The 72089-nt window shown below is 42.0% G+C and overlaps 1 protein-coding gene across 1 annotated transcript; it reads right to left on the bottom strand.

The window, feature by feature from the left end:
• Nucleotides 1-11361: 11361 nt before the first annotated feature.
• Nucleotides 11362-54273, bottom strand: LOC124776473 (transcriptional adapter 3-B). The gene is made up of 2 exons (XM_047251486.1): nt 54152-54273; nt 11362-13630 (listed from the first exon to the last, which is right to left on the bottom strand). The coding sequence occupies exon 2, from the start codon at nt 13510-13512 to the stop codon at nt 12100-12102; it is 1413 nt and encodes a 470-aa protein (XP_047107442.1). The 5' UTR covers nt 13513-13630; nt 54152-54273; the 3' UTR covers nt 11362-12099.
• Nucleotides 54274-72089: the final 17816 nt, after the last annotated feature.

The following is a 72089-nucleotide window of genomic DNA, read 5'->3' on the forward strand; positions in this document are numbered from 1 at the left end:
GCGCTCCCACGCTGCGGCGTGACATCACGTGTTTTGAAAACGTCAGTGCAATTGGCCGCTGTCCGTCGCCGTCGATTGCCGTTGCCTTCACCCAGTAGTGGACGGGTGGTACACATCTTCCTTAGCACCGGCATCCATATACCGTTTAATTTCACGCCCTCCTCCTTTCGGTTGAAATTATTTGGGTGTTTAGCGATTTCGATTGCCTCCCTGTAGAGCCTTTCTTAATATCCACTTGTGGCCGCTAGTACTTGCGTCTCCTCGAAACGAATATTGTGGTTCCCTGGCTGGAAAGCATGCTCCGCAACAGCTGATCGTTCCGTTTCTCCTCTTCTACAATTTCCCTTGTGCTCTTCCAAACGTTTAGAAACAGCTCTTTTAGTGGTACCCACATGAACATCACCACAGCTGCATGGGATCCTATACATTCCAGCTTTTTCCAATGGTTTGCGAGCGTCCTTGGCAGGCTTAAGGTATTCATGTATCTTCCTGGTGGGTTTGTAAATTACGGTAATATTCCGCTTCGTCAAGATCCTCCCTATTCTTTCCGTTACATTTTTAACAAACGGCAAGAAAACATTAGATTTTCCAGTAGCCTGTACGTCAGTATGATTTCTGCGTGACTGCCTCAACGCACGTTTTATTTCGGCGGACGAATATCCGTTTTTCATTAATGCATTGTGGAGATGTTCCATCTCAGTGTCAAGCAACTCAGGTTCACTAATATTTCTAGCTCTGTCCGCTAACGTCTTGATAACACCCCGCTTCTGTTGTGGGTGGTGGTTCGAATCCCGGTGCAAATAACGGTCCGTGTGCGTGAGTTTGCGGTATACTGAGTAGCCCAAACTACCATTTTCGTTTCTAAAAACAAGCACATCAAGGAAATGCAATTTGCCGTCTACCTCCTCCTCCATTGTAAACTGAATTCTCGTGTTTATGCTGTTCAGATGTTTGTGGAACCGTCTTAGTTCCTCCCTACCATGTCTCCACAGCACAAACGTGTCATCCACGTATCGGAACCATACATTTGGTTTTTTTTTTTTTTTTTTGCTGGCAGTACCTAAGGCATGTTCTTCGAATTTCTCCATAAAGAAGCTTGCAATTACGGGACTTAGGGGGCTTCCCATAGCCACGCCATCCGTTTGCTCATAAAACTGTTCATTCCACTTGAAATATGTGGTCGTCAAACAACACTTAAACAATTCTGAAATGTCAGCAGGAAAAATTCGATCAAGCTGTTCCAATACATCATTAAGTGGAACCATGGTAAACAGCGATACCACATCGAAGCTGACCAATATGTCCTCCGGCTGGACCACTATGCCATTCAATCTGCTGATGAAATGTGTCGAATTCTTTATGTAAGAGTCCGAACGGCTCACATGTGGTTTTAACAGCGTAGTCAAATACTTGGCTAACGAGTAGGTGGGCGAACCAATGGCACTTAATATCGGTCTTAATGGCACATTTTCTTTATGAATTTTGGGCAATCCATAAAGCCTTGGTGGTAGAGCAACCGAATTGCAGAGACCTTTCTGTACACTCTCTTCAATGGAGGACTTTTTTATTAACCGCGACACAGTTCTGAGAACGTTGTTAGTGGGGTCCTTATTCAGTTTCCTATATGCTTGCAGATCCAGTAGATCAGTAATTTTACTCTGATAGTCAGCCACATCCATAACCACCGTTGTGCTTCCTTTGTCAGCTGGGAGAACCAAAATACTATCGTCGTCATTCAGGAGTTTTAAAGCTCTTCTCTCACCCACAGTTATATTATGATCAGTAATAAACTGTGCAGCGGTGACTGGGATAAAATGGATAGACTACTGCATGATACCATGGGGAAGCGTATGTTGACAACGTATAGTAGACAGAAGAAGTAGTTTGATAATTTGCTACCTAATCAGACTGTTCGGCATTTAGACATTTCCCGGACCATTATCAATTTGTCCAAACGTTCGTTATCTGACGATGAGACATCTGTGCTTGCCAAGGGAGGAAATTTTGCTGTTAGTCCGCATTTTGTGCCCACGGAAGAAATTATAGCCAGTGTAGAAGCAGGAATTCACAGTGTGGATTCTGTAACAGCTGAAGAAATCCATATAGAAACAGTGAGAATATTAGCCAATGCAAAACTGCCGAAAAGTAATATAACTGTGGGTGAGAGAAGAGCTTTAAAACTCCTGAATGACGACGATAGTATTTTGGTTTTCCCAGCTGACAAAGGAAGCACAACAGTGGTTATGGATGTGGCCGACTATCAGAGTAAAATTACTGATCTACTGGATCTGCAAGCATATAGGAAGCTGAATAAGGACCCCACTAACAACGTTCTCAAAACTGTGTCGCGGTTAATAAAAAAGTCCTCCACTGAAGAGAGTGTACAGAAAGGTCTCTGCAATTCAGTTGCGCTACCACCGAGGCTTTATGGATTGCCCAAAATTCATAAAGAAAATGTGCCGTTAAGACCGATATTAAGTGCCATTGGTTCGCCCACCTACTCGTTAGCCAAGTTTTTGACTATGCTGTTAAAACCACATATGGGCCATTCGGACTCTTACATAAAGAATTCGACATATTTCATCAGCAGATTAATGGCATAATGGTCCAGCCGGAGGACATATTGGTCAGCTTCGATGTGGTATCGTTGTTTACCATGGTTCCACTTAATGATGTATTGGAACAGCTTGATCGAATTTTTCCTGCCGACATTTCAGAATTGTTTAAGTGTTGTTTGACGACCACATATTTCAAGTGGAATGAACAGTTTTATGAGCAAACGGATGGCGTGGCTATGGGAAGCCCCCTAAGTCCCGTAATTGCAAACTTCTTTATGGAGAAATTCGAAGAACATGCCTTAGGTACTGCCAGCAAAAAAAAAAAAAAAAAAAAACCAAATGTATGGTTCCGATATGTGGATGACACGTTTGTGCTGTGGAGACATGGTAGGGAGGAACTAAGACGGTCCCACGAACATCTGAACAGCATAAACACGAGAATTCAGTTTACAATGGAGGAGGAGGTAGACGGCAAATTACATTTCCTCGATGTGCTTGTTTTTAGAAACGAAAATGGTAGTTTGGGCCACTCAGTATACCGCAAACCCACGCACACGGACCGTTATTTGCACCGGGATTCGAACCACCACCCACAACAGAAGCGGGGTGTTATCAACACGTTAGCGGACAGAGCTAGAAATATTAGTGAACCGGAGTTGCTCGACGCTGAGATGGAACATCTCCACAATGCATTAATGAAGAACGGATATTCGTCCGCCGAAATAAAACGTGCGTTGAGGCAGCCACGCAGAAATCATACTGACATACAGGCTACTGCAAAATCTAAGGTTTTCCTGCCGTTTGTTAAAAATGTAACGGAAAGAATAGGGAGGATCTTGACGAAGCGGAATATTACCGTAATTTACAAGCCCACCAGGAAGGTACAGGAATACCTTAAGCCTGCCAAGGACGCTCGCAAACCATTGGAAAAAGCTGGAGTGTAAAGGATCCCATGCAGCTGTGGTGATGTTTATGTGGGTGCCACTAAAAGAACTGTTTCTATACGTTTGGAGTCCGCAGCTTGTGGTCGTGTGGTAGCATTCTCGCTTCCCACGCCCGAGTTCCCGGGTTCGATTCCCGGCGGGGTCAGGGATTTTCTCTGCCTCGTAATGACTGGGTGTTGTGTGAAGTCCTTAGGTTAGTTAGGTTTAAGTAGTTCTAAGTTCTAGGGGACTGATGACCATAGATGTTAAGTCCCATAGTGCTCAGAGCCATTTGAACCATTCTAAACGTTTGGAAGAGCAAAAGGGAAATTGTAGAAGAGGAGAAACAGGATGATCAGCTGTTGCGGAGCATGCTTTCCAGCCAGGGAACCACAATATACGTTTCGAGGAGACACAAGTACTAGCGGCCACAAGCGGATATTAAGAAAGGCTCTACAGGGAGGCAATCGAAATCGCTAAACACCCAAATAATTTCAGTCGAAAGGAGGAGGGTGTGAAATTAAATGGTATATGGATGCCGGTGCTAAAGAAGATGTGTACCACCCGTCCACTACTGGGTGATATCGACGGCGACGGACAGTGGCCAATTGCACTGACGTTTTCAAAATGCGTGATGTCATGCCACGGCGTGGGAGCGCGCGGACACAGAATTTAGCGGCAGTCAGTAGCGAGCCAGTGGGTGTGTTAGACCTTCCATCGAGCTACGGACCCCCTTGAAGATGTCTCCCGCAGTCGGAGACGAAACATTGGGAATCGACACAGAATTCATCAACCGACTACGGCATAACAGCCCGGATAATTATAATGGACATGATATTTCCGGCCATGAAAGTCTACATTTTAGTATCAACCCCATCCTGTTTTGACAGGATATCATTTCTGATCACGTAGCTCATAGAACCAGTGGAGCACCAGGCTCTGACATGGTGCAATCTAGATTACCACTATAACTGTCAGATCCCCACCATAAGCTGTGCTGACAATATTCTGGACACCAGAAGCAGCACTTAGTATGAACAGTGTGACAACCGGACTTGTTTAAGTGCCAAGGAAGGGTCTTCCACCATGCCAGCATGGCCTCTCTGCAGCTGCTTGCATCAGAATGCAGTAACAGCTTTCTACTTGCTTGGACACAGATTACAGCCACCAAGCAGCTGTGCAACGTACCTCACCTTTTTGGAAGATCTGGTCCACCAGATTGCAGTGCAACAGTAGTTCTGAAAATTACTTAACAACACATCTTACATTTTTGTCATTTATGCACACTGCATTCCAGTTTCTCTTATGCTAATCCAACCTGAATTATAGAAGCCAATGGTTGGTATGTTAAATCATTACTTATTTGCTAAGGATGGCCCTCTCAATAAGTACTTGGTGTTCAGGGAGTTCAGGAGGGTAGGCAGTTTCCTACCATTAATAGATATAGGCCGCACAGATGAGAGTCGAAACCAAGATTGCACCCAAAGTCGACACACTTATTGTCATGATTTTGACGTGGTGGTTTCGACAGTACCGTTGTGTATGCTGAAGCATTTGCTCAACACTAATATGTCCTTTCTGTGCTGCTATTACCTCAATGAACTTTCCTTGCTTTTCACACATAGCCGTTACGTGCATTGAATCATCATGTAACAAAGATAACAAACTAGTAAAATAATATTGTGAAACTCATTCATCCCATTTATCCGGTGGCTTCTTCATTTGCTGTTTTGGTATATCCCTCTATACTTTGTCTTTGGAACCAAGGTCTGCCCTATGTTCTCCCAGGAAGTCTAACCCTAAAATTATGCTGACCCATAACCCACATACGGAACTAACAATAATTGCTAATGCAGTTTCACATACTCCCCCTGCTTCAATATTAATCACAGGTTGAATTCTTAATGATCTTGTGATCATGTACACAGTTTTACTTGATTTATCTGTCACCATGGTAAGCAACTGTCTCTTTTTTTTGTGTTTTTAAATAACTCAACATTCTTATCCCCATGACATGGAAAACAACAACATTCAGGACAACTCTCACTCAGTATCCTTACCTGCTTAGCAAAATAAAATTCATGAATCTCCCAATCACTTGAAGTAAAATCACATTCCCTCTTATCTTGCCAAGGTTCTCTGCTTACATCATTACCTACAATCACCTGTTGTTCACCATTTATGACTGAATGTATGTGTACCCCCTCTTTATCCACAACATTCTGAACATAATTGATACCATCAACAGCCTTCAGTGAATCCTTCACAGTATATTAAGCAAAATTATCATCTGCAGCTACACTCTGCACAATAAAATTTTTTTTTGGTATATACACCATGTGTACATGTCCATCCATGAAAACACTTGTCACTGGCTCCACTACCTGCACACAACATACATCAGTTTCAAACAGGGGAGATACCCCTGTACTTAAATCAACACCATACTTATTGCTATTCACACACTCATCCATCTCACTACAGCACATATTCAGTTCCTCTGGAATCATAGCTGATCCAGACTCTGAATTCTTAGAAGATATTAAAGCTGTATCATCATATTATTTTCATCACCTTCTACACTCTTACCATTTTCTTCATGAACTAAATTTACCTATCTCTTACAGCTCTCTAATGCTTTACTGATATAAAGTGGTGAGTTTCTCTTTCAATAACAATAAATACATAACAAATGTTACTTACACTATTATCCAAAGATATCCTGGTTGGACTGATCACATGAGCCCTCTTCTTTGTTAGGGTGTGATTATTGCCCTACAAACCACCCAAAACACTGAGAGGATTAGTAAGTGATGTAGGATCCATAAACATTCATTGAGCCAAAAAGAGCTCCACTTGTTTCCTTAAGAGTTATACAACAGTACTGCACCAGATATCCTAGTCATCAGTTAGTAACTGATTCATTTCAACAGCCATCCACCCATTGGTATATAGAACAACTTTAGGTTCAGGGTCTCTTTTTACAGGCATTTATATCATCTTTGCAATCTGGGCAGTAAAGCCAAGATCCCCTTCCTGTGACACAGAAGATTCCACCACCACACCGCACTGTGGGCAATGAAGCACATAAGGGATTACAGTACAGAGCACTAGTGGTGCTCACTGGCCCCTAACTCAGGAACCATGTCATCACCAAACCCACACCCAGCAAAAAGCTGAGTTCCCGGAGGTAGGTTACTCACCATTGTGCATGATCATACAGAATGCAATGGGCATGACAAGCATTAACCCCTTACTGAAGTAGCACCGAATTAACTTGTGGTTAGAAGGATGTCAGATTTTACTTTCTATTTATATCATGACAAAAAACCGTTTTACTACTTTAATTTGGTGTACACTTCACAAATTATCACAGTGTCTTGTCTTCACTATTTCCACATTATACAAAATAAATTTTTCAATCTTTTGTTGAAGTAATATTTCTATATTAACATTAAAATTATATTAACACTAAAATTATGTAAAATTCCTTTCTGTAGTATCCATTTTTTAAGAAAAGGATCCCACCTTCTTGAGCAAACAATTTTCAACAGTTTCACCCATAAATATTTTAGTGAATTTTCAGCTTTTGGTACATCTGATATTTTATTACAGTTCTGTCATCTGCAATTTTATGTTGTGTAATACAGTGCATGTTTGTGTGTATATTTTCACAGTCATAACAACATGGAAACCACAAAAATTGTAGATGAGAAACTGCAGCTGTCAGACACATACATGATCAACAGTATACAGACAATAAATAACAGCAGTGATAGACCACATCTTTGGAACTACTTATGAATTAGGTTTTCAACAGATTTTCCATCATCTAATTTAATTCTGATATATGTAGATAGGTACAAGTTTATAATTGCACTGATTAAATAATTTGGACCTTTATAATTTTCTAATATTTTAACAAAAATCTTCCAACTCAATTATTTGCCTTTTCAGGATCTAAAAACAACATATACTGGAGACAAACAATTAATACAGAATTTTTTTTCTTTTACCTATCCATGAACATCCCTTCCTAAATCCACATCATTCCTCTCCAAACACCTACATCACTTTTTTTTATAGCTTTTTACTTAAGACCAGCATCTATTTTATTTGTAGTTGTTACTAGTGAGATTCATGATGATGTATTTCTGCAGGCCATTAGGTACTTACGTTAGTCAAATTATGTCTAGGGGGCAACACAGATTCATGGAATTTCCACATGATGCCAGAGATTATGTCAATGTCTGTGACTAAAGAACACTGGTAGTGATGCTGATTTCATTAGATGATGGATGACTCATTTATTTCTCTGTTGCCTTTCAGCATTAAGCACTCATTTCCATGTACCACTGAGGAAGGAGCTGCTGCCCCAGTTCAAGTTGTTACACATTCTGATGTCAATTGCTTCTTTTATGGCAGAATCCCTGTAGGTAGATGCATAGGATAATGCTTCTTCATCAAACATAGTCATATGTTAAGTGATGAGCTTCCAGATGTTCAGCTGATTTGTTGTTTCCATTTTCCACATAATATTTTGATTTTCTATATATTTTTCTTCAGGTACTGGAGTTTTCCTACGATGTGTATTTGCTGCCTGGACTCCAACAGAGAGATCACATAATCATATGCTTGTCCATGAGGCTGTACACGAAGAATAAATAATGACTCATGCTAATCTACTTGGCTTTCATAATTATGGAAATTACTACCAGATAACTTCAAATTTCACAGTTTACATTTCTTTAGTTTCTCTTGATAGTTTTCGGCTATTGTACTTCTCGCTCACATTCCATATAAGAAAACGAACCCCAAGAAAAATGCTAGATACACCAAAATTGATGTTTTCATATTCTGCTTACTTTTTATCCATAACTTTGAATATTTTAGCAGACAGTGAATTTTTTAAACATTCATAATTTTTATGTGCATTTGTTTCTTATTGCTTTAAGGACTAGTCTTACATTCTACAAAAATAAAATGAGCAGTAGCATAGAACAGAGAGTGTTTGTCCTTTTGCTTTTTAATAAAATCCAATTTCTTCCTCACTGCAGTAATTTTATTGCATATTTTGTCTGGCAACTAGTGTCTCCATAAAAATTTGTGTTCCAAAAGGTGAACTACTTAAAACGTATATATTAACTACTTAATTTCTGAGTCATAATGTTCGCATTTTTTTCTCGCTTCTCTGGCCACAGATGTGGACCCCAGTGGTTTTCCACCTGCATACTTCTCTATTCTTTGTGGCGCTCTTCTACTGTTTGTTCTAGCATCCTCGAACGTTTGGGTAAATGGTATGAGGAATATCTATGATAGCTAACAACAAACAAGATGTAATTTTACGTATTTCAGCTCATGTCAAACATCTGCTATGATTACTGTACTAACACAGCTGCTACTAACATGAAGTCAGCAGAGTAAACACCAGCTCATAATTAAACTCATTATCCAGAGGGTACATACAATTTTTTTTCCATTCGGTTCTGTATAACACTCCAAATTAAGTCAGACAATGTATCACTGGATATATGAACCAAGTTTCTTTACTGGCGACAGTCAGTAACAGCATTCCAGGTGTTTTTTTTCCATTCAAATATTTACTCAAGTGATTATGTTACTAAGAAAGGACAGTGGGCTTTAGTCCCCACTGTCAGCTTAACTATAAAAGTCAAAATATTTATTCATTCTCTCTACACAATCTGTTTGAAATTATGATTTTTCCCCCCTCTGGAAGATATGCGAGAGAATTCATCTTCAGATGTGTATGAAGCTTGGTAGTTTCTATGTCAACAATTGCAACATTTATAACTGGCAAAAGTGTACCTTTAACAAGACAGCATTGTTGTATGGAAAATTTTACATCATCAATTTAGAGACCAATTTTCTTAAGAGAACACTGATTATAATATAAAAACCATAGAGTAAACACAAACAACTCTACTGTGAAATTTTGAGAGAACTGTCGGATATCGGTAACTTGTTGCTACGATATTTCATCACAGTCTTCTGGCCATCTTCACATATATACTGGGTAAGGTACACTGTCCTCCACTAGAAATTAGCACCTGTGTAAGTCATTCCACAGACATTACCTGAGTATATGTGGTTCTGCTCCAAGTCTTTGTACTGCTCCAACCGCTCCCAGTGATGTCAACTTAGCAGTATCAGATCGATCAGTTCAGTTAACTCACAGAAAGAAGTCAATTAGCCAGAGAACAAGGTTTCCAGATGACAGGGTACTTTGTGGTAGGCCTATCTAAATGGAAACCAGTGTGTGACTGATAGTCATCAGACAGCTGTATTTCCACTGATTCTTTGAACAAATCCTGGAAGTTTGATGTACGGGCCACAATTTTCATTTCATTATAATTAACCAAATAGCCAGTAGAAACACAGTGTTCGGCAACAACAGCTTTGTTAGTTTGGAAGAGATGCATATATTGCTGGTGCTCCACAAAGTGCTTCTGAACTGTACACATAATTTTCCTTATGTAAGATTTGACAGACTTGCTCTGAATCCTACAAAAGCCTATCTTATGAAGCAAGAAGTTCTCTTTGAAAGATACTAGAAATACAAAAACTTCTGCTGCTGGGGGAAAAACTATATAAACCAATGTTTCTCCAGTGCTACACCTATTTCTGTCGAAGCATCCCCAACATATAGTGGGTAGCCTCAAAGGCCTCATTCTTTTCCTTGGTCTGTGCTTAACACATCTGTAGCACAATCTGTATTTGAAAAGACCAGTACACAATTTGATGATGTTCCAAATCTGCCTGGATCTTGTCTAATACAGCATGGCCTTGACGAATTAATGTACTGAGACTGCCCACTGTCTTTCCAGAATGTTGGAAACAAGTAGCCTGTAAATATACATCACCTTTTGTCATGTCTATGGTAAATTTTACATTTTGACATTTAAGAAACACTTGGACACTGTCCAAACCATGAAGCCAAACTATCCATGTATAGTCAATACATTGTCATAATACTGTCAGTTTTAAAACAGCTGAATGTAGTGCACACTCTCAAATTCAGTCAGAAAATAGTTGGGCATCACAAGATATGAGGGACTGCTACTGTGATGCCATTAGATTCTTCACAAAAGTAGTCATTAAATGAAAAGTACACTGGGAAAAGAGTGGGCTGATATTGGTCCGTTGCAAACCAGTCATCTACAAGCTGTACAGAGTCCTCCAAAAGAACTTTTGTAAAAACTGAAGAAAGAAAAAAAAATGAAAACCGTTTTTCAGCCTCAGTGACTACAGTCTCCTGATTCAATCTGCTGATAACATCAGGAGAATTATTTGTGTGTTCCAAACATTCTTAAAATGCACATGAGTAAAGAGACCAAATAGGAACAAAAATACGTTGTCTCAGTCTCTTAGTGACCTCCTTTGGAAGAGAGCTCACAGTTGAAGGAGCCCAAGTTTTACTCACTGTGTGATTAGTCAGGACCTTATTGATCCTGTGGTCCACTGAATCACAACTGAACTCATTAATATAGTCATTCCATGGCATGAGCCACCAACAACACCACTTTTAAATTTTTCCAGTTTTCTCAATCAACAATATATTTGCTGGAAATGCCCCCATTGCTTGATAATTTGAGATATTCTACATGATTCAGATACCACTGCACATGAAAACAATAGTGAAACAAAAGGTGTTCCCATAACTCAATTGGAGGCTGGTTTCTAGATTCATTATCGGTAAGTTTGATAAAGATGTGAATATTACAGAAATACTCCATGAACTCAAATGGAAAACCCTGGAGAGAAGATGATGTTCTATTCACAGAATACCAGTGAGAAAATTTAGAGAACTGGCATTGGACATTTCAGGAGAATTATCAACAAAAAACACACTGTAACAGACATACATTTACATTTTTTTTTTTTTATTTTTGTACATAAACTGAGAAATGGCAGAAAAAAACTGTAGTTAACACAATGCAGCTACCACAGCACAGTCACATGCAATCTCATACACACAAATGTGAGCTGCATTATCAAGTTTCTAGCAAAGTGCAGAAATAGTGTTGCAACTAATGAAAAAGATATCACAAGTAACTTTTAAATGTATTCTCATTATCTATGTTCCATACAAATGTCTCAATGTTTCTTTACTCCATGCAGCAATGTATTAATTTTATATGCATCAAAAACTTTGACCTTTAATTATTGAAAAATGAGAAAGGCAATTACAGAAATGTTTCTCTGTAAATAGAATCTAAAAACCAATTCACGAAAATAGTAATGGCACAATGCTGTTTCCCACACACTAATATATTATCACATAGAAATATCTGGAGAGTGCTTGAAGCAAGTTCTATGGTATAAAAAATTTGTCGAACTATAAAAGAGAAATTAAAAGAATTATGATGCCTTTTCAACTAATCTAGAAAATCATAAAGCACAAAATAACTCGAGATCATAACATTCACTGTATTACTAAAAGGTATAAATTAAGTTTTTGTTTATGAGCAATATTACATATTTTAATCACACGAACAGGCACACTTCGTACCAGAATTTTTTTCCAATACTGTTACACACTTCTGTAACTTTTTTATACTTCAAAACATCATTCTATAACTCAAATTAAGCCTATATCTCTACAGAGAGTCCAAGCTCATCAAAATTGCATCTCTATCTTTAAGAGCCTTCCATACTGCATCTTGTTCCTTTTTTGACAGTGGTTTCTTCTTCTGCTTTGCTGAAGTGACCTTGCGATACATCTCTAGAACTTCATTATCTGCTTGTTGCAATTTTCTTTTTAGATCCTGCCTTACCATTTCCTCATTTGCAAGTCTTAAAAGTCTCTTTAACTGTTGAACATTATGTGCATTTACTAACTTTAATTCTTCTTGACATCTTTTTAACTCTTGTAAAATTTCATCATCCTCTGGATCTGGACTTTCATCAAATTCAAATATGCCTTGTTCTTCAAGCTCTTTTCTAACAATTCTTTCAAAATTGGCTGCACCACTAACAGCAAAATTTCTAAAAAGACCTGAGCGAGGTGCTGCATTTTCCCCACTCCTGCATTTTTTTGGGTCAAAAGGTTCAGAAAGTGGCACCATAATATTCTCTTCCATCAATGCAGAAATGAGGCGCTGTGTTAGCGGCCCTGACGCAGGTGTTGAACCTGTTGTCCCATCACCAGGTTTTTCTGCCTTCTTTAGCAAGTTATTAACCTCTGCATTATTACCATTTGATTTACTTTTACTATCATTACTGGATGCCTCCTGCTCCTCCATTAAATCTTCTTGACTCCAGCGCAGGCTATAATGGCGTCCAAGTGGTGGAATTTTATAGTATTCACTATCATTTTCATGTTCTTGTATTAGTTCTTCAAGCAATTTAACATCTTCTGGAGTTATATCAGCACAATAGGGTTCAACAGATGCCCAAAATTTATTTGGTGTGTCATTTTTTGGAAGCACAATTTTAGGTGCCTCCATTTTGCTCAAGTCTTGTTGATCATGTTCAGGAAGAGGTAAGGGTGACTGGCTCAAAGTTGCACTAGGCACATGTTTTACCTTCGTGAATTTAATAGGAAGAGGAGCTTGTGCTACCTCACTCCTGATTTTACCAGGCATTTCTTTAAGCTTTTTCACTGGTCTATCTTGCAATTTGATCTTTTTCCCTGGTGAAAGAGGTGGTTTGTTAATCGAGAGCTTCCCTTTTTTATCCCTCTTTTCTTCGGCATTACTAAGGACTTGTATCTCTTCTCTCAACACCCTGCTTCGTACAACAACAGCTGAAAGTAATGCCTCCAGTTCAAGTTGTAGAGCGTCTAGATCATCCATACCAACTCCCTCTTCTTCTGTACGACTGAGTATAGCAGAATAACGTGGTAGAGTTCTGCTATTATCCATTGTTTTAAGGAGTGGGAATGATAATACTGGCTCTTTTGATGGTGACTCAGGTACTTCAACAGGTTTCATCTTCGTGCTGCTTTTACTGGAATCCTTAAGCTTACCACTACCCTTTTTGGGACTTTGTTTGCCCTTCGTAGATATCATTTTCTTCACTATATGTTATTAGTCTGTTCAAGGCGTAGATACACTTACTTGCAGAAGCCACACACATTCAGCTGTTTCACTAAATATCTGTCAAAATCACCACACTACCACAGCACACCTGTAACAAGAAATACAAAGATTTCTTGAAAACCAAGTTACCACACATATTTAAAACAGTCTGTTAACACGAAATAAAAATAGAAAAGCAATATTAAAACAGCTTCTTACCACTAAATAACTGGTCAAATAATCGATACCAATTTGATACCAATGATATTTAACATTACAACAAGAAAAAGTTTGCCACAGGCAAATAGCCAGATCTTAGAAGACTTTACATGAAACATGTACCTCGCTGTCAGAACTAATCAGTAATTTCTGAGAAAAAATAACACTTTTGTTTAAATAAACACATACATTCACTTGTACACCACAGGATGTAGATAGGCTGACCTCCTTTCTAATTGATGAGCATCCTATTTTTATTGAATAACAGTTCCCATGTTCAAATTACGCTTACATACACATTCATTTTAACGCTTTTCTAAATAAGTGAAAAATGTTACAAACCAATAAAGTTTCAGCAGCACTATGTACCGCACCATGGAAAATAAATGTGAATTAACACATTAGTTGTTTGGTATAGACTGGTAACTCCCATACTTCAATTCCTTACATAATCAGAAATGAACTCCCTTATATAAATCAGCTCACAATGTCTGTTTACAAATTATGTTTAAAGTTTGCTGGAAGTTGCTAAACCTTCATTGAGTGATATATGTGGATACTCTCTGCAAAATTTGTTGCAAATGTAGTTAGTAATATAGTAAATTAAAATATCATGCCTGATGCTGAAGTTTTACCACACAGACAGCTAAAATGAAGCAAGCTGTGAACTTTTTTCATTTCATTATTTTTTGGGGTGTGCCAGTGAGAAAAAGTTTCTAAAATGGTGTGTAAAATTTGTTAGAAGTTGATAAGTTCTTTCGTTCTCAAATGCTTGCTGAATGCAGTCTGTGTAATTTGTGTGCCTTGAATTAACTGTCTAAAGATATATACACACTTTCTAACTTAAATACTTCTATTGCTGTGTGCACCGAAAGATTGTAGATCTTAATGAGTAGATTATGACACCATTTCAAATTTTTAAATTCAGTCAATAATTTTATAAAATACTAAAAACCAAATTTTTGTTGTTAGACAGGAAACCTGTAACTGAGACCAGATTACTAGTTCAGCCATTCAGTAATATAGATTGTTACTATTTTACAGAGAAAAACTAAACTGTGGGCAGTTACACACTTTAATCTTGAATTTATGTGAATATGGATTTAAATAATCATATACAGTTGAATATGGCATTAAGCAGCATCTCAGGGCCTATGCAATGAGACCTTGTTTATTTAAATCTGCCGACTGCCTTGAGGATTGTAATTTTTGCATCGAGTAGTGATTTGCATACTAACAATTGCACATCTGGGACGGGAACAATGACAGCTGCAGCCAATGACGAAAGAGGTAGCTGGGGAGGATCAAACTAGCTAGAGAAAGGAGAATGAATATTGTCGATACCAAAGAACACAGCCACTTTATTGGCAGATAAGGAAGAGTAAGGCTGTGGTTAAATTTTTACTTTTGAGTGCCATACAGCCACTTGTCTGCAAGGTCGTGGGACTTCATAATATTTCACACGTGATGTTAAGTTGCGACTCTGAAAGTTTGTACTTTCATTTGCTGATAGAATTTGAGGACTAAACCAATGAATGTTTACCTGAAGCGTATTTGGTTTGTAGTAAATCTCTCATTCACTGGCTACAGTTATAGTTACAAAATTTAACTGATAGTTAGCAGCATCTTTCGCAACCAACGGCTGCTTCGTCAGGAAAGAGGGAAGGAGAGGGAAAGACGAAAGGATGTGGGTTTCAAGGGAGAGGGTAAGGACTCATTCCAATCCCGGGAGCGGAAAGACTTGCCTTAGGGGGAAAAAAGGACGGGTACACACTCGCACGCATGCACATATCCATCCACACATATACAGACACAAGCAGACATATTCAAAGGCAAAGAGTTTGGGCAGAGATGTCAGTCGAGGCGGAAGTGCAGAGGCAAAGATGTTGTTGAATGACAGGTGAGGTATGAGTGGCGGCAACTTGAAATTAGTGGAGATTGAGGCATGGTGGATAACGGGAAGAGAGGATATATTGAAGGACAAGTTCCCATCTCCGGAATTCGGATAGGTTGGTGGTAGTGGCAAGTATCCAGATAACCCGGACAGCGTAACACTGTGCCAAGATGTGCTGGCCGTGCACCAAGGCATGTTTAGCCACAGGGTGATCCTCATTACCAACAAACACTGTCTGCCTGTGTCCATTCATGCGAATGGACAGTTTTTTTTTTGTCGGATTGCTGATTCCAACTCCTGCAAATGGTTGACTGTGGATCATCATCCCAGAAACCATTCTTGATAAGGGAAGAAAAACAGCACAATTCGAGAATCCAGAATAATCATCGAACTACATCCTTTTAGACAAGTGACAAAGCACATTGGTGAGGCTAATCGGTCAGTAGCTGTCGGTGGGTGTGGGGATTTTGCCTGGTTCAAGGACTGATATGATGATACTATCTCCACCATGAAGTAAAAACACCTTCTAGCCCAAAATAATTGAAAACCCTGAGTAGATGGAGTCTGAGTCACATTAAGATTTTGGATCATCTTATTATGAACCAAATCAGGGCTTGGTGCTGTATTGTGTGATGTGTTGACACCCTGAAGCAGTTCAGAGACAGTGAAATGTTCATAATATAACAGTTTAGGAGAGTGGGATAGATAAAGGTTCACAAGAAGCAGGTGTACCATTCCCAACATCCCTTCTTGCTGCATTAAACTAGGTAGCAAGCCTTTGAACGGAGCAGTTTAAAAGCAATGAAAGAGGTCTCTGAAAGATGTCACTTCAGATACTGCAAAGCCCATCAACAGTCACGAATAGTTATTGCACTATCTTTAGTCCACCATGGTACTGGATGCAGGTGGACGGCGCCCATAGAAAGAGGGATTGCAGTTCCAGTGGCATAGGTGACTGCATATGAGACCACCCACAACCTTGTCAATGCAAACTGAAAGAGCAGGCCCAAAAGGTGACAGACATGGTATACAACTACAAGCCGGCACTTCGGAGCGCCCAACATGGCAACTGGCCCCATTAGGTGGTGACAAGGAAGTGACAGGATCATCAGAATGTGGATACTGTCACAAAGTGTATTGTGCAGTAACCAATGTATCGAAGCTATGAGACTGGAGGAAAAAGACTGTATTGCCAACATGGGAAAATATGCCACTGGCACCAGCTGAAGAGGGTTAGTCAATCACAAGTGCCCTAGTAGGTGACTTTGTACTCCCCACATGGCTGTTATGCATCGAAATCCCCAAGTAGGGGAAAAGCAGGCAGAGCTGTCAAATTAGGGTGGCTATCATAAGATAAGATGTGCCTTGCTAAATGTAAATAAATGGTAAAAATAGTGATTGCATGGTTCGTTCACATTTGCACTTCTATTGCTTCCATTGTGGTAAAGAGTGAAATCCCCTCACTGATGACGTATGTGCGAACCAATCAGAGCCCTTAAGGTGCTCTCTCAGGGCCAGCACTGTTTCAATAAAATGCACAATAAAGTGACAATAAATCCACTACAGTTCCACTGATCTGCCATGTTAAGGATGTCCTGTTTAGGTGTGAAGGGGCCAATGGTACTGGTCATGTCCCATGATCAGTTTTGCTGTTAGAGGACTGAGATGCTTGCTAGGACTTATCAGTAATGGGGGGTAGGAACTCAAGAGAAGATGGCAGCCCTTGGGCCCATAGTCACTGACTCCTTCAGCCACTGGTTGTTCGTTGGTCTGTAGATTTCTCGAGAGAGGGTTCTCTAAAGGGAGACCCATCACCGTAGACACTGGCGGAGGATTGATTGGTTGGTTGGTTGGTTGGTTGGTTGGTTGGCTGGTTTGGGGTACAAAGGGACCAAACTATAGGGTCATCAGTCCCTTTTTCATGATGCAAACAACGCTCAAGGTAAAACAACACCCAAAGTACGTTTGGGAAAGTAAAAGGGGGAAGAGGAATGGGGAACCAGACCTAAAAAAAAAAAAAAAAAAAAAAAAAAAAAAAAAAAAAAAAAGAATGGTACGAACAAAAATGGGGAAAACATACACTACAAGAAAAAGTAGCAGAAGATATTAAAACCAAAGAGCAGATGGTCTGGGCTGACTAATCACAAGAATAAAAGAGGATGAGCCAGCCACTCTGCAGCACACTAAAATGTCCACCCCGACAAGACAAGATGAACACACGTAGGGAAAAGATGAACACCAAGACAAACAAGTGCAAAGAAAGGGTGACAGAGTTTGGAGGCCTCGAACAGAAGGCCAAATGCCCACCCTTAGATGGTATGATAAAAAAAAACCCTCATGAATAAAACATAAAACTAAATCTGCTGTTGAGGCATTGTCGTCCAACACCAAAGATAGGGTGCTGTGAAGGTTGAAAGTCCGCCGCAGAGCGGCTAAAATTAGGCAGTCCAGCAAGATGTGGATGACAGTCATATGGTAGCCACAGTGGCACTGAGGTGGGTCCTCGCGATGGAGGAGGTAACCATGTGTTAGCCATGTATGGCCAATGCGGAGCCAGCAAAGGACAACAGATTCCCTGCGAGTGGCTTGCATGGAAGACGGCCACACATTCGTCATCTCCTTGACAGTGCGAAGTTTAGTTGGTGTACTCAGGGTGCAACCATTCAGTATTCCAGTTCCCGAAAACTTTGCGGCGAAAGATCGCCATTGCAATGGGAATTCACCATCGCTCCAGATGCAGTTGAAGATGGCAAGGAGGCGGTGGTGGGAATCCGGTGACAGATATTTCAGCATGTGTGAATGGATGCGGTCTGGGCTAGGGGATGTGTCAGAACAGTCGGCAAGGTCACTGAGGAATTCCCACTGACTGAAGGAAGCATTATAAGGTTCAGGGTGGAGTGGAGCAAAAGATAGGTGTTGTCATTCTACCCTCTGTTTGAAGAGACAAAAGGTGAGGTGGTAATTCTGAGACCCAGAAATGTAACCATAATGCTCAGCAAGAAGCTCTATGATTACATCTGGATTGGCCAACACAGCTCCATTTGTGGAAATTCCAGGTACACCTGCAGGGTTCTGTGGTCCAAACATGGAAGGGGGAAGTTCGTCTTCCAATGGTGGACACATAGCATTCCCAACACTCCTGCTTCCTTCGTTTGATGAGGAGGCGAGCCTCGGGCACAGAGCCGTTTAGGCGTTTGAATACAATGAGGTTCTCCAGGGACGGGTGGCGCTTATGATATTGGAGGCCCGCCTACGGTCTCTAATGGCTGCAGCTGTTTCTGGCAACAAGCAAGGGACTGATTTCCGCCGGGGGCAACTGGAGGAACAATGAATTGCTCATTCAACTGCGGCAACAATGGTATTAGTGACGACATGGTTCACTTCATAGATGGTGGCATGCAACGGATACTCAATGATGTGGAAGTGTCCCATTCAGCCTTGGGAAGAACCCACCTGGGCAAGTGTCATGAGAAGGGACACTGGGGAAGGACAGGAAGAGTGGAAAGTGGTCACTAACACACAAGTTGTCATGTGCTCTCCAGTGGACAGGTGGGAGAAGGCCAGAATGCAAACTGAGAGATCAATGGCCAAATATGTGCCATTTGCCACACTGAAATGTGTGGGGGCACCTGTATTTAGGAGACAAAGGTCCAGTTGGGTTAGTAGGTTCTCAATATCTTTGCCACAGCCAGTAAGCCTTGGCGGGAGGGGGGGGGGGGGCGGCGTGCAATGCTCCCAAAGTAGAAGCCCAGTGGAATAACCTTAGATGATGGGTGTAACAGCATCATCGATTGCAATGTCATCATGGGGGCAGCATAAGAAGATAGCAAGGGAACAGGGTCTAGTCTTTCATATTTAGTTTAGCCTCATGGTAAATAGCCTGTCCATGGTCTTGTACTCCATAATTTCCTGCTCCTTTTGGAGTACCGGATAGTCCGACGAGCAGCGAGAACAATGCTCTCCACAGTTCACACATGTGGGAAGAGGTGCACATGGCAAATTCAGATGCAGCGAATGTCCACAGATGTGGCGCTGGAATTGCACCGGGAGAACATGTGCATGAATTTCCAGCACTTAAAGCACTGCATAGGGGGAGGGACATAGGGTTTGACATCACATCAGTACACAATCACCTTGACCTTTTCAGGTAATGAATCACCCTCAAAGGCCAAGATGGTTGGTTGGTTGGTTGGTTGGTTGGTTGGTTGGTTTAAAAGAGGCGGGGAAGGACCAAATTATGAGGTCATCGGTCCCCTGTTCCTAATAAAACAATGCCACAGGTGTTACAATAAAACAGACGAGACATATAACACAAAACGGAAAGAAAGGAGAAACCACAAGAACGAAGGAAATGCAAGGAACACTAAAAGGAACAAAAGAGGACAAGAAAACAGAGAGACACCAGAAACAGAAGAGAGTAAAACAAGAAAGCAGATTACAGATACCCAGACTTGTCAACAGTGGTCGACAAGAGGTTCATGAACTTACACCACTTATTGCCTGAACCGCCCATTTATGAGCTAAAAATATCCTTTTACAATGGGAAGAGTTACCCCAAAATATAATACCATGTGACATAAGCGAATGAAACTACACAAAGTACACTAATTTTCATGTTGAACAATCACTCACTTCAGATACCGTTCGAATAGTAAAATGGCAGCATTAAGTCTTTGAACAAGATCCTGAACATGGGCTTTCCATGACAGTTTACGATCTATCTCAACACCTAGAAATTTGAACTCTTCAGTTTCACTAATCATATGCCCATTCTGTGATATTAAAACACCAGATTTTGTTGAATTGTGTGTTAGAAACTGTAAAAACTGAGTCTTACTGTGATTTAGCTTTATTTTATTTTCTATAAACCGTGAACATAGGTCATGAACTGCACTATTTGAAACTGAGCCAATGTTGCACACAACATCCTTTACTACCAAGCTAGTGTCATCAGCAACACAAATATTTTAGAGTTACTCGTAACACTAGAGGGCATAACATTTATATAAATAAGGAACAGGAGTGGCCCCAACACTGATCCCTGTGGCAACCCCCACTTGACCGTACCCCACTCAGACCCCACATCAAAGCCATTGTGAATAATCACCTTTTGTTGTCCATTGCTAACGTAAGAGGTGACCTAATTGTGAGCTACTCCTCATATTCCATGATGGTCCAACTTCTGGAGCAATATTTTGTCATCAACACAGTCAAATGCCTTAGTTAAATCAAAAAATACGCCTAGCGTTTGAAACCTTTTGTTTAACCCATTCAGTACCTCACAGAGAAAAGATAATATAGCATTTTCAGTTGTTAAACGACTTCTAAAGCTGAACTCTACATTTGATAGTAAATTGTGTGATATAAAATGGTCAATTATCCTTACATACATAGCCTTTTCAACAACTTTAGCAAACACTGACGGCATAGAAATAGGTCTAAAATTATCTACATTATCCCCTTCTCCCTTTTTATAAAGCAGCTTTACTACTGTGTACTTTAATGGTTCAGTAAGCTAACCATTCCTAAAGGAAAAATTATAAATATGGCTAAATACAGGGCTAACATGTGCAGCACAATACTTTAATATTCTGCTAGGCACTCCATCATAACTATGAGAGTCCTTAGTCTTCAGTGATTTAATTACTGACTCAATCTCCTCCTCGTCTGTATCACAGAGGAGTAATTCAGACATCAATCTCGGAAAGGCATTTTCCAAGAAAGTTATATTATTCCCTGCAGAAACTAAATTTTTATTTAATTTACCAGAAATGTTCAGAAATGATTGTTAAATGCTGTACATATATCTGATTTATCAGTAACATAAATATTTTTATTATGAACTGACTTTATATCGTTGACCTTGTGCTGCTGACCAGACACTCCTTCACAACTGACCATATGGTTTTAATTTTATCCTGTGAATTAGCTATTCTATTTGCATACCACATAGTCTCTGCCTCCCTAATAACATTTTAAGCACCTTACAATACTGTTTGTAATGGGCTACTGTAGCTTGATTGTGACTACTTCTAACATTTTGATATAATTCCTGCTTTGTTTTACATGATATCCTTATCCCACTAGTTAGCCATCTGGGCTGCTTATTACTGCTAGTATCCCATTTAGAAAGTTCTAATGAAAGCAACTCTCAAATAGTTTGAGAAATGTGTTAAGGAAAGCATTATATTTATCATCTATGTCATCGGCACTATAAACATCCTGCCACTCTTGTTCTTTGACAAGGTTTAAAAAACTCTCTATTACTGTTGGATTATCTTTCCTACATAGTTTGTAATTACAAGTGACATTTATTTGGGTACAAAAGCCTTTTAGTGTTAAAATTTGTGCATCATGGTCTGGAAGGCCATTCACCCTTTTACTAACAGAATGGACATCTAGTAATGAAGAATAAATAAAAATATTGTCCATGTCTGTGCTACTGTTCCCCTGTATCCTAGTTGGAAAAAACACAATCTGCATCAGATAATATGAATTTAGGAGATCAACAACATCTTTTTTCTTGCACCATCATATACAAAATTTATATTGAAGTCACCACATATAAATAATTTCTGGTACTTCCTACAAAGTGAATCAAGAACCATCTCTAGCTTGAGCAGAAATGCTCTGAAGTCAGAGTTAGGAGACCAATAAACAACAACAATTATAAGTTTAGTTTCACTAAATTCAACTGTCCCTGCACAAAATTCAAATATCTGTTCAGTGCAGTGCCGTGATACATCTACGGACTCAAATGAAATACTGTTTTTTTACGTACATAGCCACTCCTCCACTCTGCAAGGAACTCCTTGAAAAACAGCCAGCTAATCTGTATACTGGTAAAGGAAGCCTTTGAATTGTCAAATTATTTAAGTGGTGCTCTGACATACCAATAATTTCAGAGTCAATATCATAAGCAGTTCACCTTTATCTCTAATATCTCTTATATTTTGATGAAATATGCTAATTCCTTCTCTACCTGGAAACATGACTTCATCTGAAGGTGTAACGCATATCGAAAAGACAGATTAAATGCCATAGGAGGGGAGTGTTCAATGCAACTTTTGAACACAGTTTTCCGAATACTGTCTTGAGCAGCTAGTTCGACAACCCACACACAGTGGAAATATTTTTGACCTTATAGCTTCAAACAGGCATGATCTTATTGGCAGTGTTAATGTAGTAAGTTAGAGGGACTTCCTTTAAGCAGGTATACTTATCAGCTGACTTCAGTCTAAAAAAAGGTGCAGCTCTAACACAAACTACTACAGGAATTTTTCCATGAGTGACCCCTCCACCAACCACTACACTGTCACCTATGCACAGTCACAATGTTACCTGGAATACTCTCTTTGAAATTCTAATGGTAGCTGGGGTATAATACAGGAAGCAAAAGACTCCTCACAACTTGTAAAGAAATCAGATGGCAGTTATAAGTGTCAAGGGGCACGAAAAGGAAGTGGCAGTTGAGAAAGGAGTATGACAGGATTGTAGACTATCCCCAAAGTTATTCCATTGTACACTGAACAAACAGTAAATGAATTCAAAGAAAAATTTGGAATAGGAACTTAAGTTCAAAGGGAAGAAATTGAAACCATGAAGTCTGCTGATGAGATGTAATTCTGTCAGAGACAACAAAGTACTTGGAAAAGTAATTGCATGGAATGGGCAGCATCCTGAAAGGAGAACACAAGATGAACATCAACAAAAACAAAACAAGAATAATGGAATGCAGTGGAATTAAATCAGGCGATCCTGAAGGAATTAGATTAGGAAACGAAACAATAAAAATAATGGATGAATTTTGTTATTTGGGCAACAAAGTAACTGATGATGCTGATGAAGAGAGGGCATAAAAGGTAGACTGGCAATTGCAAGAATGGTGTTCCTAAAGAAGAGAAATTTATTAACACTGAATATTGATTTAAGTTTTCGGAAACCGTTTCTGGAGGTATCTGTACAGAGCGTAGCCATGTATCAAAGTGAAAAATGGACAATTTGTGGTTTTAGAGAAGAATGTTGAAGATTAGGTGGTTCGATTGTACAAATAATGAGGAGGTACAGAACAGATATGGGGAGAAATGAAATTTGTGGCACAACTTAACTAAAAGAAGGGGTTGGTTGATAGGGCACATTCTGAGACAACCAGTTCAGAACTGGAGGGAAGTGTGTGGGTGGAAGGGGGAGGGGGGGGGGGTGGTAAAAATTTTAGTGGCAGACCAAGAGATGAATATGGAAGCAGATTCAGAAGGATGTAGGTTGTTGAAGTTATTCGGAGATGACAGGCCTGCACAGGATACAGTAGCATGGAAGCTGCATCAAAGCAGTCTTTGGATTGAAGACCACAATATCCCTTCCTACATTATGCTGCTATTGCCAAGTGAGATGGCAGAATGGTCAAGCCACTCAAATTTCATTTAGTGGATCAAGATTCAGACCCATATTCGGCCAGCCAGATTTAAATATTCCCTAGATTCCTTTAACTAAGTTGCCTGCTGGGATGGTTCCTTTCCTTTGTCTGAGCTTGCACTCTGCCTGTAATGGTTCATTGTCAAAGAAATAATAATCCCTATTGTACTCTTTTTCCAAGACACTAATCAATTCCTCCACAATTCTACATTATTTCCATAGTTCCTGACCTCATATCACCAGACACTTTCACGCTCAATAGCATGACCCTGTATACAAATACCATTCCTGCCCATGGCCTTGCCGCTGAGGAAAACCACCTTTCGCCATATTGTTCTGATACCAAAAACTTCAGCTACTACACTCCTTTTGGTCAATGACAATCTGACTGATAATTATTTTGCTTTTAAAGACAAAATCTACAAAACTTGTAATTATCATGGCTATTTTCGTGACACGGGTACTTTAATGTAATCCCCAGTACAACAGTGGCAGTTGTACGTTTTGCGCATCAGCCTTTTTACAGAAGCATGAATTTCTATTAGCTTCAGCCTGTTGTCATTCATCCGTTCTTTTTTGCATCGAGAGTGCATCAATCTCTGCTTTCTCAGCAATTTCCAAATTTTGTTATCAAACCACAGTGCATCTTTTCCATCCTTAATCCATTTACTCATCACACACTTCTACAGGGTACAATTTACAATCTGTTTCAACTTTACCCATAATTATTTCGCATCTATCATATTACAACTGAATAACTGCCATTCATTTTCTAATTAGGATGCTAACAACTGCCTGTCTACTCTTTCTGGCAAAAATTCTCACCTCGTCTTCTTGATGGATTTACTGACTTTAGTAACCATCATTGGTATGATGATATTGTTATCACTAATTCTTGTCTCTACATTAACACTGCCAATAAGATCATGCCTGTTTGAAGCTATAAGGTCAAAAATATTTCCACTGTGAGTGGGTTGTCAAACTAGCTGCTCAAGGCAGTATTCGGAAAACTGTGTTCAAAAGTACATCACAAACATTATTTTTGTCCATTGCAAAAACACTCCCCTCCTATGGCATTTAATCTGTCTTTTCGATATGCATCACATGATTTGATAAATAGTTCAGAGTTTTCTATGTCAGATTTCAGTCAGCTCTAGGTACTGAGAACAAATTTAGCGCAACAACTTTCCTGGAAGGTTGTAAATTCAGAAACTGTATTATAAATACTTCTAGAATTTCCTGTTAAAATTTTGACAGTAAAAGTGTCATTACTTTGTATGTGGTCTGATTTCACTCTCCACATACTGACTGGTGAACATTTATCAGTGGATGTCCAACTACTGCCTAACTTAAAAATATCTTGTGCACTTCACACATACTCTGTTACCTGAGTAGCTGTGTCCCTTGTGTAGTGCATCCCCTGACCTATCAAGAGGAGTCCTACAATTATCTAGCCCTTAACGCAGGTCCATAAATCTGCAGCCAAGACCATCACAGAATCGACAACACCTTCAGTTGAGACACTTCATTCAGCTCCAAATCGAAGGACTCTAACCAATTCTGGGAATGGTGCTGTAAATTGTCAGCTCTGTTTCCACCCCTCATGTGAGGCTAGCAGTCTTCACCACTTCCACCAGCCACCCGTATGAACTGAAAATGGCCCCAGTACCCATGCCACATGAATATCTTTCTGGCCCTTGAATGCTTTTTCCCTAAAGTGCTCCACAACATGCCTAACATTGGAGTTACCAATAATTAGCAAACCCTAACCCCGCGTGCGTGCTCAGATCCTGATGAAGAAGTAGCCACTTGTCCATTCACAGGGTGAATGGGCAAGGTCAGACTGCCAGCCTGCCTCCACATTACCTCTCCATCTCAAGCAACACAAACATATTATCACCCACCACTCAACCTGCAGTGAGGACGGATCCACCATGTTGGGTACACTGCAAGGTGACTTCACAGCACGACCCACGACCCATGGGTGAAACAAGCGATACCCGAGTTGTCCCATGTGACATTCCAGATTTTCCATCACTGCTACATCCCAAGGCAGCAACCTAAGACAGCTGACAGTGGCCAAAAGTGTCTACAGCTCTTTGTGAACTGTGACCAGCTCCTCCTGCATCCACATACAGCATGCACACATCTTATCCATCCTAGTGCAACTAACTTAAGACTTATCTACAAAAGCACACACAGTAAGTTAAATATATAACCTGCTACCTTCTTGACTCAACGCCAATAGAGATTGATGCCTTAGTGATATGTATATCTGGCTGTTCAAAAGAAATTATGACTATGCTACAGACTGCGCATATCTATACTTTCCTGTTACTTGAATGTGAGACTGCTCCTCTTAAATAAATAAAAAAAACACTCTAGGAATTTAAGAATTAAACTATGAAAAAAGAAAGGAAGAAACACACACAGAACAAGCTAAAAATGTAACATATTGCTCTGCTGGTCTGTCAAAGACAGAAATTGGTAAGTGCAGGAGTTGATTTACCCTCTCCGATGTCCCCATAAAAATCTCTGCCCATATCAAGCATACTAACTAACCTGCATTTAAACAGTCTCCTATACTACTTTGACACCTGTATGAGTTAACTTTGCCAGAGCCTGCACAGACCTGCTATCCAGCTCAAACCACCCCTGTGCCATTTTTTTCTGTGGCAACAACAAACCTGCTGCCACTGTCAACCAACAACCTAATAATTCCAACACATCCTTCATCAGGACTTTGACTATTTCTTCTCACACTCTGCCCTGAATTGAGAGCTATCCCCATCACCCACAGTAATATTATCTCACCCACTGAACCTACAACCTACACTGTTATTTGAAGCCATCCCTAATGTTATCACTGCATCCAATCTTGCACTTCACTGGCTGTTTCCCTACATTTGATGCAGATTGAAGAACTGTTCCATACATCAACCTACCTTCACCTATTGCAATCATACACAGGTATTTCCTGTGGTGTCACCGCCAGACACCACACTTGCTAGGTGGTAGCATTTAAATCGGCCGCGGTCCTTTAGTATACAGCGGACCCGCGTGTCGCCACTATCAGTGATTGCAGATCGAGCGCCGCCAAACGGCAGGTCTAGTCTAGAGAGACTCCCTAGAATCGCCCCCAGTTGTACAGCCGACTTTGCTAGCGATGGTTCACTGTCTACATACGCTTTCATTTGCAGAGACGACAGTTTAGTATAGCCTTCAGCTACGTCATTTGCTACGAGCTAGCAAGGTGCCATATTCAGTTACTACGTCTTCTGAACAGATAATATTGTGACTCGTGTACCATCAAGAGCGATGTTCATCATTAATGGATTAAAGTTAAGTATCAAACTAATTAAGTCCGGTTTCTGAATTCTAATTCCTTGTCATGTTCCAGACCTCACGTCAGTATAGTTCTTCTCTCCTCACGACAGCCTGCGTGAGCTAAAACGCATGCATTTCAGCCTCCACTAGTAACACTGTGTTGGCTCTTCTGCCAACACAACATTTCCTATGCTAAATAGGAAAGGCCATGTGTGACAAGTTGCCACAGTGTTGAGTACAGAAACTGCATGTACCTACTCAAATGGACATTGCTAAGCTGCTGCTAACTTTAAGCTCTACCATCCAGTCAATGTACATGATGCAGACAACACCAATAACAAAAAGCTCCTTCAATACTTATGCCACTTGGATTCCCCTATGAATTAAGCAATTGGGTATTGTCCCTCCAGCATAACCACTGTTCTCACAATCTCTTGTAGCCCCACTAGATGTATCAATAGAAGACACAAAACTACAACCAAGTGTCATTTCGGAGAGTACTGCTGCCAGCTAGGAAAACACAGCATCTCCAGCTGACCAACCGATCGAGTGAGACTAGCTAGTTGGCCAATTTAAGCCTGAGCGGCCATGAACTCACTCTCTTTCTCAGATGACACCATCTTCTGATCTAATCAATGCTTCCCTAGATGCCACCACTATATTTAGTGAATCTGGTAAATAATAAAGCAGACTGCTCCCAATATTGAGAAAGTCAACTCCGCCTGCATGGCGATTGCTAGAGGCACCACTGCTATGAAATACTTCAGGCAAGTGAACTAACTATTGTGGTGGTTTCCAACACTACCTATCAGTTTCACCACACCTTTTGTTATACATATCAACTGGCAAATGCTGCCCCTGTCAGATACTTTTGCCTTACTTTTGAAATATACTTCCACCAACATACACATAGCAGCATTCTGTTTAACAATTTCTGCAACATAAGATGCCTGATTCTGTAAGCTGTGCTTTGTGGATTGCCAGCCTTCAAGGCTTGAGCAGAAATTGCAAATTTACATGTATATGTGGTCAATCTGATACTGACTGACTGATCTGAAATTTGGTAATCTATCTGGCACCTGATAAGGATGTGCAAATGCAAGCTTTACGAAAACTCTAAAGTTTTGTGCACTGGACATGCTTTCAAAATCTCAAAAGTGGCACACCAGATATTTTCTTCTGATTTTGAAATTTCTACTATGGCTTTAGCAAACACAGACTCAGTGCATCAGATTTCTGGTGGGACAGTAATGTGATATATATGTTTCACCCAGCAGCAGCCCATTAGCCCCATACTACTATACACCCTGTTGTTCTGAGATGCTGGTTGCAGCAGTTTTTGTTGTTCTGCAGATATCTAGACTGTTTCTTCATTGCATGCACACTATGAATATCCACTTTGCAAAGAAAATGCTCCCAATGACTTCGTACAGGATGTATTTCAGATGTGTGTCGAAATGTGGCAGGTATCAGATGATGCCGTCCACCAATTCAGATTAATAGTATTACTGGCAGTGATTATGTAGTATCACCTGGAGAGATAGGCAGTTACACACAGATTTAAAGGTAGTACCAGTGATGTTTCTCTTTATTACTGGCATGTCTACCTCGATAACAAATCAATACACATATTTTAGGACTGCTGTTCTCTGTCACTGGACAATGTGCATTCAAAATTATGGGCTTATGAACTTCATTAAGATTCAACTGGCAGGCCAAGTGTGTCTTTCAGTCAAATACAACAAAACTAACTGACAAATTCGGCATTGCCTGGGTAGTCATTTTGTCAATTTTCTATTAGAAACAAAAGCTGTAATGAAGTATCAAAAACATCTCATTTCCATACACTCGTGAAAATACCTTTGAAACTGTGAAACAATCAAACAAAGAAATATGCACAATGTTTAGATGTATAAGTGCAGTATACAAATTAAGCAACATTATCTCAGATAATGTCCATATCCTGGGCGCAGCTGCATCACGTGTCTATAATGCGAATTTGTAAATGTCTCTATGGCAACACTCTTCATAGCTCTAAGTCATTCGTGCTTCGCACTTCAAAAATGTCAAAAGCACTGCCAGCTGTCAGGAAATTCCTTAATTTGCTCAACTGTACAAGTTTCTTAGTAGTTAGTACAGAATAAATGTACTGAAACTTCATGCACAATGTGGCAATTTTTCAAGCATCTCAGTTCACTCACACACACACACACACACACACACACACACACACACACAATATTTCACACATGGGTTTTCTAAACATTCTGTGTATTCTATTCAACCTTCAGTGCCATTTTGAACAATAGACATTACCCGATCTAATTTGCACCATGGAGGTGGGTTTAGGGAAGTTTTAAACTTTCATGCTCACACAGTTTTGAAACCTCTATCAGGCTTGCAATTCTTTAAAGCAAATCAAACTCCGCTAATGCTCACAGCTAGAATTAGACAGACTGAAAAGCAACAACTTCTTCCATCTATTTCTTTCAGCCAATGGGCCTGTCCTTTGGTGGTAACACAAAAGCCGGGTGGCTCCTTCTGCTTGCGTGGCAATTTTAAACTTATAGTCCATGTACAACCAGAAGCAGCTTCATATATGTTCCCATGCCGTGACAGACCCTTTTTTAAATTTTCAGGGGATCACAACCTTCTTCCAAACTGATCTCAGAGAAACTTGTTTTCTGCTTCTGTTAGACCAGACCAAAAAATGTTGGTGTTGAACACCCATTTGGCCTCTGTCAGTACAATAGATTACAATTCTGAGTTGCTAGTACACCAGCCATATTTCAAAGAGTTTGGAACAGGTCATTACATGTATCCCCTGCTGTGGAAATTACCTGGATAGCATTTGGATAATGAGGTGTGCTAACAAAGCAAATGTCGTAATCTGAGTCTCATTTTCACAGTGGTCACAGAGGCCTCAAAAGTATAATATTTCAAAATATTCCTTTTTCCAGCCTCTTGTTGCATACCTTGACTATGTTCTCAGTAAAAAGAACCTTTGACACATGCAAGAGTACACTTCCACTGCATGTAAATCGACGATCCCCAAGTCAATAACAGGTCGACAAGTGTTTTTTGAGAAGTTTAATTACTGTTTCCATTTTATCCCATGGACAGTTTAGATTGACTATCCATTGACTGTTACACTGAAAGACGTCCCCTTTCACTGATCAGGTGCTTGCACTTGTCAGAAGACTTGTCAAACCTTGAAATTCTTCAATCCTGTGCCCTGTTTCATGACGCAGCAGCCTTACTTTATCACTAACTCTGGCTACTGATGGCTCAGCACATGGAATAGGAGCTGCCCTGTCTCATAAACAAATGGTATGGAAAAACTTAAAATGTTTGTGACCAGAACATTAAACCAGCCCAGGAACATTAATTGCAAAAGACAAGTTGGCTGTCATTTTTCACATGGCCAGAAGTTCCATTTAATTACAGATCATAAGCTATTATCATCACGGTTCAGGCTCCAAGACCAGGCTCTCAGAATGCACTAGCAATTGCCTATACCAGTGGGTCTTGTATTTATGAAATTACCAGCACTCTATGACTCCACCACTTCTGTTTCCAAGCCAGGATGAGAAAGTCGGAGGGATAGAGGAGTAACACCTCTTTACAAAACCTTGGGTCACCTGGTGCAGGTGATAGTACTTGTATGGAGACCTAGGCAGGGTAACAGTGAAGAGCCCAATAGCAGTAAAGGCAGAGTTAAAGTTATTGGTGTAGCAGAGCTGGCAAAAGGGGCACCTGCTTACTGAGGCTAACAGTAGGAACCAGCTACCTTGTAGGAAGAGGGGGGATCCTCAAAGGCTAAGAAACCACCTCTGACAGAAAAGGCAGCCACTCAACAGGATGTGAAGTGGCAGCCCCAGTGGTGGTAGTGGGCAGAAATGACTTCCTGGGTGTGTAATATGCATGTAGACATGAAAATGTCAAGCACATGTGAAAACCAGATAACCTCTATGACAACAACCAAGCACGAGACACAGCCCGCTCTAATAATGGCTACTTGGTATGTGCTGAGTCTTTTCAAAGCAGGAGCATTCAGGAACAAGACCAACTGATAAAGTACTAAACAGGAATAGCAGCACTGCAGGAGATAGGTGGAGAGAAACCTGTTGGTTGGATTCAGTCTTGGAACCAGCTTTCTAGTACAATGGGAATACAAGTTAGCAATACAGACCTTTGGAACAATAAATAGTGGGGTATGCACACTGAGAATAAAATTTGAAATTCTTCACCATTACACTGATTTGCACTCGTACTCCAATAGAGCAAATGAATGATAAGGCTAAAGACTCCTTTTATAAACAACTTGACAGCATGTATGATGCTACAGCTAAAAATGATGTGAAAGTGATTCTAGGAGATATGAAAGCCAAAGTGAGAAGGGAAACTGTGTTTAGACTAAATATGAGAAGGTACAATCTACATGAAGAGTGTAATGACAACAGATTGAGTCTGGTTGGTTTTGTCATCAGCAAAAACCTCAACATAAGCAGCACCATATTACCACAAAAGAACACCCATACAGAGATGTGGAAATCCCTAGGTGGGGACACAGTCTTCCAAATACATCAAGTGACTATCCAAAGAAAACACAGATAAGACATTAAGGACATCAATAACAATCTATAACCACGTAGAAAGGAATGAAGGGAATAATAAGTATAATAAGAATTTTATCACTAAATTAAACAGCATAGTGATTCAACCAGAGGACATATTTAGTTTTTGTGTGTGTGTGTGTGTGTGTGTGTGTGTGTGTGTGTGTGTGTGTGTGTGTATCTGATGGGCACCCAACGTCGAGATGGGCACCCAACGTCGAGATGGGAACCCAACGTCGAGCTCATCAGCACCCTTACACTTATGACAACAAACGAATGTGAAGATGAACTTAAAGTTTTGAACATGCATGCACTCGAAATGACCACACAGCCACTCTGCATCACTTGCACTAAAACCAATTAGGAGGGAAGAGAGCTAATCAAGGAATTAAATCACAGAGAAAACAAAACACAGAAGAACTAAAAGAAAAGCACAGGGAAGTGTGACTGGCTGACCACTTACAAAAAATTAGAGTGAGCCAGCCATCCTTTGACACATTAAGAACATCTCCCTAAAATCTTGTTAAAAAGTTCGACAATTCACATAACTATAGAAACCTAACCACATTCGTTTGATCATTACATAAAATAGACAGCAGATCTGCCAGCAAATATGCCACAGTTCACTGGTCGGCAAATAAAATGCAGTCCAATAAAATGTGGTGCATTGTGATCTGCACACCTCAAGCACCACACATTGGAGGGTCCTCTCACCAGGACATAGGGCTGTAGCCTATGCAAAGATGAGTAAGAAGGACCTCGTCCCGCCGACATGACTGGAAGGTAGTACTCCACGGCCGAGTTGTGGGCTTGACGGTACACAGCTTGTTATCCGTCACTGCCAGCCACTCATCTTCCCATCGACTCATGACTTTGTACCTCAATAACGAGGTGATAGCATGCAGGGGGATAGCACACCGAAATACCAGAGGATCACTACACACCACCTTGGCTGCTAAATCTGCCTTTTCAGTCCCGCAATTTCAATGTACCCCAGGTACCCAGCAGAATTACACCTCTTTACCCAGTAATTGCAGTTGTAGAAGGGCATCCTGATTACTCTGGGTTACTGGACCTGCTGGGTACAAACGTTGCAGAGAGTAAAGGGCACTCAGACAATCTGAGCACACAAGAAATCTAACACCAGGAGAATGTCTCATATAATCCAGTGCTCAGAAGATCGCATATAATTCTGCATCAAACACAGTAAATTCTGGAGGCAGTCTGACCTTGAGGACGCGATCTAGGAAAATGACAGAGCAACCAACAGAGACCTCTGCTTAGACCCATCTGTAAAAACAACTTCACAAGGTCGTGGTACTCAGATAAAATATCAGAGAATATCGCATTAAAAACAGAAACAGGAGCACTATCTCTCCTGTACTGCACCAAATCTAAAATCACTCTGCAACAGAGCGGCAGACGGTTAAAGCCCTGGATTTGGGGTCGTACTGGCTCCACACTGAGTGACTCCAGCACATGCTGCATGCGAATCCAAAATAGCATTGTGGCTCAAGGACAGTTGGAAAAAAAGGTGATACAGAGGAGGACAAGCAACAGTATGGTATGCAGGTGAAGTTGGAGCTGCAAGGAACTTAAACGCCAGAAGCACCTTGAGGAGCTGGCGCCAGATGGTAAGTGGCGGTTCCCCCACCTCAGCACAGATGCTAGGTATGGGACTGGTCCGATAAGCACCCGTGGCCACCCGAATCCCCTCATGATGGACAGCATCAATGATCCACAAGTAAAAGGGCCTTGCTGACCCATACACCGTGCAACCATAATTCAGCTGCAAATGCACAAACGCCTGATAAAACTAAAGGAGGCACGCCCTGTCCGCTCCCCAAGACCTGTGGCTAAAACACTTGTTGATGTTCAGTGCCTTCAGGGTTCTGGCTTTCATGTCTCACAGGCTTGGTAACCATGACAATTGGGAATAAAACATGAGGCCCAGAAACCACACTGTGTCTCTAAAATAATGTAGGATGGTGGCTCCCATATTCAAGACAGGCAAATTAAAAAGATGATGAGAACAATTAAAATGAAAACACACACACACACACACACACACACACACACACACACACACACACACTTATCTGCAGAAAACTGGAAACCCATCGTTGCAACCCACTCCCTTAACGTCTGCACTGTAAGTTGCAACTGACAGCACATCGTTGTAACACTGGAAGAGCAACAAAAAACAGCAAAATTGTTTACAAATAAGGAGCACTGTACAGGACTCCTTACCATAGATGTGATATTGTTGATGGCTATGGCAAAGAGGGTAACACTTAAAACATTGCCCTGAGGAACACCATATCATCCTGCTCAAATCGATCAAGCAGTGTGTCACCAACTTGGTTCCTAAAAAACTGCCGAGACAGCAAAGACCGTATGAAGATGGGTAGGTGGCCTCAAAAGCCCACTGAAACAGTTGTGCAAGAATACAGTGTCTCCAAGTAGTATCGTATGCCCTACTTATATCGAAGAATATGCCGATACAGTGATGCTTACGGAGGAAAGCCTGCTGAACAGCCACCTCTAGGAGGGTCAGATTGTTGACAGTGGACCGAAATCTTCGAAATCCACACTGAGAGCGGCTAAGGAGTTACCTGGTCTCTAACAAATGGACCAGACAATGGTTAACCATTCGCTCCGGAGTCTTTCCTACACAGCTCGTTAAGGCGATACTCTGATAACTACTGGGGCATGTGTAGTCCTTTCCTCCACAAGTTTGGAAAGTTGCCTGTCTGCCATATTAGATTAAAACTTACGAGGAGGATTTCCTTTGATTCCGCTGGCAAATGTCGAAGCAAGCAGTACCGGATTTGGTCATGACCAGGTGCAGTGTCACAGATCTCAGTCAGTGCCGATTCAAGCTCCCACGTGGAGAGAAGGAGAGTTGTAGGCCTCAGAACTGTTGGACCTGGAGTCCAACTTTTCCCTCTCAACAGTTGCATGATAGCGATGAAACCACAGATCCTGGTTTTCATTGGCAGTAGTTTGTGCAAAATGTTCAGCCAGTGTCTGAGACATCTCTGGGTGTTGTTTCAACGCACCCCTGTTTCAGCACTGCTGTTTACGGTAAACAGCTGCATTTTCTGGAAATCCTCCCGATGGCTTCCCATATTTTTATACAAGAAGTGGAACGATTTATGGAATACAGGAACACTTGCCATGACCTTTTCTTACTCTCCCTAATGATACATTGAGCCTTGGCCTCGCAACTTGAAGTTCCTAAGGTTGTCTGCTGTCGGTTGGCATTTAAAATGTCGAAGAGAAGCACGCCTTTCCCGGATCGCGGAATGGCACTCATCTGTCCACCAAAGTACTAGTCTCCTCCTAAGGTGACCTGAGGATGGAGGTCAGTGGCACGATGAATCACTTGTGTGATGTAATCCACCCATCCTTGGATGCTGTCACAGTGTTCGAACACAGCCAGCTGGCTGAAATGTGTCCAGTTAGCCCTGCTGACCATCCATTTAGGGGGCTTAACTTCAGTTGGTGAGCCATTTAGTAGGTGAAGGCAGATTGGGAAGTGATCACAGGAATAAAGGTCATTAATGACCTCCCACTGAACAGAGTCAGTGAGGGTGGGAGAACAGAAAGAGAGGTCAATGGCTGAGAATGACACAGTAGCAGTAGAGAAATGTGTGAGATTACCGCTGTTGAGGATGCACAGCTCATGAGATGTCATGAGGCCCTCCAAGATCCAACCCCGAGGGCAAGTATTGGTCAAGCCCCACAGGACATGATGGGCACTGAAGTCTCCCAGCAGGAGGAACGGTCGTGGGAGTTGTGTGACAAGATCTGTGAGAGCTTCAGAGTCTAGTACATCTTGTGGAGGTAAATACAGCAGAACTGTTGTTGGTCTTTCCAGGTACAGCTGCCTGGATTGCTTTGTCCTTACTCGTTTTCCCTTGACATGTACACATGCAAGTACAGGAGCTTGTGGGGGATACAGGCACACTAGGCGTCGTCTGTGTCTAAGCTTCCGCCTTGGTTGGTTGACTGATCCTTCGACACACAATAATTTGAACTGCAACTACTTGAAGGTCAGTAGCCAAGGGGAGAGCAGAGGAGTGGTGCGCATTATTGACAAACACTGTGACACCTCCCTTGGCCCTTCCCCCGATAGGTCATCATTGCGGTATAGCTTATATCCCTGTAGCACAGGGACATCTGTATCTTTAAAATGCATTTCTTGTAAACAAAAGCACACACGACGTGCCTGTGCTACAAGTTTCAGTTCCTTCACATGAGTTCTGAACCCCTTCATGTTCCACTGTAGTGTGGAAGCCGTGTCATCAGTGCCGTTTTAATTTACCCCTGGGGAGGTAAAGCACTTGAAGAGTGAGAGGGAGTGGAGAGGTTGCCTGGATCCAAGGCATCTAACTCCATGATATTCTCCTCGTCAGTCAGATGGGAAAGAATGAGGTCTGATGGAGCTCGGGACAGCTTTTGACCCGAACGTCATGAGCCTTTCCCTGTACCCTGGCCCTTAGAGGATGAGGAGGAAAGAGGGTGTTGAGAGGCACTCTGCTTTTCTTGTACCTTCTGGATGCTCACTGCGGAACTGTTGTTGTTCTTTCCAGGTGCAGCTGCCTGGACTGCTTCGTCCTCATTCATTTTCCCTTGACATGTACACGTGCAAGTACAGGAGCTTGTTGGGGCTACAGGCATGCTAGGCGTCATCTGTGTCTAAGCGTCTGCCTTGATTAGTTGGTTTGTTTGTTTAAAAGACAGTGGGAAGGGACCAAACTGCTAGGTCATCGGTCCCTTGTTCCGAATAAAACAACGCCACAAGGGTGAGAATAAAACACATGAGACTGACAACACAAAACAGAGACAGAGAAAAAGCCACAAGAACAACGGAAGGGCAACAAACACTTAAATGGACAAAAGGGGAGACGAAAACCACAGAAACGCAAGAAATAGGAAAATAGATTAAAACAACAAAACTGATTACCATGGCTGGCAGACCATGAGAATAAAAAGGAGAATCCAGCCACCCTGCAACACATTAAAACCTCCACTCTAAAAGCACTAGGGTGGAGGACATAGAGAGACAAAGGACATGCACAAAAACTTAGATCAAATGATAAAACCTGCTCTCACAAATAAAATGTAAATCTAAATCAGCCAATGAAGTGTCGTCAGATAAAATTAGCGGAAATGAGTCCAGTAACCAAAGATTTTGTCACAGGGCAGTCAAAGTGGGACAGTGCACCAGGATATAGGCACTGTCAACCGCGTGCTGCATTGACACGGAGGTGGGTCTTTACAGTGCAGGAGGTAGCCGTGGGTCACCCAAGCGTGGCCAATGTGGAGCTGGCAGAGAACCACAGAGTCCCTGCGAGAGGCCCGCATGGAGGACTACCACACATTCATAGTCCCCTTAATGGCAAGCAGTTTGTTGTCATTCCATCTCCCAAAGCCGAAAAACCTGGCAGTGTAAAAACGAATGCAGATCAGTTATAGCCTGTTTGGCCAGCCTGTCAGCAAGTTCGTTGCCTGGGATTCCAACGTGTCCTGGGGTCCACACAAACACCACTGAATGACCAGACCATTCCAGGGCATAGATGGACTCTTGGATGGTCACTACCAAAGGATGATGAGGGTAGCACTGGTCGATAGCTTGTAGGCTGCTCAAGGAGTCAGTACACAGAAGAAACAACTCCCCAGGGCATGAACAGATGTGCTTAAGAGCACGAGATATGGCCACCAGCTCTACAACATAGCCATCGGGCAAGAAATGTTGTTCAATATGCCCTCCATGGACATACGCGAAGCCAACGTGTTCCATCAGCCATTAAGCCGTCAATGTAAACCACTTCATGGCCTTGGTACATGTCAAGAACAAAGAGGAAGTGACAGTGGAGAGCCGCAGAGTGAACTGAGTCCTTTGGGCCATGTGAAAGGTCCAGACGAAGTCGCGGCCTAGGTGTACACATGGAGGTGTACACGAATGGACCTGGTATATAGGTGGTAAAGGGAAAGATCCCATTTCAAACAGAAGAGATTGGACGTGAACTGCAATTGTACGCCCTGACCTGGGCCGCCGACGTGGGAGATGAACCGCTGTGGGTGGGAAAAGGAGACGGTAATTCGGATACGCAGGAGAACTACAAATGTGTGCAACGTAACTGGCAAGCAGTTACACATGCCCGACATGCAATGGAGGTACTCCAGCCACCACCAGGACGCTAGTCACCAGACTCGTCCTAAAAGCACCTGTCGCTAGTCGAACGCCACAGTGGTGCACTGGGTCGAGTAAACGCAATGCTGAGGGCGCCACTTAACCATAAACCAGACTCCCATGGTCAAGGTGGGATTCAACAAGGGCTCTGTAGAGCTGCAGCAGTGTAGAGGGATCTGCACCCCAGTTGGTGGTGCTCAGGCAGCGGAGGGCACTGAGGTGCTGCCAGCACTCCCACTTAAGCTGACGAAGGTGAGGAAGCCAAGTCAACCGGCGTTGAAAACCAGTCCTCAAAATTGATATGTCTCTACTACAGTGAGTGGATGGCCAGTAAGGCAAAGTTCTGGTTGATGAATGGTACGATGCCGACAGAAGTGCATGACACATGACTTTGCAGCCGAAAACTGGAAGTCGTGGGCTAGAGCTCATGACTGCACCTTGTGGATGGCTCCCTGTAAGTGCCGCTCAGCAATACCAGTACTGGTGGAGCAGTACGAAATGCAGAAGTCGTCTGCATACACAGACCGTGAGAGGGACATCCCTATGGCTGCTGCTAGACCATTAATGGCCACTAAAAATAGAGATACACTCAATACAGAGCTCTGCAAGACCCCATTCTCCTGGACATGGGAGGAACTATGGAAGGGCAAGGATATGATGTCACCAGGTGGTGTCGTAAGCTTTTCGTAAATCAAAAAAGACAGCAACAAGGTGTTGACATATGGAAAAGGTTGTTTGGATGGCAGACTCGAGGGACACAAGATTATCAGTGATTGAGCGACCCAGGCGGAAACCGTCCTGGCACAGAGCCAGTAGGCCATATGACTCCAGGACCCAACCCAACCGCTGACACATGGTACATTCCAGCAGCTTACAAAGAACGTTGGTGAGGCTGATGGGCTGATAGCTATCTACATCAAGCGGGTTTTTGCCGGGTTTGAGCACTGGCATGACGGTGCTCTCCCGCCAGTGCGATGGAAAGATGCCATTGCACCAGATCCGGTTGAAGATCACAAGGAGATGTCGCTTGTAGTCAGACGAGAGATGTTTAATCATCTGACTGTGGTTCCGATCTGGCCCAAGAGCTGTGTCAGGGCAATGTGCAAGGACACTGAGGAGGTCCCACTCCGTGAAAGGGGCGTTATAGGGTTCACTGTTGAGTATAGTGAACGAGAGGACTTTCCCTTCCATAGACTGTTTGAGAGTGGGAAAGGCTGGGAGATAATCCTCCGATGCAGAGGCGCGATCGTAGAGCTCAGCAAAGTGTTCGGCAATTGCATTTGCGTCAGTAGATAACTTGCCATTCATGTTACCTCCAGGAACACCTGCTGGGGTCTGGTACCCAAAAACTCATTCGATCTTCACCCAGACTTGGCACCCAATGATCGAGACGTATCTCTCCCAACACTCCTGTTTCCATCGTTTGATAAGCTGGTGAACACAGACACAGAGCCATTTCAAGGCTATGAGGTGTTACAGGCAATGATGCTGCTATAGAGCTCGCTGACGCTACTTCATTGCCTCAGTGGCTTCCGGCGACCCTCAAGGGACTGTCTTTTGCCAGGGACACCCTGAAGAGTCAAGGGATCATGTTTTCCGCAACAGAAACGATCGTTGTAGTTACCTGCTCAACCACCACATCCATGTTACCATGTGGGGGAGATTCAATGGTGACAGCAGAGGCGAAGGCTTCCTAGTCTGCCTTGTTTAAAGCCCATCTGGGCAGGCGTCAGTGGGCCTGACACTGCGGCAGTGACAGGAAGATGGGAATGTGGTCACTACCACACAGTCGTCATGTGCTCTCCAGTGGATAGATGGGAGAAGGCCAGGACTGCAAACTGAGAGATCAATGGCTAAATATGTGCCATGTGCCACACTGAAATGTGTGGGGGCACTTGTATTTAAGAGCCAGAGGTCAAGTTGTGACAGTAAATTTTCGACATCTCTGTCTTGGCCAGTTAGCACAGTGCCCCCCCCCCCCCCCCCCCCAAGTAGGAAAGGTTTAGGGAGTTGATGAATCAGTGCAGCCAATCCATTCAGGGGTACTGCACCATCTGGAGGAAGATATACGTTGCAGACAGTTATTTCCTGTGTCGTCCTTATCCTGACAGCCACAGCTTTAAAGAGGGGTTTGAAGCGGCATAGGTTCACTGCATACTGAGTTCAGGACATAGACACTCTATTATAGTCACTACGGTTCTTGTAACATCCTCTATAGCCGAGGAGGACAGGGGTCCGCATTGCTGGGAACCACATTTCCCAAAGGGCAATGCAGCAAGCAGGTGTAAAGCTTAAGAGTTGCCGTAGCTCAGCCAGGTGGTAGAAAAAACCGCCACAATTCGACTGGAGGATGACGTTATCTTCACGCTGGAAAGGCATGAAGCGCACAAGCATGCACGTTATGCCTCACGGTCACCTGCTGCTGCAAATTGAGTATTTGTAGCCATTTCTATGGTGGATGAGGAATCAGTGAGATCCAGGCCCACAGGGGACACTAAAATCTCCACCGCATCCTCAGATGCAGAATTGATAGTGAGTGGTGGTGGTCCTGTTTCTTAGCAGACTTCTTCTTAGTTTGCGTGCTCTCTCACTTCTCTTTGGGGGTTTGCTGGAAAGATTTCTCCAAAGCAGCTTCAGGCACAGAGGAAGGCCATGAAGCTCTTCGTCCAGCAGCTTTTGGTTCCATGAGCCACTGACAAGTGTCTGCCGTGGCATTAGTGAAGACCTTGGGAAAGAGGGCCCCATGGGACCCCTTCTGCACAAGAGAAGCAGGAGGAGGCTGTTGCTTCTCTGGCAGGAGGGGGGGTTGATGTCCCCTGCATTTGAGGGGTCCTTGCTCCCAAAGTAGGTGCTTTGGGAGCAACGGAGGAAGATGCCCACCATGGGGGAAGATGTATTCTAGTGGCCCGGAGGGCCCACTGTTTATGGCACAGAGTAAGGAACCACTGGGACTTGGGATGGTGATGGTGACGTAGCTGCAGCATAGGTCGACGTCAACCGAATGGGGTATAATCTTTCAAATTTACTTTTAGCCTCTTCGTAAGTCAACCAGTCCAGGCTCTTGTACTCCATGATTTTCCACTCCTTTTGGAATACTGGGCAGTCTGGCGAGCAGGGGGAGTGGTGCTTTCCACAGTTGAAGCAAGTGGGAGGAGGCCCACATGGAGTATCTGGGTGCAGTGGACATCCGCAGTCTCGACATGTGACACTGGAAGTGCAGCAGGAAGACATGTGACCGAACTTCCAACACTTAAAGCACCGCATAGGGGGAGGGACATATGGTTTAACATCACAGCAGTAAACCATCACCTTGACCTTTTCAGGCAATGAATCACCCTCAAAGACCAAGATGAAGGCACCGGTTGCAACCCTGTTGTCTTTTGAGTCCCCTGTAAATGCGCCGGATGAAATGAACACCACACCATTCTAAATGGGCGTGGAGATTGTTGTCAGACTGCAAGAGGAAATCGCGATGGAAAATCATCCCCTGGACCCTGTTGAGGCTTTTATGGGGACTGACAGAAACAGGAATATCACCCAGCTTGTCACAGGCAAGCAACGCTCAGGATTGGGCTAGGGATGCTGTCTGAATCAAGACTGCGCCGTTTCGCATCTTGGACAGCACTGTCACTTCTCCAAACTTATCCTCAAGGGGTTCAACGAAAAACTCAGGCTTCATAGGTAGAAAGGAAGCCCTACCAGTTCTGCTGCAGACTAAAATCATAGGCGAATGTGGCTCTCACCATTCTGTAGCCCTACGTTCCTCCTACAGTGTAGCGAGGGAGGGAAACAATTTAGGGCCATACCTGTCAGCATTGTATTCGATCTTGCCCTTCTTAGAGACTGCTGGTGTTGTACGGTCACCAGCAAGAGATGACTTAGTCCACTTCATTGCAGGTCATCCACCCTGAGGCCACCCCCTCCGATCAGTAGCTCTCCTCACAGGTGCCACCCAACCCAGCTACAGCAGAGGTCAACTGGCATGATGGCCATTGCTGGGAGTCCTGATGCCCCAGGAAGACAGGCATCTACTCCTTGGCACACGAGGTGAGTTTACAGCTCAGGCATCAGCAATGCAATCCCTGTGTTGTCATGGGGCTACCACCAAATGGGTACGTGATGGCCCCACCACAACGGACTGACTGCCGTGCTGGATATAGGGTGCAGAGAAATCCAATATTGTCATGCGGGTGATAGAGGACAATGGAAGAAGATGACATACCCTGGAAAGTGTCCTCGCCCAAAATGTTGAATCGCAGGTGGAGATGCAAAGCCATGTCAAGAGATTCAGGAGATCGAATCTAAGGGCACTATGGATAACTCGTGCACCACATAAGGCATCCTTCCCCTTATGGCCCGTACTTCTGTAGAATTTTGAAAGTGGCAGGTCAAACCATACAATGGGAACTAAACTCGTAGGGCCGAAAAGTGTGAGACTCCTTTTAATCACCTCTTACGACAGGCAGAAATATCTCGGTCCTATTCTAATCCCCAGACCCACAGGGGGCATCAGCCTTGGGAATAGGTTTCTGCACCATGGAAGAATAGAGGTGGCAAAGACAAGGTGTTTTGTCACCTTATATTCTTTCTTGGCTTCAGCATAGTGGATCTGCTTGATCACTTTTATCTACTGTATTTTGCGTTCTTCAGCAAAAACAGGGCAGTCTCAGCTCCAGACTAGCTGGTAATCAGAGTAATTGATGCAGTTCGCCGGAGTTGAGCAGTCAGCCCCAGTGTCATGAGTGGCTTTTCAGCAGTTCCCGCAGATTGCTTCACCTCCACAACTTATGATTGTATGGTCAAAATGCTGGCATTTATAGCACCACGTAGGGTTTGGAATGTAAGACCGATCACTGGGTCGAAGGAACCCCACCATAAGATGTTCAGGCAGTGACGCAGAATTGAATGTGACAAAAAAGTGGCAGTCTTTACAGTTGCTCCATTATTCTTGCGTGTTAGTTGCTCCACATCGACTATTCCCTGGGATGCCCATTCTTGCTTGAGTTCTATGTCCATGTCCATGTTATCCGGCATGTGATAATGCCCTTACTGGAGCTCAGAGAGGTGTGCGTATCAACAATGATATCATAGTCACCCAGTTTCTTAAGAAGGTCTACCTGCTTTGACCCGTTAGTTTCAACCAACAATAAGCCACTACGCAATCGTTTTATAGATTTTAATGTTCCAGCAAGGCCTTTTAAACCCTTATGGACATAAAAGGAGGACACTTTCAAATGTGCCCTCCATCCTCTTTTATCACCAGAAATACATTGTTATTCATAACTCCATGAGCCTTCTTACTGCAGTCCAAAATATTCTTATTATCAGGAGGACCAGCCTCTCTCATTCTTTTGGATGGATGGGTATGAATACTCCCAGATGGTACACCCTTCTTGCTGGGAGGAGAAGATGATGATTTCGAGGCTTTCACCTCAGTCCCACGAGCAGCTTGGGAAATAAGGGTCACTGAGACAGAGCCCCACATGCCTCCACAAGCCTTATACAACTGACGTGTGGCAGGTTCCCCAGAGGTTGCCCACTAACAGCTGTTCCACCTCAACAGGCAGGCATCCCGACAGCGCGCAGCACACCTTGAGACTGAGGTTTTTTTTTATAGAGGTTTATCCTGTCCTCACAATCCAGGCAGTCAAGCCAAGATCCCCATTCCCTGAGACACAAAACATTCCACCGCCACGCTGCGCAGTGGTCATTGAAGCATGCCCAGAGCTTATGGTGATGGGGGCTGGGTGGCACTTACCAGTCTCCAGCTCAGGAACTCTGCGGTCACCAAGCCCATACCCAGCAAATCAATGCTCAGCCCCTGAGGGCTTTGATGTGGTATTGCTATTTACTATCATTCCACTCAATGAAGGGTTGCAAGATTTTTCCTCCCAATATTGCAGAACTGTTTGAATATTGCCTCAAACCACACATTTCAATGGGCTATGGGGAGCCTCATAAGCAAAGTAATAGCAAATTTCTTTACGGAAAAATTCAAAAAGCAAGCACTGAAACTGGAAACAAGAAACCGAATATTTGGTTCCGGTACATGGATGCTACATTTATTGTATGGAGGTATGGCAGAGAGGAACTAGCTCATTTGCACAAGCATCTCAATGGGATTAATCTGAAGATTCAGTTTAGCACAGAGGAGGAGGTAGGCAGAAGACTGAATTTTCTTGATGTGCTAGTTTTCAAGAAACCAGATGGTAGCTTACACTACACAGTTTTTCGAAAACCCACGCACACAGACAGGTACTTACACCAGGATCTGATCACCACACACAACAAAAGCGAGGCATCATAAAAACGTTGGTGGTAGAGCAAAGAAAATTTGTGAACCAGAGTTGCTTGACGCAGAATTAAAACATCTCACCAATGCACTGCTCATGAATGATTATTCATCCATTTTTTTTTGGGGGGGGGGGGGGGGGGCAGCAAAAACAACTGAGGTCATAAGCGCCCATGTCATAAACTTAGAAAACCAATATGTGAAAGAAATTAAAAGCAACTATACACTAAGCCCAACCAATGGAAGGAAAGACAGCTAAAACCAAAGGTAAACCTCAACAAAATATGCTGTAGAGAAGCAGAGGTCTCTAACCAAAGATTAAATGTTTTACGCCATATTCCTACAATGGAGAAAAAGTAAACCCCCATCGATAGCCCATGTACCATTAGCTAAAACAGCCAAAAACTAAGATGGAAAACATAAACTGACATATAAGCAGTTAAAATAAAAGCATTGGGTCAGGAAATGGTGAAACGTCAAAGGTTGATGACAATGAGCACAAGTGGTGAGGGATCACCACTTAACCAATAGCTGTGACTAAAAAGACAGTGCCCAATACACAACCTACATAAAATTATCTCATCGCAGCAAAAGGGCCAAGCAGAGGTTAGCCAAGCAGCTGGGAGTGTTTTAATTTCCCAGAGCTTGTTCCCATGATGGGAATACCTGTGTGATGCCAAAGTGACACCACCTGGTGACAGATGGCAACACGGATATCATCGAAAGGAATGGAGAAGTACTAGCCTGCCGAGGCAGGAGGACTGCATCCTTGACAGTTTGACAGCTGACAGCAGTGTCAGCAGGTTCATTTCCCATCAGACCAACATGACGAGGAACCCACACGAGCATCATGATGACTCTCTCAACAGCGAGCAAGTGGAAGGTTTCTTGGACCTGATGCACTAAGGGATGGACTGTATACAGCATACTGATGCTCTGAAGGACACTGAGAAAATTGGAGCATATGCCACAGTTAAAAAGTCACGTTACTGCATGTACTGGGTGGTTTCATAGAGGATAAAGACCTCTGCTGTAAAAATCTAGCAGTGTTCTGGAAGTACATACTGAAAATGGTCAGTGCCAATGAAGAAGGCACAGTCAACAGTTGGTATTAGAGTTATCAGCAGACACGAAGGAGCTACCACTGAGTTGCATGCTAAGGTTGAGAAACACAGCAATAGATCGAATCTGGAGTAGTGTCATTGGAAAGCCTATGAAATCCAAGATGAACATGGGCTGCTGCACAAAGTCAATGCGGTGCAAGTTTCACACCCATCAGGAACGTGGCAGACAGCATGAAATTAAGCAGCCGGAGCAGTAGCCGAAAGCAAACTCCGAGAGGTAACAGAGAAGAACTGCGGGCCCCATGCCGGCAGTCAAGAGTGTCATTGAAAAAGGGGCAAGGCTGGATGGCCAGGCATGGAAGACAAATGGCATTCATATCCACTGAGGAGGACATCACACTGGTAGGGCAGTGGTAGAGTTCAGCAGTTTCTGCATAGATACTCTCAACAGGGCTAGTGTAAAAGGCGTCACTGCGCAAACGTATTCCACAATGGGGGATTACGTTAAGATGGTGTAAGGTGGTCGGACGTTCAGATGAACAAACAAAACACCCATAGTCTAGCTTCAAACAAACAAGGATCAGTATAAACAAAGGAGGGTGGTCCAATCCATTACCTAGGAAGTACTGCTTAGGGCACAGAGGACATTGAGGGATCAGGTACAGTGTGCAGCCAGGCAAGGCACGTAGGAGAACCAAGAAGTTTCCTATCAAGATTGAGCCCCAGGAATTCTGTAATTTCAGTAAACGGAAGAGCAAAAGCCCCAAGATGCATAGATGGTGGAATAACTCACCACGTCAACAGAAAATTATACACACAGTTTTGTCAATGGAAAAGCGAAAGCCATTGTCAATGCTCCACTATTGACTGATTGAGTAAGGATGGTTGTAGGACTAAATGGCAGGATCATCATCCCATGATTCAAAAATTACGTGCCAAAGATAGAGGCGTCCCCTTAAAGAGGGTGCATCCAGTCAGAGGGACCCATGACCACACCCCCATGCAAAGTTCGCTCTTTTATCCCTCTGTTTTTCCAGGTTTTAGATTTTACCTGCCTTTTATGCCTTTAGTGTGTGTGGTTTTAGATAGATTCCTTCCTTTATAGTTTGAACCCTCTGACTGAGGGTTGGGCTTAGTGCATAGTTGCTTTTCATTTCTTTCAAGTATTGGTTTTCTTGTTTATGACATGGGCGCTTATGGGTCCAAGAGCCAGAAAACTTGAAGAGCGGCCACACCACAACTACCCTGCCCCTACTTCAGGAGGAAAGTAAAAGATTATAAATAAAAATAAAAACCACTTTCATGAAGGAAACTGAGGACCAGTTCAACCATCCATGAAGTATCTGTTAATATTAAAGACAGGGAATCTCAAAAGGCTATCCTTAGTACAAAGGGACAAAAGAAGGGGACATTCCACCAATAATGCTCCTCGATTAAAGACAATCGAGACATCGCTGAAGACACCACTCAAGGAGTCAAGCCCATGAAGAACTGCAACAGATTGCAAAGTCGTTGACGAAAAGTGAGCCACAGATGCCTTATGGGAGCCAGAGAGGCCTAGCGGGAGACAGGCCATAACAGGGTTACACGCTACGGCAAAGAGAACGACACTTACAATGGAGCATTATGTTGTTGTTGTGGACTTCAGTCCTGAGACTGGTTTGATGCAGCTCTCCATGCTACCCTATCCTGTGCGAGCTTCTTCTTCTCCCAGTACCTACTGCAGCCTACATCCTTCTGAATCTGCTTAGTGTACTCATCTCTTGGTCTCCCTCTACGATTTTTACCCTCCACGCTGCCCTCCAATACTAAATTGGTGATCCCTCGATGTCTCAGAACATGTCCTACCAACCGATCCCTTCTTCTAGTCAAGTTGTGTCACAAGCTCCTCTTCTCCCCAATTCTATTCAATACCTCCTCATTAGTTATGTGATCTACCCATCTAATCTACAGCATTCTTCTGTAGCACCACATTTCGAAAGCTTCTATTCTCTTCTTGTCTAAACTATTTATCGTCCACGTTTCACTTCCATACATGGCTACACTCCATACAAATACTTTCAGAAATGACTTCCTGACATTTAAATCTATACTCAATGTTAACAAATTTTTCTTCTTCAGAAACGCTTTCCTTGACATTGCCAGTCTACATTTTATATCCTCTCTACTTCGACCATCATCAGTTATTTTGCTCCCCAAATAGCAAAACTCCTTTACTACTTTAAGTGTCTCATTTCCTAATCTAATTCCCTCAGCATCACCCGACTTAATTCGACTACATTCCACCATCCTCGTTTTGCTTTTGTTGATGTTCATCTTATACCCTCCTTTCAAGATACTGTCCATTCCGTTCAACTGCTCTTCCAAGTCCTTTGCTGTCTCTGACAGAATTACAATGTCACAGGCAAACCTCAAAGTTTTTATTTCTTCTCCATGGATTTTAATACCTACTCCGAACTTTTCTTTTGTTTCCTTTATTGCTTGCTCAATATACAGATTGAATAACATTGGGGATAGGCTACAACCCTGTCTTACTCCCTTCCCAACAACTGCTTCCCTTTCATGTCCCTCGACTCTTATAACTGCCATCTGCTTTCTGTATAAATTGTAAATAGCCTTTCGCTCCCAGTATTTTACCCCTGCCACCTTCAGAATTTGAAAGAGAGTATTCCAGTCAACATTGTCAAAAGCTTTCTCTAAGTCTACAAATGCTAGAAACGTAGGTTTGCCTTTCCTTAATCTTTCTTCTAAGATAAGTCGTAGGGTCAGTATTGCCTCACGTGTTCCAACATTTCTACGGAATCCAAACTTATCTTCCCCGAGGTCGGCTTTTACCAGTTTTTCCATTGGTCTGTAAAGAATTCGCATTAGTATTTTGCAGCTGTGACTTATTAAACTGATAGTTCAGTAATTTTCACCTCTGTCAACACCTGCTTTCTTTGGGATTGGAATTACTATATTCTTCTTGATGTCTGAGGGTATTTCGCCTGTCTCATACATCTTGCTCACCAGATTGTAGAGTTTTGTTAGGCCTGGCTCTCCCAAGGCTGTCAGTAGTTCTAATGGAATGTTGTCTACTCCCGGGGCCTTGTTTCGACTTAGGTCTTTCAGTGCTCTGTCAAACTCTTCACGCAGTATCATATCTCCCATTTCATCTTTCTGCTTTCCCTTCTCTGCATGGAGCTTTAAGGTACCCTAATATCCCAGATAAAAGTGTCCAACAAAGACGAATCCAAATGTACCTTGAAAACTCTGTCTTTTAAAAATCCCTGAAGGAAAAGTGGCAGGCGGACTAAGGAGCCCCAGGTGTATAGAGTATTTCTGCAGAAAAAAGGTTCACGACATGCATTGACAAAGTGATGAGATGACCAACTGTAGAACACTGTGCATGAAATCCTCATTCTGCAGGCGTAAGTAGATTACGGGACTCGAGCCACCATACCTGCTGGCCATAAGTCATATATTCCATCACCCTGTGAACACAGCTGGTGAGTGAAATGGGCAGTAGCTGGAAGGAAGGTGTTTGTCCTTGCCAGGCTTAGGTACGGGTATGACAAAGTCTTCACATCAGTGGCGATTGTATGTATGAAGGAGAAAGTGCTTGCTCATAAGAGAAAGGTGCTACAACATCTGAATGTGAACATCATCCAGCCCTGGGACAGAAGATCCGAATGAAGTGGGAGCATGGTCTAGCTCCGCATAGTAAAGGTGGCATTTTAGCATGCCTGATTCTGAGAGGAAATGATATCATGACAGGGTGATAGAGAGTGGAGATCAAAATCTCTGCAAAATAGAGGCCCAAAGCATTGGAGATAGCAATGACGCCCACAATGACATCATCTGCTATGGTCAGGGTGGAAACTGGGCAATGGACCTTGGTCAAGACAGTTATCAGAGGTTGGCCCAAATGAAGGAAAAGGGAGTGGAACTGTTAAAAGAACTAATAAATGAAATCCAGATAGCTTTTTTGCTACCCTGAAGAATGTGACAACACTGCACACAAACTATTTATAAGGAATGCAGTTCTCCAATGTAGGATGATGGTGAAAAATGTGGAAAGCTCATCTCTGTGCGCAAACTGCGTCACACCACACCTCTGACCACCATGGGACCAGGACTTGGCATGGTAAAGTTGAAATGCGAAGATGGAATGTTCTGCAGGATAATATCTGTAAGATATTCTATCTGGTCATCACAACTGGGGAAATGTTGTTCATCAAAGGATGCCAGGGAGCAGTAAAGCCTCCAGTTGGCCTTTGAAAGCTGCCAATTTGGTTTACATGTAAGTGAGGTAGGAATCAGCAAATGGGCAGCACATGGGAAATGATCTCTCAAGTACATGTCTGAGAGAACGGACCACTCGAGACAAAGGGCAAGCTGGGCAGTGTAGAACAAGTGCTCCAAATGGGAATAGGTATGTGTAGAGTCTAGAAGGAACGTGGGTGTTCCAGTGTTAAGGCAGATGAGGTTGAGCTGACTGAGAATGTCAGCCAAGAGGGCACCTCTTGGACAAGTTAGCTAAGAGCCCAAAATGGGATGGTGTGCATTAAAGTCACGGAGAGGGGGAGTTGTCCAATAAGCTGGACGAAGTCTGCCCTGGTGACACCGGATGATGGAGGGATGTAGACGGTACAAAGAGAAAAGATGAAGTGGGGAAGGAAAATGCAGATTGCAACAGCTTCCAGCCAGGTGTTCAGTGAGATTGTTTGACCACAAATGTCATCCTGGATGAGCAGCACGACTCCTCCATGGGTCGGAATGCCGTCCTCAGTGGGAAAGGTCAGCGTTCACCAAAAAAGAACTGCAAGATATCAAAGCGGTCACAAGGATGCAATTTTGTTTCCTGGAGGCAGAAAACAAGTGGGTACTGTGATTCCCAGAACAGCCTTAATTCGTCCTTATTGGATTTAACATCATGAGAATTCCATTGGAGGAGAGTCATGATGGGGGAAAGGGGAGGAGAGAAATAAATGAAGGGTTGTCACCTCAGCGGCTGCTGAATGCCAGCCTCCAAAGATTCACTACTACAGAGTGCAGAGGCTGGAGGATCTGCTCCATAAGATCTACAGAGGTGTTGGCATTCTCCTCAGGTCAGCCAGCACATTCCAGGGCAGAGAAATGGTTGGCAGGGCGCGCCAGCGAGATGGAGTTCGGCCGGGTAAGAGTATCATGCAGTGACACAAAGAAAAGACTGTTGCCTTTGTTTGGTTTCTTTGAGCCTTTGCATTTGGCAGATGAAGACAAAGGTGTTTGTTGGCTGGCGGGACATAGTCTTCACAGGGGTATTCCTTCTGTCCTTATGGACTAAGTGGTGGCACACCTTAGTGTTGAACATTGGTGTTTCAAAATTGTTTATTAGTGATTTTAGAGATTCATTGGAGTGGTTGAGACCTATCTGCTGAAACTCGTTTTGGAATTGTGTGCATGGTGATTTGTTAGTAATTTTAATGTCAGCTACAGACTTGCTTCTGGCTTTAGAATTATTATTTCTATTTTATGCTCATGGTTGAAGATTTAAACATGTTTTTCGATTCTTATTAATTATTTGATATGACTATGATGTTTACCAGCAGTTTCTTGTATGTCATAATGGGTGATAATATGGTGACAACTATTTACCTTTTGCAAATGTATGGCTTGATTCTGCACATGTGGAATGCCATGTCTGTGCTAAAGTTACAAAAATAATGGAAGTTACTGTATCACTGAAGAGTGGCAAGTTATTTGGTGTAATCAGCATGACCATGTTTGGAGATCCATTTGGAGAGGTTCCCGGTTTGAGAGAAATGACTGACATAACATCCCCCCCCGCCCGTGTGTGTCATACTTGTTCGTTACTAGTATATCAAAGTTGATGGTAATGTAATTTTTTATGAATTTTTGAGTTGAGTTATTAGTCGCCAGTAATAATGATTGAGATTGATGGGTATCATGGGGACTGTGCAAGCTATTTTGGTTAGGCTATGTTTTCAGTAAACCTACATATAGAGCTTTGGCTTATTGGTATTATAGACTTCATTTCAGCTATGTAGGCCACATGAAATTTCCCATACCAACTTTTTGCAGACTCATTTGTGTTTTAGTATCACAGATTTCACTTTCTGTATGTGTGTTTGGTTGGTTGGTTTGAGGAAGGAGACCAGACAGCGAGGTCATCGGTCTCATCGGATTAGGGAAGGACGGGGAAGGAAGTCGGCCGTGCCCTTTCAAAGGAACCATCCCGGCATTTGCCTGGAGTGATTTAGGGAAATCACGGAAAACCTAAATCAGGATGGCCGGACGCTGTATGTGTGTTTGTTAAGGTTTTTGAATTTTTGAGAATAGACTTTTAAATAAGTATTTGTCTGAAATGTCTTTGATGTAACAAATGTCATACTTTGTCAGCCACCACCCAAAATCCAATTATTGCAGTTGTCCCATTGGTTTTACATTTGTTTTACAATTACATGTATCTTGGACTAGTTTTGTCTGTTTGCACCTTTAATGTGATATCATGGTCATCATTTTGTGCAAGGGCAACATGGTGATGTCCACCATCTTGATGACATCATGGGTCGAAACTGACTAGTAGTATCAAATATTTTGGTAGTTCCCAAATACCTTCCACTCTACCCTAAATCTGTGACTTTGCTAGAGATCAGTCAGTCACCACAATTGCCATTTAAATATGTACAAAACATCACAATCATCAACATAGCCGCCATCTCCAATTAACATACACAGGTTTAGTACACAACGCACTCCAAGCCACCACCCACAGTAAATAAACAACATAATGTTAAAGAACACAACTGAAATATATAAACAAAACAATGATAAACACTTCAGACATCACACTTGAAAGAGTATAACACTGCCTCATACTCCTATTGTAGACTAGACCCAAAATCTTGTACTACTATCATTGCTCTTGTTGGCCATGACAAATGGCAAGGATGCTATTCAATCCCATAGACTACATAAATGTAGCCTATTAATTTAAAACTACATACACGTTGTGACAAACATATAAACAGAAACAGAGTTGCCAGTTTTAATATTCAAGCTATTTCCAAAGCAGAAAGTGATTCACTAGCATTTGTGTAAAATGGCCAGGTCAGGTACTTGGTTCAAGGATATGGAGAAATCCCAATGCACACAGAATTATGGCTGGCAACACTGGAACACAATCCTCCTTACAAATGTAGGCTAGGTTATGGAACTGGACCATGGCTTGTCGCTTATTACACAAGTCGTATGACTGCAGATCAAATGATTTACAAGTATTGCAGCACAAAGGAACACATCACAATGGTATATTGGTTTTGATAGGTGAAAAGGCATTTTCACAAACACAAACATGATCGGCCACACAGGCAGTGGGCTCTGTTACTTTATCATGAATGGTTCTACACTACGGGGCTACACATTTCAAGGATGAAGCAAACGAAAGAAGCAGGAACTAGTGAAGCAGATGATTATTGGTTGCGGGAAACAGAATATGTCAGGAAGGAAGGACAGCAAAGAAAGAACAAAATTCAAGAAGATTGCAAGACCTTGTGGCTCATCGAGTGACACTACCAGAACCTCAAATCCTGGTTGGAGAGAAGTTTTGTAAAATTTACATCACTCATGAACTCACAGGGTAAAGTAGCGGATCAAAGCATGTGTCCAATTTCCCAAGAGACGGCTCAGTCGGAAGGTAGGCTATAGATACCAAATAAATCAGTGAGGTCTCAACAAATAGAGCACCTCAGTTTTACGGTCAGCCCAACTAGTGAGATGCACCTAAATTTTACTAAAACTTAAGGAGAAATAGTTTTTTATCTGGCCAATTACGATTATAAACGCAGTTTCTAACAGTTACTTCATTTTGTTCATATAGGACCCAAATCTTGACTTGTTCCCCATCTTGAAGGTTCTGAGTTATATTGGCGTACACACAGCACAATAACCGAGCTAAGCAATAAACGGACTAAAAGTAATTTGTGCCCGAAATGAGTGGATCCAATGTACTACCCCAAATGACTTACACTAATGAAACCAATAGCATCCATTTAAGATTATCTCAAGTCCAGATATCTCTACATGTAAAGAGCTCATTAGTGCTTGCAATCTATCCTGTTCGGTAGTATGCTCACTCAATGTTTCTCTATTACCCGTCAGTGCGGTAAACAGTTTTTAATTGTTTACAAAACAAAACGTCAACGCTAAGATCAGAAAAGGACCAGCAAACATATATTACGGAAATAAGTTCCCAAATATTCGCAGAAAGATGTCGCAATGACATTTTACGCAATACAAATGAAACAAACATTGAGTATATACACTGATTGACGTAGAAGACTAGAGTCGCAAGTTACAAGATGTTAACAACATGCTACGCGTGCAATATGCTCAGTAATGCGCATATCGGAATCATCTGGTACAGATTTTTCCAAGCAAGAATGATGATACACCTTAAGCAACTTAAATTCTGGTTAGTTTAATGATCAGAGGGTGTCACTTGCTTGTGCTTCAAATTGTCAAATTCTGATTTGGACACCCTTACGAATAAGACAAGACCTGAATTAAACAAGCAATTTACCATTCTACACGACACACGTCGCATACCACAATACTTACAAGACTGTATCACACAATATGTCACTGAACCGCGAACATAAACATTACATTTTTCCCTCCTCAACCATAGGGCTCAGACTTTGTGTTTACGAATTAGTCACAGATGTTAAGTACTGTGGAACTACCTCCTTGGATACCAACGATTCGCATTTTCCTGTCGTTGCAGTATTGCTGATATTTTGCGTTACAACTTCACCTGTGTAATGACTGATTTAAATGCTGTTTGGTTCCAACAAAATGTTTAAATCATTAGGGAGCCTTACGCAGAAGAGATCTGATGGTAAATGATGTTTTCGGTTTTTATTGCTCTGCATAGTGCTGCGCTTCTATCTTGGCTAACCTGCAAGATCTCGTATTCAATTGAATGTGAGACGCGGGCTATTCGAAGAGTTGGGGCCTTAGTACAGTACAATGTAAATTATGAAACGGGAGGTTTTGCCGGTTTAAGATGCCAGATTTTACATATTGATAAAATAAAATTCTAAAATATAAACAAGAAAGATGTGCGCTTTTAAACTAGGTTTTAAGTGACCGCAGTAATTGTGCTTAAAAGTAAGTAAATAATTTTAGAGTACAAACTTCTAACTGAGCAACGGTGTGTGCAATGGAATGAAGCGTCCTAGCGAATTAAAAATGTGTGCAAGATCGGGAATCAAACCGGTAATCTTTCTTTCCATGGCGACCGAACGAACTATCCAGGCCCAAGAATTTTGTAATATTTAGTAGGGGAAGAATGACTCCTTATATGCCTCTGTGTATGCTGTAATTGGTTTAATCAGTCGTCATTGTCCATATAGGAGCGATACATACAGGGCTGCAGTATATGCCTAGACTCCACACTTAATACAGGTTGTCGAAACGTAGAAAGTAGGATTCCACAAGACAGTTGATGCATATCACCAAGCATCTCCTAGTTCAACGTTTTCAGCATTTCAGTGATGCTCTTCTGAAGCCAAACAAATCTGTAACTATTCATAGTGCCCTTCTTTGTGTACGTTTAATGTGTTCTGTTCTCTTTGACATGGGCTCCACACATTCTAACAGTATTCTAGAATGGTTCACATGACTGTTTTGTAAGTGATCTGCATTTATAGACTGACTGTATTTTTCCAGTAACCTACAAATGAACCAAATTTGCCTGCATCTTTACCTACAACTGAGTGTATGTTTAGAATGTTTATTATCAGCCAGCCGCTCAGTACATTTTGATACAATTGGCCTTGTCAGCGTGTAAGGTACAGCTTTACGAGTAAATAAAAATACAATAATTAGAGTACAATGGCAGACACTAGTTCACTTATTAGCATGTATGTGTAGCTACTGGAATACTTTTTTTATACACACGCAGTTCATGAACTATAAATTGGCATCTTGCCGTTGGGGGTTGTAGGGAGAGAGGATACGGTTTGCTGTGGGGAGAGGTGGGGTGCATGACAGGGTAACAAGCACCACCTACATGTACTGTAAGTAAGCAGTGCAGGAAACATAAACCCGTGTTTTGAGCTTCCACAAGTTCCTGATAACTTGCTTCCTTTTCCAAACTGGAGTAGAAGGTAACACTCACAATGTGCCAGCACCGCCGACAGCACTCATTTAAAAAAAAAAAAATCGCAACGAAAATAATGCCACAAAACACAGACAGTGACAGCACATCTCAGCAATAAATCAGACGACAATGCAGTCAATATCAGCTAATAGTACACTGCACAGTTGGCAATGAAGATTTGCAAATAAGTGCAGCATTGAGTCTCCTGACTGCTGCCATCTGCTAGAGATCACAACCAGGATTCCATGTGCTGGCTTATAGTTTCCACATAGTATAAACATTTAATTAATATTGTATATCAATTACATACATTTACATTTTAATTACCTGCAGTTACAGTTTACAGTTACTTATCGCTACTTGAGATACATAATTCTAATTGTGTGATTGTTACATACAATTTTACTGAAAAGTACAGTTCCTAAAAGCACAATTCTTGAACACCACTCTCCATGACTTCGTCAACTGTGTAGAATTCTCATTCACTTAGCAAAGTTTCGTAAACATCTTTAAACTTCTGTAAGGGAGTCAAGTGAGCTGTTTTTGAAAATTGTTGAAGAACTTCAGTCTCATGTGTGTATGGCTACTTTGTGTGTGGGAAAGCCTTGAGTATAATAAATCTATGATGTGGCTATTTTTGTTTACATTTTCTTTGGCATAAATTAGAGAATCGTAGATGTAAAGGATGGGGACTGCCACAATATTAAGTTATCTGAACTGAATTCTCCAAGTCTCTCTGGGAGGCAAACCCTGATTGCATCTAACAGCTTTCTTCTGCCACTGAAAAATGTGGGTCGACTCTGGTGTACCAGGTGTATAAGTATGAAACTGAAATTTCCCTATAGATGGTGCAGGTGTACAAGTGTGAAGCCGAAATTTCCCTATAGATGGTGTTAGTCATCAGTGTAGGTCCCGTGAGACCACATCTGCAGTGCCATCTGCTTCCTGTAATGTCTGATAATTAATGTCAACACATAATAACCCAAGCTCCATACATCAGTATCCGTAAACCCGTAAACAAGTGCCTCGAACCCATTTGAGGGGGAGGACTCGTGATGGGCGGATGTTGTGCTGCCGGCCGTAGCGAAGCAAAAGTCGTCATGTGTGTACACAACGCAGTTAAACTGTTGTGTGCAAAAACACACGCTTTGTGTGTGCGTGACAAATTCGTTGTGTGAAGACCTGGGCAGGGTCTATTTGTGCCGCAGCTGCTGCTGGTCTACTGGCAGCACGGTGGTCGTGGAAGTCGGGCTGTTTTTGTTTCGAGCCGTCTGATCTGCCACCAACGTGTCCCAGTCAGAAACTGTCACAGGGTACCCCCCCTGCTCCTCCAAGAGTAGGTAAATTCCTATATCAGCGCCTGTGGTGCTACCTGGGGACCCCTGCATTTTCTATGCTAGGGCTGGTGCTCTTCAGGGAAACCTAACGGTGCCAACGAATGAATAACCAGAGCCCCTTGCAATGTCGGTCTGACTTCGGAAACCACTATCGCAAACACATTGGGTAAATCCAAAGCCCCAGTCCGCTGTGGCGTCCAGTCTCTGGGCTCCCACAGCCATCCCTTCACAAATATCACTAAAGCTAAAACATGCAAACAAATGGACACAGATGTGATGACAGCCACAAAGCATCTGGCTCCTAGTCGCTTGGCTTCAGATTGTTCCACTACTGGAGATGACATGGAGCTGGGTGAGGAGACTGTAGTCGCCAATATCACCACTTCCAAAGCCTTGCCCGATTTCATCCCCAGAAGAGGATGAAATTATGGCAAAGAGGGATCAACCCTCAACATCAGGGTCCCAGCCAAAACAGAAGAGGGAAAAGATACCCCCCATTATTGTCCCAATCCAAAATGGCACCACGAAAATAATGAGAGAAATTGTGCTGATGTTAAAAGGTGCCCTCAACACCTCACGTAGGGGCACATCGGTAAAATTTCAGGCCTCCACACCTCCTGATTATAGTATGATAAAAGATTATTTCCAGATGAACAACATTCCCCATTACACTTCTCCAACAACAAAGTGAGATACATTCAATGAAGTGATTAAAGGGCTCCCACACAACACTGACCCAGCAGAAATCAAGGCAGACCTCATCTGCAAATTTAAAGTCATAGAGGTCAAATAAGAAACACGCACCTCTGACCCTGCAAAACCAGGTGAAGGTCGCAAAAAGCGCGCATCCTCCCTGCCCAGCAAAACCATGAACTATATGCGATCAAACACCTGTTGCACTGTGGCATAACCATTGAAAAATATTGGCAGCCTGAAGGTCCTGTATAGTGCCAGCAGCTCTTTCACACTGCCAAAAACTGCAACCACCCTCCGAAGTGCGCCGGCCCCCACCTCAGTAAGGCATGTACCAAGAAACGGGACACGCTGGCAAAATGCGCTCTCTGCGGCGACAGCCATCCAGTGAACTACAGCTGCTGCCCTACTAGACTGAAGCTGATGGCGAGCCATTCCCCATGGTCATCCCTGCAAACTACTGCTGCAGCTGTGATCCGCAGTCATCCCTGCAAACTACTGCTGCAGCTGCGACAACGGCCACGAGCTCTACACCCGCAGACACAGCCACAGGTATGAGCTCTCCTGACGTCAAAAGCCACAGACCAAATGTGCCCATGCCTGAATCCCATCCTGCGCTTCCCCCACCACATGCCCTGATGCCGCTGCCGCCTGGCCACCTCCCGCTCCACCACCTCAGCCCTCCCCTCCCCAGGACACTGAGCATGCTACCACACAGCACTCAACTGGCAATGTTTCTCAATGAGCTGAGAAAGCTGTGGCAACTGTTTTCAGGATTCGGTCTCATTACCCTGTTTAACACAATTAAGGACACCTTGGCAAATCTCTGTGGTGTGCCTGATGCCCTATTAAAATTTATGATTATTGCCGAAGGAGCAGTGACATTGATGACATGCCTTGATGGATCCCTTTAGGTCCAGAATAATAAAAATAGCAACATGGAACGCCAACGGTGTTAAAACCAGGAAAACCATTTTAGAAGACTTTCTAGACCACAGGCCATTGATATTATGTGTCTGACAAAAACACACCTGAAGCCTGACGACCGATTCACTGTAAGAAATTACACCATCCACCAGTACGACCGTTGGACCGCCCAGGCGGCAGGACAGCGGTATTGGTTAAGGGCAGAAGGTGCTTCCGCTGCTTGGAACTCATGCAGACTCAAAGTATCAAGGCTGCTGGTGTATAAATAAAAACTGGCTAAAACCTTTGGCAAATTATTTTGACCTACCATCGCCCCCTCCCCCCCATCCCTCCAACACTTCACGTATCTCTGTACAAGACCTTCAGGTTCTACGTGGGGCTGGCAATCATGTATTGGTAGAAGGGGACCTAAATTTGAAACATAGAGCCTGGGGCTGTCGTGCTGAGAATGCAAGTGGCAGGACTTTGCAGGGGTTCGTCGAGGGGCATGCCACCCTTAGTGTCATCGCCCCAGATGAGCCCACACACATTCCTGGCAACACAGACAGAAATTCTGATATCTTAGCTATTTTTGTCACGAAAAACTTTGATTTCGATGTGGTGGCCACAGTGCACTACAAGCTGAACTCCGACCACAGTCCTGTCATGCTGGATCTAGTCAGTGATGAAGACAATGCCGGGAGAATGGCAAACACACACATGATCACAAACTGGGACAGATATACCCACTTGGTGGAAGAGCACATGGAAGAAATTCCCCCACTTCAGATGGAAGGAGACGTGGACAAAGCTACTGAGAAACTAGTGTCAGGATAACCACTGATCCTGATGCCAGGGACTTGCCCCGTGACATCTGGGACCCCTTAGTCACCAAAAGCAGGAGGCAACGCTATCACAACCCATCTGTCCGCCGCCTGCTGCAAAGTCTAGAGGACAAGGTGAGATAAAGAGTACAAGAGCACAGGGAGCCACTGCTGGGAGAAGAAACTAAGATCTACTGAAGCAGACATATCCAGACGAAAAATCTGGAAAATGACCTGGCAGTGGAAAGCTCCCACCACTCTAAGGTGAGAACATTATTGCATATGACAAGCAAGAAAAGGCAGAAATAATAGCAAAATCGCTGGAGGCACAATTCCAAACTCACGTCATCCACAATTGGCAAGAGTGAATAGTTATCAGATGAGTGACTCAAATAAGAAATACGCACTCAATTAAATAATTCATGCCCGTTAGCGAGCCGACAATGTGTGCTCTCATCAAGCAGCAGGGTAACCACAAATCTCCTGACCCCGACCGCATCCACACCCCATTCCTAAAACACCTTCCCCCTCCCACCATATCCAACCTAGCAAGTGTTTATAATGCTTTCTTGAAACTCACATACTTCCCCTCAACATGTAAAACTGCAAAGGTCATCACCCTACCCGTATCCAATAAAAACTGCTCCTTCCCGAAAGCTACAGGCCCATTTCTCTCCTAACTGGCCTGAGTAATATCCTAGAATTAATAATCCTTTCACCCCTCTGTCAGTTTATGACTGAAAGCAATATCCTTGTGCCTGAACAGTTTGGATTCCATGCTGAGCATTCCACTATCCAACAATCCCTTCACTTGGTCGAACACATTTGTCTGGCCAATGCAAGGAGAGAAGCAACAGAAGCAGTGTTCCTGGACACAGAAAAAGCATTTCAACACATTTGGCATGATGGTCTAACCTACAAACTAGATCAGATAGGGTGCCCAGTTCACATAATCTGGATCATCGACTCCTTCTTTACAGAATGTCAGTTCTTCGTAAGGAACAGAGACAAGTCCAGCCAGCACGATGGATTGCAGCAGGAGTCCCGCAAGGTTCGGTGTAGGTCCTGTCCTTTGTACCATATTTACGAATGACATCCCTAGGCAGACTGGTGGAGAGATTGCTCTCTATGCAGATGACACCGCCATATACAGAAGCAGCCACAGCCTCCTCTTTATACACCACCATCTCCAACAACATCTCAATAAGATAATGCAGTGGTGCAACTGGTGGAAAATAAAGATCAATCCTGCCAAATGTCAGGCGATCTCCTTCACCCCTAAAATCAGGCCCCCTGATAATCAACTCACCATTGGTGGCAAAGAGTTAACTTGGAGAAATTCAGTTATTTACCTGGGCCTCAAAATAGATTGACGCCTAACATAGAACAGGCATCTCACCACCACAGCAAAAAAAGGCTGCACCCTCTTCTGCAGGTTATATCCTCTGCTGAAAGGCAATGGAATAACCATTCAGTGCAAACTCCTCCTCTGGCGCCAGCTCATACTTCCAGTCATCCTTTATGGCTCGGAGATATGGTCTATGGCATCAGACACAGCACTATCCCGACTACAAAGTCTCCAGAACAAAGTTTTCCGTGTTATCTCAGGTGCTGGCAGATACATCCCCAACACACATATAAGAGACTTCATAGGCAAAACCACCATTTACACACTTACTGAAGACAAGTCCACAAAATTGTACAAAACAACACAAACTTCGCCCCATTTTCTCATTCAAAGTTTAGGAAATAAACCACCAGAAACTTCTCACAAACACCATTAATTAACCCTTACATGTCTCTTTAGGGACGAATAACACATACATAAAAACCAAACACAAGCCTGCACACAGAAAACGTGCACAACACCAATGCCTCAACTTCGTGCAAACCCCTAGCACATTCTGAAGTCAGACGGGCACGCTCAGCGGTACTTCATACGCAACTAAAATGACCATAGCCTCATTACCTCGAACTACGATTTGCAGACAGCATTGGTTTTTTGTTATCATTTGAAGAAAACTGCTGCAGAATCAAATTGAATGTTTGAAAAAGTGGTGATTTTGACGTGAGAAATGACGAAAGTGGGAAGCCACAGAAAAAGTTTGAAGACAATGAATTGCAGTCCTTTGTGGATGAAGATGATACTCAAACTCAATAGGAACTCATGGAACAATTGCATGTGATGCAGAGAGCCGTTTCTCTTCGGTGGGAAGATGGGTTCCGCATGAACTGAATGAAAGGCATCTTGTGAAATGCTGCTCATCAGATACAAAAGAAAGTCATTTCTCCATCAAATAGCGCCATGTGATGAAAAATGGATATATTTTTAGAATCCTAAGCCTTGTAAATTGTGGGTGAATCCAGGCAAACAATCGACATCCACTGCAAGACCAAATCTCTTTAGAAAGAAGACAATGATCTGTGTTTGGTGGGATCAGATGGGTGTCATCTATTAGGGGAGGTTGAGGCTAGTGTGAACATTTTTTATGTTTCATGTTTTATCCAAAAACCATTTGAGGCAACCTTTTTAAATTCAGTATCTTTGTGAGTGAGTGAGTGTGTGAATTGTGAATGTGAATGTCTAAGGGACCAAAATGCTGAGGTCATCAGTCCGTAGCCTTACACACTACTTAAACTAATGTAAATTATATTATGCTAAGAACACACACATCCATGCCCAAGGGAGGACTCGAACCTCCGGCGGGAGGGGCAGCACAATCCATGACATGGCACCTCGAACCGCATGGCCACTCCGTGCAGCTCAGTATCTTTGGATTCACCAGTTTTCACACTACTAGAATCATTAAAGCAATTCTTTGTATCTTCAAAATTTTGACTACCAGCTAAAAAAAAAAAAAGGAAGATGTCTGAAATCTGCCCACCTTTGCCTTGTGGTGAGGCAAATGTGGTCATTGATTGAAATAGCATGGGTAAAAGTGGACAGCATGTTTTTGATATAAATAAAGCCAAGTTTCCCAAAAAAAAGTTTTATTTATTCTTGATAAATGTGAAACATCAATATTATCCTAAAGAATTTTTTTGCTATTTTTAACAAATATTGTACTTTCCAAAATTAACATTAAACTGCAGCATCCTCCCATGCCTTTGTGTCCCAGTTGTGTTTGTAGAAAAAAAGAGACAAATAATATCAGATCTCCTCACTATTGACTCATCTGGGACAAAAGGGAATACAAATCCAGATCCGTTTTTCCACAGATAGGAAACATACACTTTCTCTTTCCCAACAGTATTCACAGCTTTCCCAATATGATATTTAAAGTCTTCTTGGTGGTAAAATGAACCAAAACAAAATCACCAGACCTCACTTCATCATCTGTCAACATTTGTAAGGTTTGGGCTTCATTGTCACCTCTTTCACAACATCCCTCGTCCTCAGATTCCATCACAGTGGATGAAAGGATTTCCAGTTCACTGTCTGTATCATCACTGATTTTATTTTTGCAGAAATCTTCAGGTCCTTCTTGCTCTGGAACAAATTCTTCTTTACAGCTGATCTCATTTTACCCACCACTGCTGCGTCCAATTCATCTTTGATTGGAGTACTAGTGTAAACTTCAGATTTCTATTGCCTTGATTTTCCTTCTCACCTTGTGGCTTTTGAGAAAGGTTGACAGTCTACAAGAGTTGGAATTTCAGTTAGGACTGCACCAGAAGTGGAAGGTGAAGCATCACACAAACTTGCAGGTTCCACAGGGGTAGGTGCGGCAGAACTTGATGTAGAGGCTCCTGGGTACTCAGTTGTTTCCAATGGCCTAAAATCATCCAGTGAATGCCAACTGATTAAGTAACCACAATCCAGGCACCTTGAAGCCAAAAGCAATATTTTTTTGGATAAATGAAAGTGGAAATGCTATCCACAAAACATAGAGATCTCTGAAATAGTGACTGGACGACCAGTATGCATTCTCATCTAGTCAGCCATTGTTCTTAGATATCCCTTAAATGGCCCAAACACACTAATATCTAGTGGCTGCATCCTGTGGGAACAATGTGATAGGAATGTCAGCAGAGTGATTCCACCATCTCAGCTCATATTGATAACATCAGTGCTAATGTGACTTGCATGATTGTCCAGAAGTTGAGCTAGTAATTTCTCTTGAGGATCTGTAAAAACCTTGCAAACTCTGTATTTTGACTCTGTTTGGATTTCTTCATCTGAATTTCCAGAATCACTTGTATCACACATATCTCAAAAAGTATGTAATGAAGTCAGCCACAATGTACGGAACAGAAAAGGATTTTTGCAGTTACACAACTGTATCGGTTATTGGTCTAAGACAGTTGGTTTACAAAGAACAATAGAATTATTATATGGTGCCATAGTTGTTTGGAAACTCACCTGGACAGGTCTGAATGCTTTCAGCAGCACATTTCTTGGCTGTAGTGATCTCTTTCTGTACCATAGACTTCTTTAATCCAAATTTCTCTGCAGTTCGTTGAATACTCCCTTTTTTGAACAAAACTTCTTTTACCGCTTTCTGAACTTTTTCTTCACCAATATTAGCCCTGTCAGTTTTCTGAATGTATGTCCTCACCATCTGCAATATAGATAATTTACTAAAATTGTTTATAAATGTAAAATTTTGAAACTAAATGTTGGCCTCTGTTCTAAATCAAGACTGGGTTAACAGTGGACACCATCCACACTTGCCCCTCTTCAAGTGTATACACTTGCCCCACAGAGCCATTTTGGATATGAAATCAATTTGTAGAAAATGTATTGTATTTAGATGAAACATTACACAAACAAAAGTTATGGAAACCTTTATAAACCACAACAGCTAATATCTTCAGTACTAACCTTTTGGAGTAGTCTTCAAATGTGTTTATGACAAAAAATCAAATATAAAGGACAGAAATCAAATTTTCACTTCTCTTGCTTGCAATGATAACCAGAATGGCACCAAATTTCGTCTGATTGTTTACTACATCCTACAGAAATACCAACATGAACATACAAAATTCCAAAGGTTATTTCACTGAAATAATTCTGTGTCCACTCTTACCCCCCCATCCACACTAGTCCCACTCTCCCCTATGAGCTGCTAAAACCTGATGAAACCATTAACACTGATCACTAACAACAGCAAATGATCAATTTAAATCAAGCATTATGTGAAAAACAACCAGAATATGGAAAAAGGCAACACAAAGTCATATTGCTCCGTGATAAGGCCCCATCACACACAGCAAAACGAGTCAGGAAAATGATCAAGGCAAGGCATTCAGTTAGGGCACGCAAAATGGTTCAAATGGCTCTGAGCACTGTGGGACTTAACATCTATGGTCATCAGTCCCCTAGAAGGACATCACACAACACCCAGTCATCACGAGGCAGAGAAAATCCCTGAACCCGCCGGGAATCGAACCCGGGAACCCGGGCGTGGGAAGCGAGAATGCTACCGTATGACCACGAGCTGTGGACCTAGGGCATGCAGTTTATTCTCCAGACTTGGGTCCATCCAATTATCATCTATTTGCATCAGCTGGACACATTGTCGCTGAACAACAATAAGTATGAAAATGGCTTGCTGACTAGTTTGCTTCAAACTTTTTTTTTTTTTCCAACAGATGTGTAATTATTGCAACCAAATTCTGGTTTCATACTTCTACACCTGATATTTCTCACACAACAGTATTTCGTATTGCAGTTGTGACTGGAAGAATGCAGTATAACAATAGTTCTTACTGACAGTTTTTCTTAATTTATGTAACAAAAATAGTACTCTTGCTAGTTTGCTGCTTAAGTACTTTATGTGTCCATCCTAAGACAGTCTTTTATCAACCACAAGTCCAAGTAATTTCCCCTTTCTTATGCTCAGGTTTCATTGCTGTGAGATAGAAACGTAGTTCTGTTTTTGTCTTGTTAATGGACCTCTCATAGCGATTAGTCATCTTGATTATTTCTCTGTTGATATTTTAAACACTTTTTATGTTTCCACCAGTTATTATCAGTGTGACATCATCAGTTTACAGCACATTTTCAAATGGTATATGACTTGAGAAATCATTTATATAAACAATGAAGAGAAGGGGTCTAGGAATTTACCCCTATGGTACTACACATTTTATTTTCAACAACCATGTTGCTTGATCATTTGTATGTAATTGCTGTAGCCTGCCAGTTGGATAGGTTCTAAATATACCTAATTATTTATCTTCAATGCCATAGTGAGCTAATTATATTAATATAGTCTCATGTGACATCAAGTTGAAGGCTTTGCTCCAGTCTGTAAGTGTAAAACGTGTAGCTGATATTTTTCCAACACCACCATATACAATATCTAACAGATTTCCTACTCTCCTACTGTTTACAGATCTAATCTAATGCCAAACTGTTTTGCATTCAATAACCTCATATTTTCAAAATAACCATATATTTGTTTATGTGTACAGCTTTATGTTATTTTTGATAAAGTGGAACAACTGAGATTGGCCTGTAGTTACTAGGGAAGTGTCTTTCTCCTTTCTTAAACACCTGGAGGGTAACCATGATTTTAAGAGCTTCATGAAAAATGTCATCTACCCATCTGCCACAATTCTGTTGAATAGATAAATCATTGGCATTATTTTTCTTTATGACAAAGTTACCCATTCCACAAAAGACCTCTGGTTTAGAATTTTGAAAACTGTTAATTGCTTTTGCCTTTTTTGCTTTCTGTGTATGTTCATTATCCCCTGTTAGTCATATCTGGTATGGGTCCCATACCCTTGAGCAATATTCTAGGATGGGTCACATGAGTGATTTGTAAGCAATCTCCTTTGTAGACTGATTCGACTTCCCCAGTATTCTACCAATAGACTGAAGTCTACCACCTGTTTTACTCACACCTGGGCCTGTGTGATCATTCCATTTCATATCCCTACAGATTGTTAAACTCAGGTATTTGTATGAATTGGCCAATTCCAAAAGTGACTCATTGACATTATAGTCATAAGATAGTGTGTTTTTCGTTTTGTGAAGTGCACAATTTTATATTTCTGAACATTTAAAGCAAGTTACAAATCTTTGCACTGTTATGAAATCTTATAAAGATCTCACTGAAATGCATCTTCTTTCAGACAGCACTTCATTTATGCATCATCTGCAAAAAGCCTGATGTTACCATTAATATTGTCTGCAACATCACTAATACACAACATGGATAGCAAGGGTCCCCAACATACTTACCTGCGATACACCTGAAGTTACTTTTACATCTGATGTTGATGCTGCATCCAAGATAACATGCTGTGTCTTCCCTATCGAAAAGTCCTCAATCCAGTCACACATTTCACTTGATACCCCATATGACTATACTTTTGACTATAAACATGTTGGTGTGATACTGAGTCAAATGCTTTTCTGGAATTAAGAAATAGTGTATCTGCATGACTGCCCTGATCAAAAGCTTCCAGTATGAAATGTGAGGAAAGTGCAAGTTGGGTTTCACATGATCGATGTTTTCAGAATCCATGCTGGTTGGCATTAAGGAGGTCATTCTGTTCAAGATAACTTAATATGTTTGAGCTCAGAACATGTTCTAAAGTTCTACAACAAATTGATGTCAAGGATATTGAACGGTAGTTTTGTGGATCACAACTACTACCCTTCCCGTAGATGGGTCTGAGGTATGCTCTTTTCCAAGAATTGGACATTCAATACAGAATCAGATATGGATCCCATTGGGCCCTGGAGCACTGTTCAATTTAAACAATTTCAAATGTCTCTCAACACCACTGACACTAATACGTATTTCATATATCTTTTCAGTGGTACAAGGTCAATTCACCTGGGTTTTCCTGTCTAAAAGTACATTTGAAAACAGAGTTAAGCATTTCAATTTTTGCTTTTCTACTTTCAGTTTCAGTTCCTGTCTCATTCGGTAGGGACTGGATGCTACCTTTGGTACCAAAAACAGGCTTTACATACAATCAGAGTTCCTTTGGGTTCTGTGAATGATTATTTGACAATATTCTATTGTGGTTCTCACTGAAGGCATCATACATTGCTCTCTTGACAGCCAAATGTGTTTCATTCAGCATCTCTAACTGTTACCCTACACTTTGTTTTATATACACACACTTCTACTTGGTTTAGTTACACTTTGTGCTTTGGAAATCAATGTTGCCATGACCATGTCATGATCACTGATACCAATTTTGATGTGGACATCCTCAAAGAGGTCGGGTCTGTTCATTGCCATTAGATCCAGTATGTTTCCATCACAGGTGTGGTTCCTAACTACCCGTTCTAGGTAGTTTTCGGTGAAGGTACCTAGTACAGTTTCATAGAATGTCTTATCACCCCCACCACTAACAAAATTGTAATTCTCCCAATTTATTGTTGGCTGATTAAAGTCTCCACCAGTGATTACTGTATGATTGGGGAACGTACATGCGAGTGAACTGAGGTTTTCTTTAATATTCTTGGTTACATCAGTAAGGGAGCCTGGTGAGCGATAGAAGGATCCAGTCATCATTTTATGCCTGTCCCTGATACTAAGTCTTGTCCAAACTATCTCACATGCAGCTTCAGTTTCTATCTTTGTGGATTTTAATTCCTTGTCTACTGCAACAAGTACACTACCTCCATTTCACAGGTCCCCAACAATCTCACTGCTATCAATGTCAGGTTTCAACCAGGTTTCTGTACCTAGTATTGTCTGAGCTTTGCTGCTTTTCATGAGCACTTCAAATGCTGGCACTTTGTTCTGAATGGTTCAGCAGTTTACCATTAGGATTTTAATACTCCCACCTGTGGGAGGCATTTCTTTCGATCTCACACTATACTTCTGGTTTCCTAAAGCTACCATTATCTGGATTTGATGAAGAGTTACCTAACCTAAAAACCTTTGTGTGCACCCCATACACAGTCAGATACCTGAGTAGCAGCCTCTGATGTGTAGTACACACCTGACCCTTTTGGAGGGACCCACAGTTCTCAACCCTACTGCACAAGTCCAGGAAATCACAACCTAGCTTGTCATAAAACCTTCAAAGTCTCTGATTCAGTGCTTCTGCTCGACTCAGAACCAAAGGGCCATGATCAGTTCTGCGGACAATGCTGCAAATTGAGAGCTTCATTGAAACTCCATTTGCAAGGTTGGTCTTCTCAACCTTCTCTGCCAGTTGATGCAATGACCCAAGTATGACCTCAGATTCCAGATGACAGGCATCATTTGTTCCAATGTGTGCCACAATCTACAGTTGGTTGCATCCTGCTCCCTCAATGGCTGCTGGAACAGGCCCCAGGCACATACACAGAGTGCACCTGGTGTCCTTTCCTGTCCCTTGCTGCCATTTCCCCAAGGGGTACCACCATTTTCCAAACATTTGAATTGCTAATTATTAATAGGCCACTATCCTTTTGCACTTCCCTCCTCTTGACACTGGACAAAACAGGTTTCCCCAAAACATGTGAAGTGACTCCCACTGGCTCAGTTTATGTTTCAGTGAGAGAGAGCACCTCAAACTTGTTGGTTAAGGGGATTGGTACAACACCTTGAGTCCTCCCTGGTCCCGTTGACCCTGTACTGGATGCCTAGATCTACTATTGACACACCACACACACAGTCAAGTGGATGAGTAATGAGAGGTTCTGTACTTTCTGTGGAGGAGACAGGACCCACAGGAGAGGATGTTACTTGAGGTACATCTGGTAACAGTATCACAGTTACAAGACTCTCGGGTGGTCTTTGAACACACCAATTTACAGCAGCTGCCAATCATTTGACAGAAACAGGATGACTTCCAGCTGTTTACAAATGTCAGCCAATTCATCCTTTGTTCAAGAACTGCATTCACAGTGGGGCTGCATTTTGGCTGGTACAATTTATTACAAGGCAGTGAAAAAATAACTTTAAATCAAGCCCCCTGATTATCTTTTAAACTGTTGAGCCAAAAAGTTGCTAATTCCCTATAAGAATTGAAGATTTCTGCCTTGGAGTATACCATATTTTAGTATTTTGTGATCTACATTTAGTGTTATTAATATTTTTCATATAGATGTTGAACAGTTGCCATTTAGTATGTGTTGTACAATATCTACAAACAAAGTAGTGCATCCATCAATAGTTCTTTCAGTGGGCAATTTACGGGACCAGTCCACTGATTTTAGTACCTTCATAATATTTATTCTTATTTAGCATTCTGTACTTTACAAAACTTTTGGTACACAAAGAGTGACTGTCTTATTTTTAGACATGATCAGATATTCCTAATTCAACCACACCGCCTTCTACATCATCTCTATGCTCACTGGTTATTATGTTGTCTAAGCATGCTCCTATCCTTGTGGGCTGTTCATTGATGCAGTAGAGATTAAGTGACTTTATTGTATTTATTAAATGAGATATATTCTTATTTTTTTCCTGTATGTTTATGTTAATGTTACCAGATATGAAAAGTTTGAGATGTATGTATCTTGAAGCTATTAGTATTAGCTTACTAAGGTTATCCATGAAAGTTTTTTTCATCAGTTTCTGGTGGATGATAGAGTTAAACAATTACAACTTTTTTATGTGTGTGGTGCCACTGCTGCTGCTTCAAATACTCCTTCTAGACACAGACAATTAGCATCTATTATAAAGTACTTCATATGTAGACTGTCTCTAACATACTCTGAGACCCCACCAGGCACAATGTTTGTTCTGCAATATCATGTGATCAGTATCTAAATGGGACACACAATTCTATAGGTAAACTATTTAACCAGTGCTCATTAATATAGAGTAAGCCACATTTAGTTTGTTCATGCCAGTACTGTAATTCATTAAGTTTGTCCTGAATAATTGGACATAAATGTGAAGTACAATTGTCTCATTTTTTGTGCATTGAGGTACATTCCCTTCATTGTATTTTCTAGTTTTTGTTTGTGTGTCTTTATGAATTACATGATCATTCCACTTCATTACCCCTCAAATTGATAACCCAAATATTTGTAGGGGTCTCTCTATTTCCACTGTGACTCAATGATATTACAGTCATAGGATACTACATATTATTAATTTTGCAAAGTGCATAATTTTACATTTTTGGACAATTACAGCAAGTTTCCCATCTTTGCACCAGTTTGAAATCTTATAAAGAGCTGACTTAACACACATGAAGCTTTTTTCATATCAGATTTAATTATTGTGTGCAAGTTTCTCAGCATTTCTGTGAAAAGACAAAAACATAAAACAATGAGTTGGGAATATCTACCAGCTCAAAATAAAATTAGTAAATCTAATACCTCATTATGCACTATTTCTACAAATTTTCTGAATAAATCTATCTGCAATGAAGGATTGGAAAGTTCTCTTAGCTTCTTGGGAAATAGCAGTTCTCATGATAAACGTGCATGACAAGTGGCAATGTAATGTAAATAGGACTCAGTATCTGTAAATGTAGGTAAGTATCCATTTTTTCTTTGGAATATACTATTGTAACTAAGTAAATATTAAGCTGCCTGCACCAGTAATAGATAAACAGTAGCTGTCTAGTATCACTGAGGAAGTACCAGCCTTTTTCAAAGTAGCAGCTTTTTGGTATAACCTGTACACTATGATGACAAAAGTGATGGGATACTAACAAGGGAAAGTCCCCATTGCAGCCCCCTCAGATTTAGTGGTAAGATGGCCCACTGGTCAACCTGTCAAAAACTGAACACAGATCAAGCATGAAAACAGGAAGAGGGTAAACTCAACAGTGAAAATAAAGCGAAATAGAAACAGTGAACGGTCCAGGCACAAAAACTGCAACAGAGAGCAGTGTGGAAGAGGTGCGGTGTGATGTTGGATTGCAAAGTGTTATTGAAATGCTTGTTTTCTTTCTGTAGTCATGGTGGTTGTCATACTATGCATTGGTTATAGAATATGAGTCCTGTGGTAAGAATACATTACTGTCACAAGTAAATGTGAAGAGTAGTGAAAACAGACAAGATAACACATAGACATCTCACACAAAAGAAAACAACAAATAAATGGGTGTGAACTATGCTACAACAAAGGAATTCATGCATCAAAATTTCGAAAATGGAATGCATCTTCAAAAACTGTAAAAACATATGTTTTAAGAGACCCAGTGATTGTGAACTTGTTGTGTCCATTTCTCACAGTTCAGCGACAAACTATGTTTTCATCATTTCCTTGGGAGTGAACACATTCACATTCATAGGAACACCTACATTGGGCAAGGAGGCATATCTCACACACACACCAGGCGTACAAATTGGTGCATTGGTAAGAGATTCCTATCATGTGACATGCATAAGGTGACTAATGCTATGTATGACACACCAGACTTGTTTTCTGGTGGTGAATTTGGCTGACTTGTCACCTTTTCATCAGAGGTGTGTAGTTCCCACTCAAAAGCCACTTCCTTTTGGCTGCTAATAGAGTAGTTGTGCAGAATCAACTGGACACATCCTTACACCTCGCTGCCTTGAACAGATGTTACACCACAACACAGACATAAATTTGAATATAGTGGGTAAGAAAAAATAATGGGCATGTATATGTATGTATGGTATTCTGCCTTACGGCAGGTCTTGTCATGGGTTAAGCCTCTTCCACTTTTGTCTGTCTATAGGCAGTCTTTTCGTTTCTGAATATTTGCCTCCTTTGATATTGTCCAGCATTTGATAT

This window comes from Schistocerca piceifrons, chromosome 2 (assembly GCF_021461385.2).
Source record: "Schistocerca piceifrons isolate TAMUIC-IGC-003096 chromosome 2, iqSchPice1.1, whole genome shotgun sequence".
NCBI lineage: Eukaryota > Metazoa > Arthropoda > Insecta > Orthoptera > Acrididae > Schistocerca > Schistocerca piceifrons.

Coding starts and splice junctions, on each gene's coding strand:
- LOC124776473 (XM_047251486.1), bottom strand. CDS start 13,512: ATGATATCTACGAAGGGCAAACAAAGTCCCAAAAAGGGTAGTGGTAAG.